The sequence below is a fragment of the Coenobita brevimanus genome, chromosome 25 (assembly GCF_032717465.1).
Source record: "Coenobita brevimanus isolate Jiangsu-jjx chromosome 25, ASM3271746v2, whole genome shotgun sequence".
Taxonomy (NCBI): Eukaryota; Metazoa; Arthropoda; class Malacostraca; order Decapoda; family Coenobitidae; genus Coenobita; species Coenobita brevimanus.
Window position 1 is genome coordinate 9,369,792 of NC_136978.1, and position 72,089 is coordinate 9,441,880.

The window sequence follows — 72,089 nt, forward strand, 5'->3', positions numbered from 1 at the left end:
AGACGACGATCTTATCCACCTTACGACTGACTTTTCGGACTGGAGGGCTTAGGTGTACATACTTAAGTTAGTGGCGCGCAATGCTATGTTCTGGAACGGGGACCGACGTCCCCATGACACACGTTCCAGAATGGGGGCCAATCATTAGGGTTAACTGACCCCTTCACAACTAGGGACTCCAATGACTTGAGGAATTTCGCTTGGTGGCAGCAAGAGCAAACTACCAAAAGACGTCATCGGATACAAGTGATTAGGAGGAGGAGGAGGAGGAGAGAGAAAAAAAAAGAAAGAATAAACCAAACAAGAAAAGAAAATGGAAAGAAAGAAAAAGAAAAAACAAAACAGAACAAGAAAAGGAAAAGAAGATAAAGGAAAGAAAAAAGAAAACAAAAAGAAGCACAGGATAGAACGAAGAAAGGAGAAGAAAGAATAAAAGAAAGGAGGAGGAGAAGGGGGATCGATGTAGGCAATTTACATCGAAGGCGTAGCTATTGTGTAATTTTTTTTACAACTGTTAACCGAGTTTTAGCAAAACACTGGCAAAATTGGCATAATTCTCGACAATTATCTTGAGATATATCTCTTCAGCGTCCCTCTGGCATCTGAGAGCAAGTGCAGCAAATTTTTAGTACTTCTGAAAGCAAGTTAAGCTACATTCGAGTAGCCTACCTGAGCGCGATTTTTTTTTTTTTTTTCTGAGACAGTAAATGGAGGAAGGAAAAACAAAGGATATTTAAAAAAAAACAAGTCCATGTGCCCAAAGGTATCCTCCATTCATAAAATATTTATAACAATTGGATTTAAATAAAAGTGCATTAAATGTTTGTGGGAAGCAACTCCCAGGAAGTTAATTCCAGACAGTAGTAGTTCTGAGGATAAAGGAATTTTGATAAGCTGAATTTCAGCACTGCGGCGGAGACAGTGTGAGTTCACGGGCGCTCCCAGCTTTCCAAGTAGGCTATTTCGGGAGAAAATGTGAAGGGGAGGCACAATTGAAGCAAGTTCGTCTGAGCACTTACGGTAAAAATATCGATCAAATAATGCTAAAGATGCAACATCCGTATGTACTGATAATGGAGGAAGGTTCTGCGTAATGGCAGGATTATTGATTAATCTAATAGCTTTATTTTGAATTTTGTCCAAATGCTCATTGCAACCGCTCCACATCCACTCCACAGTGGCGAACAGTATTCGATCTGAGAACGCACATGACTTAGGATATTGTGGCCAACTGCTCGTCAGTGAAGAATTCACGAGCTTTGTACAGAAGTCCCAATTCTTTAGAAGCATTTTTAGCAAGGGATTTAACATAAGCTGTCCAGCTTAGGTTGGCGGTTAGTGTGACACCTAGGATATCAATTGTAGTGGATATGGGAATACTGACATCATTTAAAATTATGTGGGAGTCTCGGGGATTCTTTCTATTGGAAAATTTTCGTGTTGCAAAAAGCACGTGTGGTAAAGTTCTATAACGCACCTGACAGGAATACTGGTTGCATTTTCAGTATCGCCTGAGAGCAAGTATAGTGACTATATAACACATGAGTGGGAGTTTAGCAATATCTTACACCTTGCGAGGGCTAATACAGCAAGATTTTACACATTCTGTGAGGGAATTTACCAAGATTTTACAAATACCGAGAGTAGCAAGACCACCTTCCGAGAGCAAATTTTACATTCTAACACCAGAGAGCTAATTTATCACGTTTGTGGATTTGATTTGGAAAATGAACTTAAAAACGTATACGACAACCTTACACTCACAGTGCTGGAACAAGACTGAGGAAAGTAAACGATTGGAGCTGATAGGGGAGACTTAATTTGCCGGAATACCAGCGGTCTCAGCTGATAAAACAAGTGAGTTGAGTGATTATAACATTACACAATCTTATCAGCTGTGTACGAGCATGGGAATAGATGGGTGAAAAGTGTCACACGGAGTGGTTCAAAAAAAAAAAAAAAAAAAAAAAAAAAAAAAAGGAACAGAGGTGGAAATAATGGATACTGGAGGATTACTGAAGGAGGACGGGAGGTGCTAAGAATATAAGACAAAAAATAAATAAAAATAAAATAAAGCAAAATCAATCTGTAAGAAGGAGTGGTACAGAAGGAGCAGGAACAGAGGTGGAAATAGATGAGGGTAAATTTTGCAACGAGTAACGGAGAGGCAAAGTATGTAAAGCCCCCCCCCCACACAAAAAAAAAAAAAAAAAGAAAAAGAACCGTAAGAAGTAGTAAAAAAAGGAGGAGGAACAGAGGGGGATATGATTGATACTGATAAATTATTGATGCAGGAAGGGAGAGGTGAAGAATATAAAGTAGAAGAAAAAGTAGAAAATGTGGACACAGAAAGAAAGAAGAAAGAAGACGGAGAAAGAAGAGGAGGAAAGAGGAAAGAGGATGAAAGAATGAACTGAGAGGGAGTGGCTTAAAAAGAGAAGGAAGAACTGAAGTAGAAATAACATCTATCTATCTATTGCCAGACGCCTCAATCCCGTTTGGGGTGGCCACAAACAAATCGCCCCCCAGTCGTCCTGTCCCCCGCCATTTCACTGCCCTGCTCCCAACTCACACCCCCCTCTCTCATATACCTTTCCACCCCATCCCTCCATCTCATCCTCGGCCTCCCCCTTCCTCTTCCCCCCTCCACCTCACTCACATACACTCTCTTCGTCAGTCTTTCACCCTCCATCCTCTCCACATGGCCAAACCACCTCAGTGTGTTCCTCATAACGCTTCCTATCACTTCCACATCAACACCACAACGCTCCTTTATATTCTCATTCGTCAGCCTGTCTCTCCATGTGACTCCACAGGCTCCTCTTAAATAACTCATTTCCACTGCTCTCACTCTTGACTTGTGTCCTTCCAGCAACGTCCAAGCTTCACTTCCATACGTTAGAGTTGGTATCACAATACTGTCATGTAGTAACTTTTTCACTTCCATGCTCACTTCCCTGTTTCTTATCACTGCTTTCAAAGAACCAGCAACCTTTCTTCCTTGCTGTATCCTTTCAAGCACTTCACCCTCCAAACCTCCATCCTTACTCATCACACTACCCAAGTACTTAAACGTACTCACATTTTCCAGTTCCTCACCATCCAACCTCGCTGTACATTCACTGACTTCACCTCTCTCAAAGACCATCGCTTTACTCTTCCCTACATTTACCTTTAGATTCCGTTTCCTACACACTCTCCCAGACTCATCCACCAAGCCTTGCAGCTCCCCTTCGTCTTCACTCAACAACACAGTATCATCTGCAAACAACAGTACTGGGAGTTTCCAAACACTATCCTCTCTCACCAGGGACACTCCAACAATAACAGAAATTGGTAAATCATTAACCCCTTCAGTCTCTCTCTCTCTCTCTCTCTCACACACACACACACACACACACACTAGCTTTTATCAAAAGACTAATCCTGGAGAGGGACGCCTTCTCGCACTGGCATCGATATAACTGGGAGGTGGAGCTGCCTGGTTATACAACCATCCCTCTACTCCATCCCTATCCCCGAAAAGGATACCAGCGGACTGCAGGAGAGCAATTGCAGTCTACCGTGATCACATCCAGATGAGCCCCCTACTGTACACATCAAAATATTTTATTTCACTGAGATTTAAGAACATCCTGGACTGAAGGGGATGATCAATGTTCAATATACTTTGTAGTGTTTTGATGTATGCAAGATATTGCTACTTTACTATTATCCAAACTCACAACAGGGTGGGAGGGGAAAATAAACTCAGCCTGGGAGAATGATCAGTGTATTCACAAACAATCAGAATGGCACACAGTATTCACTATTAGTTAACTGGGCAAAATTACAGAATATTTGTGCTGGAACAAGGCGACTTTACGATTAATGAGAGAAGAGGGGGGAGGAGGGGAAAGTTATTTCGGTCATCTGTGAGTGTTGGTGGTTACAGGTGTGTTGGTGTGGCCTGTGGTGTGTGTGTGAGTGTTCCTGGCCCAGCAGGGTAAAGGCAGGAGGCAGAGCCATTTTTCAGTTGGAGTCAGGAGTGGGAAGAAGGACGAGCGGCCGCCTTGGGCTCCTTTTGTGCACCTGCCACCCAAACCAGGTCTAAAGGTGATTGGCCGCTGGCCTAATGGGCAGGCGTGTCCTTGACTTCCCAGGCAAGCAAGGTCACCGTTGATTGGGTCTGGCCCCCTTAGTGTCGCTTTGGGCGGGAAGCTGGGTGCGAGGGTGGTTTTGGAAGGATTCAAAGGTGTGGTCTTTGTGGCGTGCTAATGGCGCGTTACAACTTTACTAAGATAACGTCCTGCCTAGGTTATGTTCATCCTGACTGCACCCATTCTCCCAACTAAATGTGGTGTTGGTACAAAGCAGGAATAAATTTTACACACACACACACACACACACACACACACACACACACACACACACACACACACACACACATACACATGTATGTATTTATGTATTATGTATTTACAGGGCCATAAAGAATCTAGTAGAGTACATTATATTTACTGTAGCTGTAACCATATCATAAAAATTGCAAGAATCAAAGTTGTCTAAATGAAGGGTCCTGCAGAGATGGCCTGCATCTTGCAATTTTGTTTATTAATGTGTTCACTGCACAACAGGTACTGACATGGCTTGAAATTTCCCTTCAAATGTAGCCATTATGTAGGCATTAGTATATATCTCAAAAACACAATGTACAGGATGTAGTGTCTGTTGGAAACGTACGCAGCTTCTCACTAGGAATGTCAATTCACATAATGTTTATCCACAATCTTGTTGTCCCAGACCATCAAGAATCCTTAACCATATGATGTATTTCAAACATCCTCGTAGTCCAGACGACCAAGAATTTCATGACGTACTCAAACACGTGGAGTAACCACCCCTTGTCAGTTAGTCCACGTGAAAGGAGATCTACCAGACACACACATCCTCTCCAAGCTGTATATAATGTCGGAGAGCTTCCCTTCACATCAGAAGGGGTTCGAGAGTAGGCCCGTTAACACGAGGGTCAGACTGAGAGAGAAGGGGTTGGAGCGTAGGACAGGAAATAACAACAGCTAGACAAGGAGAGGGAGACAGGGAGTAGGAGAGTGAGAGTAAAGTAGAAGGACAACAGCTAGCACAAACTGCTACTAATCATAGGCTATACGGGTCACGCCAAGCTCTTAACTTTTATTCAAGTGTCTAACAATAAACTCCACCGACCAAATCTGCCTGTTTCATCATCCCACTTAAAATACAAAGAGAATAACGGAACAGAGAAGGCTTACACTGACTTCTACACGCCTCACCATTACTCACTCCTAGCGACTCTCCCATCGACGATTCAACCAAATAACCTTCTCTATAGAAATACTTAGATTGGTGACGGCGGTGAACAACGATGAAATACGTTAGTGAGATTGGTGGCAAGCGGTAATAACGAATCAAGTACGATAAACTACGCCATCGAGATTGGCGGCAGCGGTAAACTACGACAAACTACGCCTTACGAGTAAACTACGACAAACTACGCCTTACGAGTTTATACAACCACTTTAACAGTAAACTACGACATTTACCTCACTACGGTCACTGAGAGTGGTGACGAGCTGTAAGCGAAACCGATTAATGTCTCAGTCAAAGCAATATGCGACTCCTCTACAAGCAATAATCACCAATTAAAGACTCGCTTCTAACCACCTCAACCGCAACTCCACCATCTACGAGAATCAGTAGCAGTGATAAACTACATCTATCAACAACTCTACAAGCCTGCAAGTTAATCTCAACAAGTAAGGAAAAACAAACACTACAAGTTAAGAAGACGAAGAAGTGAACAAGAAAAAGTGAGAAAGGAGGAAGTGCATCTGTAATGTGCTGATAGTGTTCAATGTTGACCTGGCATGGTCATGTATCAGCACAACTGACCTCCATTCCTCCCTCCTCCTCGAACCTCCACCACCACCTCCACCTTCGCCAACACTACCACCACCACCATCTTCTCCACCACAACTACCGGAGTGAGGCAGCTACTCAGCAGTGTGTCATCATCAGCTGAATGGAGACAATGACACCGAGTGCTGACGCAGACATACCAGGACCCTGACCTACTTCAGTCAAACCCTACCAACACCCTTCATTCAACATCACTATCATCAGCAGCAGCAACCTACCCAGTATTCCCACCACAATTATTATCAGCGAGTTGAACATTTACTCTATTAGCTTAATAGTCTATCTATCTATCTATCTATTGCCAGACGCCTCAATCCCGTTTGGGGTGGCCACAAACAAATAGCCTCCAAGTCGCCCTGTCCCCCGCCATTTCACTCCCCTGCTCCCAACTCACACCCCCCTCTCTCATATACCTCTCCACCCCATCTCTCCATCTCATCCTCGGCCTCCCCCTCCCTCTTTCCCCCTCCACCTCACTCACATACACTCTCTTCGTCAGTCTTTCACCCTCCATCCTCTCCACATGGCCAAACCACCTCAGTGTGTTCCTCATAACGCTTCCTATCACATCCACATCAACACCACAACGCTCCTTTATATCCTCATTCGTCAGCCTGTCTCTCCATGTGACTCCACAGGCTCCTCTTAAATAACTCATTTCCACGGCTCTCACTCTTGACTTGTGTCCTTCCAACAACGTCCAAGCTTCACTTCCGTACGTTAGAGTTGGTATCACAATACTGTCATGTAGTAACTTTTTCACTTCCATGCTCACTTCCCTGTTTCTTATCACTGCTTTCAAAGAACCAGCAACCTTTCTTCCCTGCTGTACCCTTTCAAGCACTTCACCCTCCAAACCTCCATCCTTACTCATCACACTACCCAAGTACTTAAACGTACTCACATTTTCCAATTCCTCACCATCCAACCTCGCTGTACATTCACTGACTTCACCTCTCTCAAAGACCATCACTTTACTCTTCCCTACATTCACCTTTAGATTCCGTTTCTTACACACTCTCTCAAACTCATCCACCAAGCCTTGCAGCTCCCCTTCGTCTTCACTCAACAACACAGTATCATCTGCAAACAACAGTACAGGAGTTTCCAGACACTATCCTCTCTCACCAGGGCCACTCCAACATCCACTACCCTACCTTGTACCTCTTTTATTACCCCATCCATGTACAGATTGAACAACCATGGAGACATGACACATCCCTGTTTCAACCCAACTTTCAAAGAGAAAAATTCACTTAGTTCCCCATCCACACGCACTGCAGCCTTCGCACCATCGTACATACTCTTCACAGCATTCAACAACTTCCCATCTATTCCATATATTCTTAACACTTTCCACAATCCTAGTCTATCCACCCTGTCATATGCTTTCTCCAAATCCATGAAAGCCGCATACAACTTCTTTCCCTTCTCTAGAAACTTTTCCACTAAAGATCTGAGAATGAATATCTGATCTACACAACCTCTTCCCTTCCTAAAGCCTCCCTGTTCTTCTCCAACTAATTTCTCTGTTCTTTCTCTAACTCTGTCAATAAGTATCCTACCATATACTTTTCCTATTATACTAAGAAGACAAATGCCCCTATGATTACCACACACTTCTTTTTCCCTTTTCCTTTGTACAAGGGAATAATTATACCTGACTTCCAATCCTCCGGGACTCTACCTTCCTCCCAGGCCAATCTGCACATCTTCCACATCCATTCTACTACTATCTGTCCCCCATGCTTCAGCATTTCACCACACACTCCATCAATTCCAGGGGCTTTCCCTGATTTAACTTTCTTCATTGCTTCCACAACTTCTATCCTACTGATTTCTTCCTGTCTTCTCACCTCCCTCCTTCTTCCAGCCATTCCCCAGCCACTTATACTCGCATTACTTCCATCCTCCACGTTCAGCAATTCCTTAAAGTGTTCTCTCCATCTGCTCACTTTTTCTCCCTTCTCCACTAGTAATCTACCATTTTTATCTTTCACTCCCCTGCTAACTCCACTTCCACCCTGTCTTACTCTTTTCACCTCTTTCCAGAACATTTTCTTACAGTCCCTCCACTTTACACTCAAATTCCTTCCAAATTCCTCATCCACTCTCTTCTTACTCTCTCTTACTAATCTTTTCACCTCTCTCTTTCTTTCTACATATAACTCTCTCTTCCACCTCTCAACTTCTTCCACGCCCCTATTTCTCATCCATTCATTGTATGCCTTCTTCTTTTGTGCCACAGCCCGTTTCACCTCTTCAGTCCACCACGCTGTTCCTTGCACCCCCCTCCGTCTTCTCTTCCTTCCACACACCACATCACATGCTGCACATATTTCTTCTGTAAATATTCTACACACACCTTCCACGTCCCCATCTGCTCCAACTCATATTTGCCCAATCGTTCCTCCACTTCTCTCTTATACTCTGCCTTTTTCTCATCCTCTTGTAACCTTTCCACTCTCCTTGCAACTACTTCCTCTCGTCTTTCCCTTCTTCTATTCCTCCATCTTACTTGAACTTTAACTCTGGCCACCACCAAGTAGTGGTCAGAAAGTCCACTCCCCCAACCTCTATAAACTCTTGCATCCAATATACATCTTCGCATCCTTTCATCCACACACACATAATCAATCATTGCCTTCCTTTCACTCAATTCACCACTCACCCTTCTCATCACTCGCCATGTATACCTGTGGATCATTTTATGCCTGAAGAAGGTATTGGCTATCACCAACCCCCTCCCAGCACAAATGTCCACTAACGCACTCCCATTCTCATCTATCTCAGCAGGCACACCCCACTCACCAACTATTCCATCCACTTTCACATTCCCAACTTTACCATTCATATCACCAATCAAAAACACTCTATCATTCCTTCCAAACTTTTCCATGCACACTTCTACATTTGTCCAGAACTCTTCTCTCACTCTTCTAGCACGATCTTGCGTTGGCGCATACACACACACAATCGCCCACATTTGTATTCCAACTTTCAACTTTACCCACACAATCCTTGATCCAACTGATCCATACTGTCTTATGCTCCTCTTCCATCTTTTACTCACAACTATACATACATACTCCTTCCTTTGTACTACTTCATTTAAATACAGCTTTACGTATATACACAGTGATAGACAATACATATCCTTACACGAACATATAATACATACATATGAAAATCTAGTAAGACCAGAAAATTAAAATATAAGTACACATGTATCATTCATATTACAGTGACAAGGAAAATCAAGTGAAATTCCTACCGGTAACACAAATGGAGCTAGCAACAGTATGCTATACTCAACCACACACTTAAACACAACCAATATCTAAAGATTAATTTAAAAATGAGCAAACATATCAAGTTAACTTCACAACCTTTGGAGGACTATAGTATCAAGTGATGGGTGGTACAAAAGAAACTAAGTGAATAATGTACATATTGTAAATATTATTTATATAATTTTATATAAAATAACAAAATATGGGTTACATATAATATCATCTTAATTTAAAATGTGCAACATAACAAATTCAATACACCCATGGTGTCTCAAATAAACTGTGCAATATAACTACGATAATACACCTGTGGTGTCTCACATAACTAAGCTAATACACTTATGGTGTCTCACATAACTAAGCCAATACACCTATGGTGTCTCAAATGAACAACTACATCAAATATGGATGATTCATAATATGACTGTATTGCTATTATTGTATAAATTATATACATATGTATCAGTTTTATAGCTACAATGACCACACTTGTGATTACTGCAATTAGGTTACAACTGCCACATTTGTGTAACTATAATTTTATGGCCAACACAATTATGTAACGGTTGCATTAATAAGATGTAACTATAATTTTATGGCAAACACAATTACGTAACAGTTGCATTAATAAGATGTAACTATAATTTTATGGGAAATAACTATAATTTTATGGCAAACACAATTATGTAACAGGTGCAGTAACACAATGTTATGTTACAGTCACACTTGCGTAACAGTTGCATTAAACTGATGTAACTACACTAGCATTAACACGATGTAACTGCAATTATAAAATATTCATACAATTATGTTACTTTTACAGTATTATGTATTTCACTTAGTTAAGTTACAAGTTAATTGTATGTGTATATAGAATGCATTAATATGTTAGGACAAGATTTACTGTCGATGGTACGCCAGTTTCGCGTGACCGAGCGATATGTAGGCATTATATAGGCATGAGTATATATCTCATAAACACGATGTACAGGATGTAGTGTCTGTTGGAAACGTACACAGCTTCTCATTTGGAATGTCAATTCACATAATGTCTATCCACAATCTTGTTGTCCCAGACCATCAAGAATCCTTAACTATATGACGTATTTCAAACATCCTCGTAGTCCAGACGACCAAGAATTTCAAGACGTGACCAAGAATTTCAAGACGTATTCAAACACTTGGAGTAACCAGCCCTTGTCAGTTAGTCCACGTGAAAGGAAATCTACCAGACACACACATCCTCTCCAAGCTGAATATAATGTCGGAGAGCTTCCCTTCACTTCAGAAAGGGTTGGAGAGTAGGCCCGTTAACACGAGGGTCAGATAGAGAGAGAAGGGGTTAGAGAGGGAGAGGGAAAGGGGAGAGAGGGGCTAGAGAGAAGGTCCGACACTAGGGTCACGCTCCGCTACACTGTAACTCACTATTAATATAACTGTGTGCAAAAAACTTCGTAACCCAAGAGTGCTGTAACTCACCTCGTTGACACTACGTCAACTTTATTCTGGCTGAGCTTAATGATCCATAATCGATTTCCCCATCTCCCTACAAGTACCTAAGACCACGCTACTGAGACAAAAACTTCAACGTGGCTAATGAAGAAATGCTAACATCAATTACATGAGTTGTTACAAAGATGATATTTTGTTATTTTTGAGGAACTACGAGTAAACAACGGCTCATGTATGGTATCCATTTTACTGCAGAACTGGTTTTGTGGTTTGGACGTCCCTGTTGGAGTGATGCTCTTCCATAGGTTTGATTCAAAGGCGACATGACTGGAGGTATTCTGATCATGTAGTGACACCAAGGGAGGAAGGTTATTCATTTACCCTTAATATCATGGACTATGGTAGCCTCGTCCCGGGTTCTTTTACTTCAGGAGTAATATGAGCTTGATTCTCTCTCTCTCTCTCTCTCTCCCTCTCTGATTCAACTGCATCGTTGTCCAGTTACAAGCGCATCCAGGAGACTACCGGTATATTGTCAGGCGCGGACGGGCAAATGAGTTTCCTTTTCATCCACTGATGAAAATCATGCATTTAAAATTCATAACAACAAGAAATACATGTACAGTATATGCATTCTAATGGTATGCTTTATGTCCATAACTACAAAGCTTCATCAGCAATAATCATGGTAAGTGATTTTCTGACTGGTATTGACATTTTTCATTCAGTAACTCTTTAAACATACTGGAGAAAAAAGTAAATGTAAAGATGGGGTATTCAGACTCCCTGGACCCCCACCCACCCATCTGGATCAGCCACTACAAAGCCTATGAATTGTACAAAACGTAGGCATCAGGCGGGCACTCTTCGCATACGTCATCACAACTGTCATTAGTTCCAGCCTGGCATTCGGTGGCTTTGTCACAATTCAAGGACTCTTCATACGTCTGGTACACCTGGATGGAAAGGAAAAAGTCTTAACATGATGAGCCATATTTCAGGTAACATAGAAGCATTTGTAGCACCTCTTCCTTGGTGATTTATTGTGCTTATTACACCTGAACCATCAGTTTTTATGTTAATTTATCGTTTTAATACCGACACAATTCGCATCAATAACATGGAACCAGGTTTTATGGTGTAATGTGCAGAATAAGTTGCTAAGGAAGAGATGCTATGAAATATCCAAGACCACTAACAATACAACCCTAACGCCTTTACTTCCACGAAATTTGTTCTTCTTTACTTCTTCTCTCCCCCTCCATTTTTTTTTTTTTTTTTTTTTGGGGGGGGAGCTGCCTCCAGACAATTTTATTCACTTTAGGAAAGAACTCGCGTTGACGGGGTTAATCAAAGGTGGAGTTCACAAATATAGATACACTCTAGCCCTTGTAACTTACTTGTTTTGCAAAAAGAATTACGATATACTCTTTTAATTTGGTGTAGAATTCCTCCCCCTCCCCCTCTCTCTTCCTCTCCAATGCTGCATTACTGCAAGAGATTAACACTAGACTATGATGCTAGTCACAACGAAGTGCTGCAGTAAGGACGTGAAGCCATAGCACTGCCAATTTTTTTGCCAATGAGCTACGTCAAACAAGCTACAAAAGGACAAAAATCTGGACCAAGTTAAGAATAAAAGAACTACAGTGGCATGGGGATATTCTGCACTCTCATCCTGTCTGTCCTGCTAAAACTCGTATATATCCATATGATAATTACTGTGTTCTCATAACCACTATTTGTTTTTGTAGGAGGAACAAGAGACATGGGAAGACTTTGCACTCTCCTTTTTTGCTCTTCCCGGGAAACCAAATGACAGTTGCAATGAACTAGTCCTAAATCCATTTGTGAATCTGGCCCCAGAACTGTATCTTAACCCTTCTAAGTCAAAGACTGTCTCCAAAGCTATATGCTGTACAGGGTATGCCAAAAGTAGTGTAAGGCTTTTAGCTTCAGGACACAAAGTACAAATTATTAGGAATTTTGGTTTAATGTGAGGGTCATAACATATCAGTGTAACGATTTCAGTTCAGTGTGAGGGACATAAAACACATTAAGTAAGGCTTAGATATGTTTTGCTTTCCTAACACTAAACCGAAATTCCTTTAGTACTTTTGTCAGCCCCTGTGAAATCTTCTGCAAGTAATGAGAGGAAGAAGATAATATTAAAAATATGTCACAGGATTCAATTGGTCATAGACCTGTTATGTTATTCTTGAAACAACCAATGATTTTGTTAATTATGGTAGAAACAATTTTTAGTGAATGATTAGAAAGTCTCCACTCAGCACTTTACAGCCTAATGCCTCTCCCTAAGCTTAATAAAATCATCTGAGTGTTGCAAGAATAATATTTTAAAAATACATTAAAAGACTGAAGGGGCTTGAGCTATGTTACTAGGTATCTTACATGTCGGTGTATGTGTTTTTAATCTCTGGTAACTTCAAATTAAAGAAGTCACTCTCTCTCTCTCTCTCTCTCTCTCTCTCTCTCTCTCTCTCTCTTACTGATTTGCCTTGCTCACTCACCAGTATCACTCCCAATTAAACCTCACCCCTCACTTCACCTCACCTACAAGCCTCATCTATACCTCTCCCATATCCATTCCATCCCATCTCTCATCTCCACCACTATCAACACACCCTGACACCCAACGCCACTTGGCATACACCCTCCTGGTCGATCTTCACTCCCGCCTCACCCACAGATACATTTATACTTGTACTATATCCATCCAAACCCATATTTCCTTCACTATCAACACTGCCACCTGAAACCACTTACCAAAGGGCCACTTCTGACACCGTCCTCGTCGACACACCACGCCATCGTTTCACCAAGGACCTGAATGTCTTGATATTCACCAGAATTAAAGGAGCACAAGACGGATTTGGCTATGTTGTTCTCTGCAAAGAACTGCTTGTCCCGTACACACTCTGGAACGTTTTTTATATTTTTTTTTTATTTCCACCTGAGAATCAAAGGCTGGAAGACCGCCCCCCCCAAAAAAAAAAAAAAAAAAAAAGAAGTCAAATTCAAGATCCGTTCATTTTTTGATGTCTTCATACATTGCATTTCAAAGAACAAGCGTCACAGGCAAAGCGAAATACAGTTGACCTGTTGAATAGAACTTATGGACTGACAGATTAGAGACCTACACAGAAAAGTGGCTTTAAGGCTTCGTACAATCTTACGAGTACTCTGCAAGTCTCCCTAACATTCTCTTGTATGGTATTTACGTTGCTTTGATATCGACACAGTTTGCATAAGAATACAATAGGAGACAGAGGTGAAATGTACAGAATAAAATATTATGAAACCTTCAAAGCCTACAGCCCAAAGACATAATTTTCCTTATAAAAGCTAATGACAGACTATGCTATTCACCTAAGGAGGGATTAAACCCTCTATCTACTACTACTGCTACTACTACTACTACTACTACTACTACCACCACCACCACCACCACCACTATACTACTACTACTACAAGTCCCGTATTCTTGTGAACTTACAAGGCTTTCTAATAGGGATGTGCCGATAGTATTGGTATCGGTATCGGCCTGTTTTTTGTAGTACCGGTATCGGCAAGGTAAAATATGGCCGATACTCCGATAATTTTCTGGTTTATTATGTGATTCAAGACACGCATGTTTCATGACACTGATAAACAGATGATTATGATATTATATTACATTACATTATAAACAGATCATGGATACTGACCTCAGCTCTGCATGTCATGAGAAGTTGCACTCTTAGGGTCGCTACTCCCCATGTGCTCAACAAACAGGTGGATGCTGGGTAAAAGTTCACAAACTACATATAACTATTTCAATTTCAACTCTATGATTCTATGACTTTCTTTTTTTTTTCTTTTTTTTTCTTTTTTACTGTCAATACCATGCAATTATAGGCCTATAGTTACTTCCAGCTTCCCTTAATTCCAATATTTAAATACAAGTAATGCTATACTTTTATAATATAAGCTTACAGAAGTTACAGATTACACGCAGGGTAATCAAAATAAAAAAGTATCGGTATCGGTATCAGTATTGGAAAAGTATCGGCCATTTGCTAGTATCAGAGTATCAGTATCGGTATCAGCTGAAAAATGGGTATCGGTATCGGTATCAACCAACATCTTGGTATCAACACATCTCTACTTTCTAACAACTCTTCCATAACTAATACTGATGAATATTACACATTAATATTACCACATATATTAATACATTCCAACATTTCAACCTCTGCATAAATATCACGGATGAAAAAAGTAATCCCTCCAAGATCCGACATAATAGAGTCAAAGGCATGTCCGAGACTTGGTTTTGTCCAGGATTTGGGAAAAATGCCCCTGGACAAGTATTTACAGACCCCAACCCAACCTAAATTTGAAAGCCACCTAAATAACTCCCTACCGGACATACACAGCACCTACTCAAATAAGGGACAGAAACCAAGAAATGAATGAAAAGGAACCAGAGAATGAAAAATTAGAAGTCTGTCTATCAATCTGTCTATTGCCAGACGCCTTAATCCTGTAAGGGGTGTCACCAAACAAATCGCTTCCATGTCGCTCTGTCCCCCGCCATTTCACTGCCCTGCTCCCAGCTCACACCCCCCTCTCTCATATACCTCTCCACTCCATCCCTCCATCTCATCCTTCTCCTCCCCTTCCCTCTCCCCCCCTCCACCTCACTCACATATATTCTGCTCGTCAGTTTCTCGCTCTCCATCATCTCTACATGGCCAATCCACCTTAATGTGTTTCTCCTAACGCTTCCTATCACATCCAGATCCACACCACAATGTTCCTTCACTTTCTCATTTCTCAGTCTCTCTCTCCACGTGACTCCACATGCCCCTCTCATTTCCACTGCTCTCACTCTTGACTTCTGTCCCTCCAGCAAGGTTCAAGCTTCACTTCCATATGTTAGAGTTGGTATTACAATACTGTCATATAGTAGCTTTTTCAATTCCATGCTCATTTCCCTGTTTCTTATCACTGCTTTCAAGGAACCAGCAACTCTTCTTCCGTGCTGCACCCTTTCAAGCACCACACCCTCTAAACTTCCATCCTTACTCATCACATTACCCAAGTACTTAAATGCACTCACATTCTCCATTTCCTCCCCATCCAATCTCACTGTATTTTCACAGACTTCACCTCTCTCGAAGACCATCACTTTACTTTTCCCTACATTCACCTTTAGATTCCGTTTCTTACACACTCACTCAAAACCATCCATCAAGTCCTAGGGAAAAAAAAAAAAAAGCCCTGCAGCTCCCAGTCATCTTCACTTAACAACACAGTATCATCTGCGAACAACAGTACAGGGAGTCTCCAAACACTGCCCTCTCTCACTAGGGCCACTCCAACATCCACTGCCCTACCTTGTATCTCCTTTATAACCCCATCCATGTACAGATTGAACAACCATGGAGACATGACACAACCTTGTTTCATTCCAACCTTCAAATAGAAAAATTCATTCAGTTCACTATCCAAACACACTGCAGCCTTAGCACCCTCATATATACTCTTCATGGCCTTCAACAACTTCCCATCTAGTCGATATATTCTTAATACTTTCCACAATCCTTGTCTATCCACCCTGTCATATGCTTTCTCCAAATCCATGAAAGCCGCATACAACTTCTTTCCCTTCTCTAGAAACTTTTCCACTAGCTAAAGATTTAAGAATGAACATCTGATCTACACAACTTCTTCCCTTTCTAATACCTCCCTGTTCTTCTCCAACTAATTCCTCTGTTCTTTCCCTAACTCTTGTCAACAAATATCCTACCATATACTTTTCCTACTACACTAAAAAGATAAATGCCCCTATGATTACCACACACTTCTTTTTCCCCATTTCCTTTGTACAAGGGAATAATTATACCTGACTTCCAATCCACCGTGACTCTACATTCCTCCCAGGCCAATCTGCACATTTTCCACATCCATTCTATTACTATCTCTCCCCCATTCTTCAGCATTTCACCACACACTCCATCAATTCCTTGGGCTTTCCTCATTTTAACTTTCTTCATTGCTTCCACAACTTCCATCCAACCGATTTCTTCCTATATTCCCGCATCCCTCCTTCTCCCAGCCATTCCCCAGCCACTACTTGCATTACTTTCATTCTCTATGTTCAGCAATTCATTAATGTGCTCTCTCCATCTGCTCACTTTTTCTCCCTTCTCCACAAGCAATCTACCACTTTTATCTTTCACTTTCCAACTAACTTCTTTGACATCCTCTTTAACTCTCTTTACCTCTTTCCAGATAATTTTCTTACATTCCCTCCACTTCACACTCAAACTCCTTCCAAATTCCTCATCCATTCTCTTCTTATTAATCTTTTCACCTCTCTCTTCCTCTCTACATATAACTCTCTCTTCCGTCTCTCAATTTCTTTGATGCCCCTGTTTCTCATCCTGTCACTATATGCTTTCTTCTTTTGTGCCACAATCTCTCTCACTTCTTCAGTCCACCATCCTGTTCCTAGCATCGCTGCATTAGATTTATCAGAAATATTTAGCAGTGTACAGGGTACTTACAAAACATCCGTGGCTGTCACGAAGATTAACCCACCTCCTCTATGGCTCTGACAGTGGTGAAGGTGCACTTGAAGCACGTACAGTAATCCAGTGTTGTGCTGCACTTAATCCTTTGCACTGTGAATTAAAATTGTTTAACACTACACATTCTGTTCTTACTTGTGCCAGGCCAGTTCCAACACGCCAGTGTTGCACTCTGCACTTAATCCCTTGCACTCTGAATTCTAATTTCTTAACACTGCACAACACTGTAAATTGCTATGTGGTCTAGTGGCGAGGTATTGCAGCTTATTCACTGTTTATTCAACAAACACGAGCTCTTGGGCAGCCATGGCGACGAGTGTGCAGTCACGACGGTAGATAGGCGGGAACTGGGGAGGATGCTGGGGTGCTCTAGTAGATGTCGGATGTACTGTGCACCAAAAACTAGCTGTTCGTCACCGCGTGGCAAATTTAAATTTGGGATGAACACATATCAGCTTTTTTTTTCTTTTTGCATTTTTACGTTTTTATTGGCCATTTTTGGTGTCCAAGGACTGGAGCCCAAAATGTCCTGGACTTGGGGTGTCCAGGTCTTAAAGGTAATATGCAGAAATAAGGAAGATGTGCTATAGTTCTTTCACAATAAACTGGCTCTGGGGAACACATCGCAGTGGTCTGGCCATGTGGAGAGGATGGAGAGTGAAAGACTGATGAGAGTATATGTGAGTGAGGTAGAGGAAGGGAGAAGGAGGGGGAGGCCAAGGATGAGATGGAAGGGATGGAGTGGAGAGGTATATGAAAGAGGGTGTGTGTGAGCTGGGAGCAAGGCAGTGAAACAGTGGACAACAGGGCTACATGGAGGCGATTTGTTTGTGGCTACCCCTTACGGGATTAACCCGCGGCGTCCCGTCGACGTGAATTAACGTCCATACGTTTTGTCACTGCCAATCCCAACGACGTACATAAACGCGAATCAATTGCAAGGGCCCTAATTTGCACAATTTTCAAATTTCGCGAGTGATTTTTGGTACGTATACACGGAACACCTTCCTCTACAAGATGCCAGGCAGGGACAATGCCTTACCCAGCATGACCTCCCCCCCCCTGCACGCCATTGTCTCAGCAATTCACCTGTTATCAGTGACCTGGCCAGTAAAGCCATGTCATGCCACGGTACAAAATTCAGGGCCAGAGTGATTCTCCAATCGATGACAATGTGGAGGACAAACTTTACATAGCATTAGAGGAAGAAACAGTCAGAAATGATGATCAGGTAAAGTGGCAAAAAAAGGTCAGGTATGGTGATGAGTTAGTGAGTGAAACAATGCTTATAATGCCTATATTACTGTTTGAAAACCAATATACTCTTGTACTACATATAAATTCGTACCAAGTAAATAAATAAATACCGTTTATGAGTGGTGTGAAATAATTACCCTTCCATAAAACTCGTTTTCTTTGGTGCCAGCCTGTTAGAAAACCCAGTAAGGTAAGGAGGTACTGCTACCTGGATCGAGTATTTTAAACCTCAGGTGAGCGATTTCTCTATTAATTTTCGATGTTTCTCACCAAAAGCGGAGGTTTGAGCCAAAAAAAAAAAAAAAAAATCCAAAAATGGTCGAGATTGGGGGGAGTCAGTGGTGGAAAAGTGGTCGGGATGGGGCGGGTTAAGGCATCTGGCATTAGACAGATAGATAGCAATAGTTCTTTCACACTAAACTGGCTCAGATTTTTGTCCATTTGCAACTTATTTCACACAGCTCAGTGGTAGAAAAAAAAAAAAAACTATGCTGTGGTTCTACATCCTTCCCACAGAATTTCATACTGACTGGCACCATATTCTAGTGTTAATATGATACAGGTGAGCAATGAAGATGGAGATGACAATTTTGGGTAAGTTAAATGAAAAGGATAAGGTAAGCATTGTAAAGAGAGAGAGAGAGAGAGACTACTTACGACAGCCAGTGCCGTCTATACTGGTCGACAGCTGGTCCTTCATGTACTTGTCGTAGCAGTACGCGCTGAAAAAGAAGGAGGCGACTTACTTAGTGCCAATCAACTGCTCGAGAATTATTTTAACGCATTCAGCCCGGGAACTTCATTTTGGCTTTATTATTGTTACTACTTGATGGCTTTATATAGTTTAGCAGCGACTTTCAGGACCCGAGGAGTTGCATACGATCTTCATTTTCCCCTTTACTAGTAAAGATCAAAGCTGAAATAAAATCGACTGGAGAAAGCAGGAAAAATAAGCAAAATACGTCATCAGATTGGAGGTAATATGGTGGATAATTCTACTGAGGTCCAATGTTCCCCTAGAATAAGACGTGCAACAATCGAATTCAGTTCCAAGGCCCCACGCGTACGGCTGGGTGAACAGGGACAAGAAAAACAGCGTGAATCTGCCAGTCTCATCGGTAAAGGGGTCGTCACACTAGTGCCTGAAATCAAGGTTGTCGGTGATTCCACAGTAATTTCGTATTCGATTCCCCGTTGTACTAAGGAAACCCGGGGAAAATTCGGGCCGGGACTGTATGGACTTTTCAGAGCAGAGTAACAAAGTAATAATAATAATAATAATAATAATAATAATAATAAATATAAAAATAATAATAAAATAATAATAAAAATAGCTAATAAACACAGTGACAAGCCTTTAGCAAAGACGTACCGTATCCCACCATGTGGTAATGAATATTCAAATATGCACAAATTCATAGGGGAATAAACTATATCTCGTAAAAAACTTACACAGCTGTTAACAGATTAGTTTACTTTTATGGAAATAGCTCGTAAAATACACCGCTATTTACAGATTAGTTTCCATATATGGAAATAGCTCGTAAAATACTTACAATGTGGCAATTTTATATTTAAGGATATAAACTAGAACTCATACTCTATCTTTCTGTAAGACAGGATGATAATCAAGCAGTTTCCAAATTACAGTATACCACAAGACATAATTTTCCTTATATGGTCAGAGCTCGAAATAAAGACAATATGACAATTTTACATATACGGGCATCAACTACGGCACATACGCTATCTTTCTGTGTGATATGAAGCCAGTCCACCCGGCAGTTTTCGAGATACAGGCCCGGACGGAAAGACAGACAGACGGACGGACAGAGGCGATTAATATTTCCCAAACATATGGAATAATGGTGAGGATAACTAACAAAGGATCTATCAAGGGAGCAGTTAAAGGGACGAGTGAAGACATTATCGTCATTCGGAGGCTCGTTCACACCACTGCACACTCATTCTTAACCCCTTCAGTCCGATTACGTATTATTTTCTTATTATCTCCAGACGATGCTGTTAAACTATGGACAGACATTGGGAAAGTCTCCTCTGAACTCGGTAACCTAATGAGATAGCAAAAATAAATACACAAAAATAAAATAAGAATACTTCCTTGGTTTCAAAGGGTTTATAATATGGTCCTTACTGCAATAAGGACTGCCAAGGGTGGGATTTTCAGAGGTATTTACAAGAGATTCTCTGTCGTATCACAAATTAGTTTTGCAGAATGGCCAACGACAATAGAATTTTCCCATGTCTTAAGAGAGGAAAACTGTCATTAATGTTAACTGTTTTGGGTGGAAAGACAAAGAAAACAGAAACTTTCCATATCTCCTTTTCATCCTGTAAAAACAAATCATGGTTACGACAAGGAATCGATGGTAAATATGTCTAAGAATCCCACCCCTGGTCTTCTACTTACCTGACCTGGTCCCGCTGATACCCTGCAAAGGATCCATCGAGGTCACAGTTAACTAAGGGATCGGGGTTGCCCTTGACGCCCCTGTTCTCCATCACCTCGTACAGCTCTGTGTGGGCGGCCAGCTGACTGCCACATCGCCTCAGGTACTGCTCCCCCATTAGCGTCTCGTTGTCTGAACCACACACAGCAGTTAACTAATACTGCTACTACGACTAATAATAATAATAACAATCCATCCATCCATCATCCAATCCTACGTTGCCCCATGAGAAGCGTAGAAGCCCGGGGCTAGGCAAGTTGGTCCTGACATTTAAGATGAGTCACCAGCCTCACTCATCCCTGAGTAGCATTACGTGAGCAATAAACCCCAGCCAAACCTTGGGTATAAACCTTCACCGGCTCAGTCCGATTGGAGTGCCGTATTACCCAAAAAGCCACCAGGCGCCAAAATTAGGTTACATGGTTGCCACCCACTGCTGTAAAAGGTTTCCTGGTGTACAGGAAACCATTTGGCTTGTCACTCAGTGTAGTCACCCACAGGCAGAATTAAGAGGAAAGAATGAAGGAAAGAAAGACAAAAGAGGGAGTGTAAACTCACCCGCAGGCAGAAGAACGAGGAAAGAATGAAGGAAAGAAAGACAGAAGAGGATGGAAGGAAAGAAGGATGGAGGAGAGGAAAGGGCAGACACCCGAAAGCAGCACTACATCGAGTGAGTGGATGGTGAGCGACCCCACCTACCACTACTACTACTAATAACAATAATAACAACAATAACAATAATAATCCATCCATCCATCCATCTTCTATTCCTGTATTATCCCAAGGGAAGCGTAGGAGCCCGGGGCTTGGCACATTGGTCCTAACATTTAAGATGAGAGTGACCTGCCTCACTCATCCTTGAGTGGCATTACCTGAGCAATAAATCCCAATCACCCCTTAGATGGAAACCTGCACTGGCTCTGCCACGAAACCACCTGGTGCCATAATTTGGTTATATGGTTACCATCCAGGGTAGTAAATGGTTTCCTGGTGTACAGGAAACCATTTGGCTTATCACCCAGTGTAGAGTCATCCATAGGCAGAAGAAGAAAGAATGAAGGAAGGAAAGACAGAAGAAGAAGTGCAAAGCACCCACAGGCAGAAGGAAGAGGAAAGAATCAGGAAAACAAAGAGAAGAGGAAGGATGAAAGGAAGAGGGGAAAGGGCAGTCACCCGAGAGCAGTACTACAATTATAATAATAATAATTAACAGTAGTAGTAGTTGTAGTAGTAGCAGTAGTAGCATTGTAGTAGTAGTAGTAGTAGTAGTAGTAGTGGTGGTGGTGGTAAATAATAATAATAATAATAATAATAAATGGCAAGGATGACGTACAGGGTTATGCATACAACGGTAAAAATTATGTTAATTTCCTAAATGATATGCATACTGCCATAAATGACTCAGACAGGCAAGAAAGAGGTACAAATTGGTAAAAAAAAAAAAAAATACAGATTCGTGAAAGTGTTGCATAAATGGGACAAAATGACGCAGAAATGTGTAGGCTTGGCACAGAAATTGGTGAGAATGTTGCAGAAATTAGTTGCAAATGAAAGAATGAAGCACACATTTTTAGAATGACAAAAATTGGTAACGACACACACATCAGTATGGTAGATAGGAATTGCTTGACTATAATTTTCGCGGCGTTATGGCTTGAGGCAAATATCGTGTCACAGAAGAAAACTTGAACAGAATGAAAGATTAACTGGATAGAGTGATGCTGAATCGGGTAAGAATGATTCACAAGTTGGTAAGAATGATGTGCACATATTTGTACAAATGATATATTTAGACGTCACCATAGCCCCATTTCCCCCACCCCCCTCCCTTGCATGACGAAGATCCCTAACTCCTTTCAGCTCAGTTATTATACTAGTGGGTCGACTTGCATAGCAATCATGGAGATTCAGACATATTTCAGCATTATATGCGTCAGAAATTATCACAAAAATTTGAGACTCATCCACACCTTCACGTCCTCAATTTTAAATTAACTGTACGTCTTTGACTTATGTGCCGCACTCACACAGTGTGAGTCTCGCAGCATTCTCGGGCATCTTAACACTTGTTCACACTTTCATGCTCTCAGTTTTAAAATTACCTTTACGGTCCTAACTATAATTCGTGCACGCTAAACTGTCCCCCTTTTTCTTTTTCTTTTTTTTTTCAGCTATTTCACGTTGCTCATTGACAAAATAAGACACTGCCACGACTCTACATCGTAACTAGAATTGGAGTCTGGTGTTAATCTGTTGTTACATCTCATCATTCAAGATGGAGAGATGGCAATGTTTGTCCAAGTTAGACTATAAATGGTACATCATCGTATGCTAGTGCTAATCTATAATTACACTGCAACATTCACGATGGGGAGAAGACAGTTTTAGACGAAGTGGAAATAAAGTGAGTGCAATACACCATACTCACAACATAGAAGGTGTTTGACGGAATTCTCCGGTAGCCTAACATCGTACGGAATGGTTGTGTTGGGGTCCATGCAGTAGCACCAGCCGTCCTCGCACTGCAGGGCCTCGTAGTTGCCGTTCGCAGCGCAGTGCAGGGTCACAGTGAGGTCTCCGGCTGCCTTCCTCTCCCACACGCGCCTTGAGCACGCTGGACAAGGCGATAGGGCAATATATTGCAGGGAGACCAGTTAATATTTACGATAATGCATTTCTGTATATCAATTTCCGAGCACTCTGGACAGGGTGAGAGGGTTAATGTTGTACAGCGGCGAGACCAGCTAATCTTTTCTCTACAATGGCGCAATACTGTATATCAATTTTGCTTCCCCCATACTATCTATCTATCTATTGCCAGACACCATAATCCCACAAAGGGTGGCCATTTGACACCGAGTTAGTTGTTTTACAGGGAGGGGCACCAACCCTTCACCAACCCACTTGTTGACACGTAGGAAGCACGTATGGTTTGGTTATATGGTTACCACCCAGCGTTGTAAATGGTTTCTTGGCTTACAGGAAACCATTTGGCTTGTCACTCAAAGTAAAACCACCTGTAAAGGAAAGAAAAGGAATAAGAAGTGACAGGAAATATAGGAGAAATAGGAAGAGAGGAGGGCAGGCACAGAAAAAGAATGATAAAAGCTAAGAAAGTAGGCAGCACTACATCAAGTGAGTGGATGATGGTCGCCACCACCTACCACAAAACGAAATGAGCGTTCAAGGAATCAGGGTGGAACTCGAGACACCTTTGTTAGAATCTCAGGCCGCTTCACCTTACTTCACCTTGGCTTTTAAAGAAACCTCTCACCTCGGCCTGATTCGAACCAGGGCCTAACTAACCAGACCCAGACATGTATCTGTGTTGGCTGTAATGCGACAGACAAATCTCTTCCCTAAGATGGAGCATTTCTGTATATCAATTTTGCTTCCCCCAGACTATTTTATTCAACTTAGGACAGGCCTGCGGAAGTGAAGGATTAATTAAAGCTATGCCTGACCACTTAAGTAGGAAAGGTCTTGCCTAAGCTGACAAAATCTTCTGAAGGTAGCAAAAATCGAATGAAAAATAAGCCAAAGGACTGAAGAGGCTAATCCATTCCCTACGATTATTTTAAAGCATTCACAATTATAATGCATTTATATAGGACGTGCCACCTCACAGACGTTAGCAACAAAATAAGACGAACCAATTAGCTATCTCCTGTACCCTTTAAAAAATATAATCCAGGCGCTCTCCTATTTCATGAGACGAATACTCTTCACCCCCCCCCCAAAAAAAAAAAAAAAAGTCATCCAAGCGATCCTCTAAGTAATGAGACGAAAATATTAGCTATCTGGTATACTCTTTTAAAAAAATCATCCAAGGGCTCTTCTAAGTAATGAGACAAAAATATTAGCTATCTGGTATAATCTTAAAAAAATCATCCAAGGGCTCTACTAAGAAATGAGACAAAAATATTAGCTATCTGGTATAATCTTTAAAAAAATCATCCAAGGGCTCTTCTAAGTAATGAGACAAAAATATTAGCTATCTGGCACTTAAAAAGAAAAAATAATCCAAGTGCCCTCCTAAGATGACGTTCAGTTCCGCAGTGTTTGTTGGATAAGGTTACCACACATTTCGGTATGTAATGTAGAAAGGCATTACATATCTGCAGTCGATGGTGTTCTGTTAGTCGAGGTATTTTTACCATTAGTGTAGATCTAGCTATTTGTCTCTGTAGGATTTAGTATAGGTTAACGATTTGTCTGTTAGGTGATTAGTTTTAGGGTCTATAGAGTAGGTTTTTCTTTATAAGGTAAAAATATATATATAAAACCAAGAAAAAATAAAAAAAAGACAAAAAAATAAATAAAATAAAAATTATTATATATATATGTACGTGTGCATGAAAATGTGTCTGTATGTATGCATGGAAGTGTGTGTGTGTGTATATATATATATATATATATATATATATATATATATATATATATATATATATATATATATGGCCTTAATGACCAGGGGCTTCGGCCTCAATGGTTGATAGGCCAGAAAAAAATAAAAATAAATAAATAAATTAAAAAAAAAAAAAAAGGACCGACTAACCATAAGGCTGTGACACGTTTATAATTCAAGCCAAACAAATCGAACGACAGGGAATGCAGATGAACTTCTAATTCCTCACTCAGCAGCAACAAACCCCATCTTTAGGAGGTAGTATGGGTCGTGATTATGATGATGACTGTGTAAGAAAATGAACTCTAGGATTAAACACAGATACAAACACTACCGAGATGTTTAGCCATTTGAGGAGGAATGAACCAGAATGTTGAAAGCTTGAAAGATGAGTGAATTAATGGAAGGATGGATTGCCCATTTCTTTTGGTATTGTTTTTAATAACTCTTACTTTCTTGTATTCCTTTCACTAATCCTTCAGTCCGATTACGCATGTTCACATCAGTCTAGTTACCTCTAGACGATCTTTCCCCAACCTTGGAGAGACTTCAACTTTTTTTTTTTTTCTATATTAGCCTTCATTGACCCTTTTACTACGAGAGGCCTTTCCTTAAAAAAAAAAAAACAGTCTGGTAGCACTGAGAAAAAACTAAAGTCAACCGGATTCAAAGGGCTAATCCTTGGATGATACACGGACGAACTTACGATCACTTCCCTGACGTAACCTTCAATTGTCTTTGTAGTAAAAACAGAAAATGAGTTAGCAGAGTTGTGCCACAGTTCTTTTCCTCCGATAAAAACAAATGAGAGAGCAGAGTTGTGCTACGTTTCTTTTCCTCCGATAAAAACAAATGAGAGAGCAGAGTTGTGCCATTTATTTCCCCCTCCGACTAAAACAAATGAGCAAGCAGAGTTGTCTCACGCGTCTTTTCCTCCTACTAAAACAAATGAGAATGCAGAATTGTCTCATGCTTTTCTTTCCTCCTACTAAAATAAATGAGAATGCAGAGTTGTCTCATGCTTTTTTTTTTCCTCCTACTAAAACAAATGAGAAAGCAGAGGTGTCTCACATTTCTTTTCCTCCTGCTAAAACAAATAAGAAAGCAGAATTGTCTCATGCTTTTTTTTCCTCCTACTAAAACACATGAGAAAGCAGATTTGTCCCACGTTTCTTTTCCTCCTACAAAAACACATGAGAAGGCTCTCGCGTTTCTTTTCCTCATACAAAAACAAATCTTGGGTATTCGAGGGAAAATTACCGTAAAAATTTGAGTGTTTTAGCATGGAGGACGAGGCAAGGAACGAGACGAGTCTTGTCATGTTTGTAGTTCTTCCTGCAGAAACAAATTGGTGTTATGACAGGGTATATATGCTTGAGAATCCCAGCCCTAATCATAACCCCCCTGTAATATGGAAGACTAAGATAGAATGATGATGGTGATGATAGAGAGAATTACCCCCTCCCCACACGCTCTCTCATAATATTTATTTTCTATACTGACCGCAATTCATGGTACTGTAGAGCTCAGTTTGTATCTTGAAGGCGTCTCCGAAGAGTCGGTTGCCATCAGGGTCAACACAGATGCACCTGCAAAAGTTGATCACAAAATACATTTGATAAAATTAAAACAACAGTGAACATGGAGAGAGAGGAATGAAACCTTCGCTCGAAATATGAGGAAGCTTGCATGATGAAAATGAATCTCTCTCTCTCTCTCTCTCTCTCTCTCTCTCTCTCTCTCTCTAAGGACTACTACTACTACTTACTACTACTATACAACTACTACAGTGGAAAACTACGATTTAACCCTCTGTACAAAAATATAGGTGATGAAAGTGAGTGCAAAAAAGACTGTGGTGTAAGATTATCGACTGCTGTTGCAAAAGTGTATGAAAGATTTATTAAAGAGAGCAGGGAATTTATCAGAACGTCTGGTGAGAGACAAAGAGGGTGGCTGTAGGAGCAGTAGGGCTGTTATCTGAATATCGTGACTGAGGATAGCGAAGGCCGCCAAACCTTGCTTCCTTAAACCTTAATGGTGGCTGTCTGACTCAATGACCTTTGTGCACTCGATGGTCAAAAATCTATTCAAAATCTTCGAACATCCTGTTTTGATTATACAGGTGGTGAACGTGACTGCACACACACACACACACACACACACATTTTTTTCATCCCTCGTTTCATTTTCTACATCTCCCGCCTTTTCTCGCTCTTCTTTTACGCTTCACATACGTTCTCTTAATTTTCACCCACTTTTTCTCACTCTTATCGTCCACCTAACAACCATCCCTTTGTTATTTTTGTTTTGTCCATTTATTCACACATCATTTCTCACCTCCTTTACCCACCTATTCACCCAGTTTTTTACACCTTCTAATTTCTTTTTTCTCAATTTAATTTCTTCCTCTTCGTCAATATTTTCTGTGTATCAGACTATCCACTCACCATTTCTCTCATTTTCTCCACCATTCACCCACCTTTTCTCACTTTATCCAACTATCCACACACCTTTCTCTCACTTTTTTCCCATCCTTTCTCACTGTCTTTATCCACTTCATCAACCACCTTGTTACCCACCTTTCTCATTTTTTTTTTTCTGCCTCTCCACCCACACTTTCCCACTTCTTATTGCAACTATCATCACTTCCCACGGCCCGTATTTCTTTCTCAATTTACCAAATTATTCACCTATTTTTCCCTCACTTACCGATCTCTTCTTCCACCATTTTTCATTTCCTATACTCCATGTCACGCTCTCTTTCCCCACCGTTTCCCGCTGTCATTATTCACCCTCTTTACCACTCGCGCTACCTGTCGTCTCCTCCCAGTCCCTTGCACTGCTGTTGCTTTCTTTTTAAACTTTCTTCATCCACTTTTTTCTCATTCTACTTATTCACTATTTCTCACCTTCATTCGTACCCACCTTTCTTCTTCCCCTACGTCCTCGCCCAGTGAACTTTCCGTCTTTGGTGCAGCCTTTTCTCACTTTCTTCATTCAACTTTTCTCATTCTCATTATTCACCTCTTTGCCCATCTTCTTTATCTATTATTTTTTTCACTTTTTACATTCTCTTCTAAACCCACCTTTCCTCCTCCCCTACGCCCTTGCACTGCTTCGCTGCGTACTTTCCATCAAGGGTACAGTCAGGCCTCCAGCGGTAGTCGTCACGGTAAGACGTGTAGTTACCATCAGATTTCGCCAAATCGTACTGCCTCTGAACGTACACACATCCCTCGTCCTTAGTGTCTGGAAACAAATATTACTACCACTCTCAGCACCGTACAACTCACTCTGTGTTGACTCTACTCTCACCCAAACTTGGCCCACGTTTTCGTTCTTTTACAGCTTATTTCGCGTTGGTCAGTGGCGGAATAAGACAATACACACGTTCTACTGTAAATCCTTTATATATCACTTCTTCGTGATAAGCATAATTTTCCAGTGCTAATCTACTGTTTAAACTCAAGATTCAAGGCGGGGATGTTAATTTTAGACCAAATTAGAGTAAAATGAGCATAACAACATTGACAAGGGCTGAAATAGAGTATTAGATTTGTTTTAAATATTAGCTTAGTGGCGAAGTACTGACTCAGCCTCCTATGACTCACCATCAGCTAAATAAAACCGTGGTGTTAACTTGAATATCTGAGTTGTTCCGCTCCTCCTCCTACTCCTTTCATCATCATCATCTGGGATCCGATGGTGAAACGGTAGCACGTTTGTATAATTCTTTAATTAATCAGCACGTTTGTATTATTCTTTAATTAATCGGCTAATGAAAAACAATGTCAGGAGGCAGTTTCGTCACGGGTATCTTCTGTTAGAGTGTTTGCGGGGAAGAAGAAAAGTATTGGAGTTACTGATACTGGTGGCTGATTTCCGTTGTGAATACCAGTTTTGTACTATGCACTACGTTTGATTTTGCCAGCATGATCATTTTTCCATTCTCTCTCTCTCTCTCTCCCCAATCCTGACATAATGTAACAAATCAACACCTAATAAAGTAATCTAACAAACTAACCTAACCTGATGCTAAGAAAACAAACCCAGCCTAACTTCAACTTTTTTTTTCAGCGTGGAACAGACTTTTTGAAGCACAGTAATTTGGTAAAGCTTTTCCTGAGCCCTGGATTACAAAACGCCTCCCGTAAGATGAATGTAATCCTCTGTAATTAGCCAAAATGAAGTGGAAAAATACTCGGACTGAAGAAGATTAAATGTTCTTCTGCTCCTGGGGTGGGATTCTGAAACATATAAATTTGACTGGGTTTTGCAGGAAAGACAAGGGACGGAGCATTATTACACTCCCTTACCCTTATCTTTCCTGCAATAAATAAATTAATAAGGCACTCACAATCGTTCTCCTTTCTTAACTAACGTATTATTATTATTAGTTTTACTGAAAGCAAAAGCCATGGGAAATTTCTACACCCTTCTAGTCCCTCCTGAGAGATGTAAATGAAGTTAGGACAGGGAATCGATAGTAAAAAATATTCGGAAATCTCACCACTAGATTCACATAAAAAGTTACGTTAAATTCCTACTCGTAACTCGGTTTTTATTTGGAAAGAGAGAGAGAGAGAGAGAAATGTCTTGAATTACAGTACAGGAAATATCAAGGAAGAAGGTGATACCGAGAATTAAGGTTGTGAAAGAAGGGATAGGATTCTAAGAGCCTTTGGGAAATTTCGTAACACATCTTCCTTTGTGAATTATTCTGTATATTAAACTTCAGTACCCTCTTGTATGCTACTAATGCCAACTGTGTCTACATTAAAAAAGACATACCACAAAAGCAAATGTAAAGGTATAATATGGAGAATATGTTGCCGAGGAAGACGCGCTACTGTACGTTATGCCTACAGCACAATGTGGCAGGGTAAGAGAGATGATGATATGTTGTGGGATGAGGGGCCGTTACTGAGTAGGGGTAAATATGAATGGAGGTTCTGCTGTCAGATAGCTAGATAGGGAGACAAACAAAGAGATACATAGGTAGACAGACACATACACAGATAGATAGATACATACATACATACTGTACATACATACATACAGACTGATATAACTGAGCAGCTTTTATACATAGGCAGGACACAGAAGCGGTGCCAAGGCACAGCAAACCCGTTCCCAGCAGTCATTTTATTGCTGCCGTATAAACACAACAGGATATCTATAGTCAAAGATGTCACACATCAAATTTGGCGTAAATCGGGTGAAAATTGATTATTTTATGCCCATTTCAAATTTTAGGCCCGACCCACCCGACACTGACCCCCCTACAGCTAACTGGGGGGTGACCCCGCCCTGATGTAATGAGGCATGTTATATGATGCCGATTTGAAAGATGCACATTTCGGTTTTGGTTTCATCTCGATATGATGAATTTTTACCTGCATTTTCTTTTTTTTACATTTTTTGGGCCAACAGCCTGCGCCTTGACCCAATTTGGCCCCAAAGTTAATCAGGTGATCAGAAGGTCATAGCCCATCATCCCTGTAATATTTGTCAAAATCGCACCAGTAGTTTTTGCGTAAAGTTGTTAACAGACAGAGAGACAGACAAACAGGCAAACCGAGTGAAAACAACACTCGTCCCCGAGCCCCTCCAGGGCAGGGACGGGTAACAAATACACAATCGCTCACCTACAGTTGAAAAATATAATACAGATAGATAAAGGCATCAGATAACACATAAAACATTGCAGAGCAGGCTGTAAGCAACAGTAGATAAAGGAAGCAGACAACCCAGCCACCCACCTATCTGACAAGTATTACTTTCATTGCAGAGTAGGCTCTAAAGTCTAAACAAGAGTATTATGAAGACAGACAAAAGTATCAGATAACAAAGCCACACATCTATCTGACAAGTATTAGTAGGTTCTCAACAGAAGTATTATAAAGACAAAGATATCAGGTAACAGAGCCACCCACCTATCTGACAAGTATTTGTAGGCTCTCAACAGAAGTATTATAAAGACAAAGACATTAGGTAACAATGCCACCCACCTATCTGACAAGTATTAGTAGGCTCTCAACAGAAGTATTATAAAGACAAAGACATTAGGTAACAATGCCACCCACCTATCTGACAAGTATTTGTAGGCTCTCAACAGAAGTATTATAAAGACAAAGACATTAGGTAACAATGCCACCCACCTATCTGACAAGTATTTGTAGGCTCTCAACAGAAGTATTATAAAGACAAAGACATTAGGTAACAATGCCACCCACCTATCTGACAAGTATTAGTAGGCTCTTAACAGAAGTATTATAAAGACAAAGACATCAGGTAACAGAGCCACCCACCTATCTGACAAGTATTAGTAGGCTCTCAACAGAAGTATTATAAAGACAAACACATCAGGTAACAAAGCCACCCACCTATCTGACAAGTATTATTTTCGTTGCAGTATAGGCTATAATCACACCACATCGACTGCAGTACATTCCCCGTCTGAGGTTGTGCTGCGATTGAGGCCACTAATTCGACTGTCTGTTCCTCACTGAGTTCGGGTATGAAGGTACCGTAGCCCCCACCGTATCTTGGATCCACTGACCCTGTGCACGGCTCACCCTCCGCTGCAGAAAAAAAAAAAAAAAAGGAGAGAGAGAGAATTTGTTAATTATTCGTGTCTCTGGCTGAATGCACTTACTCCTTTTTACACTAACTTGGTCTAAAATTACCACCTCTCCACCCCGAAGGCAGTTATAACAGATAAATACTAGAATATGGTGATAGACACGAAAATGTGCTATGGGAAAGATGTAGAGCCGTACTAGTCTTTTTCTGCCACAAAAAAAAAAAAAAATGAAATGGGGAAGGGAAAACAAATTAAACATAAAAGAAAGTTCAAAGCACCATTTTACAGGTGTCCTCCATTCATTAAAAAAAAAAAAAAAAATATGTAACAGCTGGACTGGAGCTGTTGTATGTTGAAGTTTGGGGGGCAGTTAATCTGGGAAAGCGAGTTCCAAGGAGTAGCAGTTCTGGAAATAGTGGAATTCTGATAAGCATAAGTTCTGCATTATGGCCGTGTGACAGTCAAGTCATGGGCACCTTCAGATACCCGTGTAGCACGGGGGAAGGTGTGGAGAGGCGACACAATGAATGCAACTTCGTCTGAGCATCTGCCATGAAAGTGTCTGTAAAATAATTCAAAGTAAATAACGTCTTACTTGTAGGGGAGGTAGTTAATTTGTAACTGCTGGGCTCTTAATTATTCTTATAACTGTTGTGAATCTTGTACAGTTGTTTTAGTGCAACCTCTCCACATCCACTCCACAAGGATGAATAATATTAGAGCCGAGTGCGCATATTAACGAGTTACTGGTAGGATTTGCTTGGTTTGTTCACGTTTCAGATGAACCTGGAATTACTACTACAACTACGAAAAAAGCTGACATCGTAAATCACATCTGTGTCTTATAAGAAAAACAGCTTCTACCACTAGAGTCATCCTATGTACTACTGTACAGTATATGTAAGATACCTACGCTGGAACTGGACACAGGCCCCACAGCATCCGAACTGAGCCACGCCCTCCCTGTAGTAGCTGCCGTCGGGACACTCCGTCTTGAGAATCGGCTCCTGACATCGAATATACGCACAAAGCTGTTGGGGATGGGGAACAAGTAGTGTTACATCAGATAACCATAGCTAGTGAAGAATGATAAAGATATTTTAGGTAACTGTGTGATCCGCACGCCACTTGAATGGTAGGGCCTGTTCATTCATGGGGGTTCGTAAGAGGTGTTTGCTACTCAGAGAGATATCTCCACAGGCCACACAAAATGTGGGGCAGAATATTCTTCCGCAACTGTACACATCTAGCAGAATTCTTATTCATTTTTATACCCACGTGGACGATAGGCCAGCAGGTGTAATATTTTGCCTGATTGATTGATTGATTGTGTGTGTGTGTGTATGTGTAATTCACCGGGTCGGTCAGGATCACTTGATGGTCGTGATCGTCAACATTTTACCCTCCCGGAAGGGAGCTCAGAGCTCATATAGTCCGATCTAAGGGCAAGGCTGTGACCTTCACACACGCACACACCCGTCCCCTTGCTCAATGGGGACAGTAACCACCCACTTCGTCAGTGAAACTTTTTCGCAACCTGAGCGAGGCGCGAACTCCCGTCCACCAGTTGGCAGGCGGGAACGTTACCACTGCACCAGCGAGCGGTGTCCCTGTGTGTGTGTGTGTGTGTGTGTGTGTGTGTGTGTGTGTGTGTGTGTGTGTGTGTGTGTGTGTGTAAACAAAACAGCTCTTTTTACCCGATTTTAACTGAAATTGGTTGAAGACTTTAGGGTCAGCTATTGACCTACAGTACTGAGAATCATGGGACAAAAATCAAGGTCACATGTCACCGTCAAAGTAAACAGTTCTAACCAAATCTGGTGAATGGGTTGAGAGTATGGCAAGAACGAAGCGAGTCAGTTTTGAGCAGAATCAGTGAAAGGTCAAGTTTACAGGATAGGATCAAAGTTCGATCCGTTTGTATTTGTGTGTAAAGAAAATCATTAAAAGGTCTGATCTGGTTTTGATTAAACTCGGTGGAAGGTCTGACGGTCATGAAGCCGAAGAGATGATCTACGGTCAAAACACAAAGGTCACATAGCAAGGCCACCGTAAACAATTTTTATCTGATTCATACCAAACCTGGTAGAAAGGTTTTGAGTAAAACAAGGATATTGGGATGAGATATTGAAAACAATCAGTCCAAGGTCAAGGTCACAGACCAAAGTAAAAAAAATAAATAGATAAATAAAAACTGACCAAATAATTCACAGTCCTAATTTGATTTCGATAAAACTAGGTGGAAGGGTTGAGGGTCAGGCAAGAATGAAGTGATTCGATTTATAGAACAATCAATCGAAGGTGAAGATCACAAGGCAAAGTCTAATATTCGACCCTTTCGTAAGGCGCAAGTGTTGCACTCTCAGAGTGCTCCTTGCTTATTTTTAAGTGGCAAGTGAAGGAAAGAAGGAATAATGATGAATTTGCATCAAGCCATAATACGGCTATTTGGCACTGTAGGAGTAGAGGGAAATAACGACCAGAAATATCAAGAAGAGAGGTAGGACAGAAGAGCAGAGGAGGGCAGTACGGAGAGAAACTGCGCAAAAAGGACCCTTTTAGTCGCCTCCTACGACAAGCAGGGATACTGGGGAAGTATTCTTCTTCACCCCCTTCCCCAGGGGCAATAGTGGTAGGTGAGTCCCTCCCTCGCCCAACATTCACTTACTCAATGCAGTGATAGTCAGGTAACTCCACTGAATTACAACCCGAATGGTTTCTTGTAGCCCAGGAAAGCATTTACTGCTTGGAAGATAACCATATAATCAAACGAACACCTGGTGAATTGGTGAGCTGGGGCATTCTGACCATATGAATGCACTACAGATGACTGGGGCTCACTGATTACATAATGCGAATTATGGACGTGCCAAAAGTAACTCTCCCTTAAATGTCAGGACTGAGTAGCCTAGCCCCAGGTCCTTAGGCTCTCGAGAAAAAAAAAATGAAAGATATAACAGACAAATATGGTATAATATATATTCTCTCTCTTTTTCTCTGCACCCAACTTCACCTCTCACTGGTAGGAATAATGCATGGGTTGATGATGATGATGATGATGATGATTCACTCATTTATATATTTATTTATCACGTATCAGGCTCAGGACATAGGACAGGAATCCGTTCCTCATTGTATATCGCGGTTTAACCGCATGCTAGTAAAGGGTGCCATATCCCTGTACTGTCTTAACTCCTTCAAATCCACGACGTATTCTGTATTTTTCCTTCTACCACCACACGATTGGTATGTATGCTAGGTACGATTTCTATTACTAAAAGGCTATATTTAACCTCTCTATTGTCTTTCGATATGCACCTTCGATGCTGAGAGAGAGAGAGAGAGAGAGAATGTACGGAAACTGACAAAGCTAAGAAACTGACAGGGTTGTACTAGAAATGACGAGGTGTATTTGTACGGAGACCACACGATTGTTTGGCACCCACTCTCCACACCAGCAGTCCACCAGGTTCACGTTGCTTGTTAACCTGGGGCTGCAACAACAACAACTACTACGGGAGCAAAATATCGTCAGGTGAATGGAAGTGGACATTTTATACGAGAATAATATAACGTTGCATGTGAATAAGGAAACAGTATACATTTTTTGGTGGAAGCGGGGTAGACAACACAATAAGTACCTACCGAGGCTGGGTCGTTCTGTATGAGGTTGTCGAGTTCTCCAATGTTGTGGTCGTTGGCTGTTGCGTAGGTGGTTGGCAACACTGCACCTCCCACCACCACCACCACCACATATAGCCACACCCTCATCCTTACACCCATCTGAGGACCTAAACGCTTTATCACAAATTATGCTTCATAACAGTCATTGAGAAACTGGGAAAGAAAAAGTACGAAAGGGGAACTACCAAACACCATGCCAAGTGAATAGCCAACAGGCAATCATAAGTTAGTCGAGCTGACTGATTGACTGCTTGAATATTTATTCTCGAGCATTCAAAACCTTGGCTCCATCTCACAAGCATAATTATTTTAATATATTATTTTTCTTTATTTATACACTTCAAATACACCTGCGAGACAGTAAATCCGTCAATTACCAGTTAAGAAATTAATATTAAATCCTGTCCTGTGCTTCTCTGTATATACTTAATCCGTCCTGTATTTTAATGCTCTGTCAATTTATTAACTTCCAGAATTTCCATGCATTTTTCTCTGACATCCTGCTAACTAAATCTATTCTCGTTTTTGATCTACTATTATGTCTTCTCCCACTTTCAAAACACATGTACAGCCTTGAGCAAAAAGTTCACTGATACACCTCTGGCAGTTGCAACAACATAAGTTGTTGCACGGACTTTTTATGCGAGAACAATATGAAGCATAAAAAAGAGTATGAGAAGGAAGGGTATTCTTGTCACTGGAAAGGCAAAACACAAAGCTGGCTGAGTGTCGCCTACCTTTTGCTTTTCTGACCAGTATCATATGATTTTATTCAATTTAAGAATGAAGAAAAACAATAATATATTCGCTTTTAGTTTCGGCAGTCAGGCTGAGTCAAGATTCTGAAAACCTATACAATATGTGAATATCTGTGTGATTTACCGGTATATCAATGAGCACGATGATGAATAGTTCGACACCTGTGATTTTTTAAAATCCTACCTTAGGTAGGAATTAGAGTGGATATGATGGAAAAAGGCCTTTGTACTGGAAGACGGGCCTCCTCTTCCTACCCAACCGCTTGTGACAAGAAAAAAATTGGATAGGGAGGATGATGATAATGATAATATGGTCAGTACTCATCATTAGTCCGGGATGTCGTCTAACATAATTTTTTCCATACAGCCAGTAATGTGAACTGAAGGAAACCAGGAATCAGTTGTACAGGTTGCAGTGGAACTATAATATTTCTTTTACCATTAGTTACTGTGGATTTAACGTCTTAAATCCCCAGACATTTTAAAATTAATGGCGTGCAATGCTATACGTTCTGGAACGGGGACCGACGTCCCCATGACACACGTTCCAGAACGGGGACCGACCTTTAGGGGTTAAATATTGACCCCTTCACAACTAGGGACTCTTACTAAGTTGAGGAATTTCGCTTGGTGACAGCAAGAGCAAACTACTAAAAGACGTCATCGGATACAAGTGATTAGGAGGAGGAGAGAGAAAAGAAAAAGGAAAAAAAGAAAGCACAAAACCAAACAAGAAAAAGGAAAGAAAGAAAAGAACAAAACAGAACAACAAAAGGAAAAGAAAAGAAGAAAAAAAAGAAAAAAGAAAACAAAAAGAAGCAGAACAAAAGGGAAGAAAGAAGAAGAGAAGGGAGGAGGAGGAGGAGGAGGAGGAGGAGGACGACGACGACGACGACGACGACGACGACGACGCAGGCAATTTACACTTGAGGATTAGTGTGTAATTATTTTTGTACAACTGTTTACCTCATCTTAAATGTCGGGATCAACTGCCTAGCCCTGGGCTCCTACGCTCCTCATGGGGCAATGTAGGATTGGATGATGGATGGATGGATGGACAATTGTTTACCGAGTTTTGCCAATACACTGGAAAAATTGGCATAATTCTCGACATTTATCTTGAGATATATATTTTCAGCGTCCTTTTAGCATCTGAGAGCAAGTGCGGCAAATTTTTAGTACTTCTGAAAGCAAGTTAAGCTACATTGGAGTACCTGAGCGAATTTTTTTTTTTTTTTTTTAAGAGAATGAATGGAGCAAGAAAAAAAAGGAAATAAAAAAAAGTCCATGCGCCTAAAGGCATCCTCCATTCATAAAATATTTATAACAAATGGATTTAAATAAAAATACATTAAATGTTTGTGGGAAGTAACTCCCAGGAAGTGAATTCCAGAGTGTCGTAGTTCTGGGGATAAAAGAATTTTGATAAGCAGAGGTTCTGCTTTGCGGGGGAGAGAGTGTGCAAGAGTTCATGGACGCTCCCAGCTGTTCGAGTATTTCGGGAGAAAATGTGAAGGGGAGGCACACTTGAAGCAAGTTCGTCATAGCACGTACGGTAAAAATATCGGTAAAATAATGCTAAAGATGCAACATCCGTACGTACTGATAATGGAGGAATGTCCCGCGTAATGGTAATGGCAGGATTATTGATTAAACTAATGGCTTTATTTTGAATTTTGTCCAACTGCCTCATTGCAACCGCTCCACATCCACTCCACAGTGGCGAACAGTATTCGATCTGAGAACGCACATGACTTTCGTATATCATGGCCAACTGCTCGTCAGTGAAGAATTCACGAACTTTGTACAGAAGTCCCAATTCTTTAGAAGCATTTTTAGCAAGGGATTTAACATAAGCTGTTCAGCTTAGGTTGGCGGTTAGTGTGACACCTAGGATATCAATTGTAGTGGATATGGGAATACTGACATCATTTAAAATTATGTGGGAGTCTCGGGGATTCTTTCTATTGGAAAATTTTCGTGTTGCAAAAAGCACGTGTGGTAAAGTTCTATAACGCACCTGACAGGAATACTGGTTGCATTTTCAGTATCGCCTGAGAGCAAGTATAGTGACTATATAACACATGAGTGGGAGTTTAGCAATATCTTACACCTTGCGAGGGCTAATACAGCAAGATTTTACACATTCTGTGAGGGAATTTACCAAGATTTTACAAATACCGAGAGTGGCAAGATTTACCACCTCCCAAAAGCAAATTTTACATTCTAACACCAGAGAGTAATTTATCACATTTGTGGATTTGATTTGGGAAATGAACTTAAAAACGTATGCGACAACCTTACACTCACAGTGCTGGAACAAAACTGAGGAAAGTAAAAGATAGGAGCTGATAAGGGAGACCTAATTTGCCGGAATATCAGTGGCCTCAGCTGATAAAACAAGTGAGTTGAGTGATTATAACATAACCTTATCAGCTGTGTACGAGCAAAGGAATTGATGGGTGAAAAGTGTCACAAGGAGTGGTACAAAAAAGAGGAACAGAGGTGGAAATAATGGATACTGGAGGATTACTGAAGGAGGGCGGGAGATGTTAAGAAGACACTGAATAAGTAAAAATAAAGCAAAATCAATCTGTAAGAAGGAGTGGTACACAAGGAGCAGGAACAGAGGTGGAAATAGATGCGGGTAAATTATGCAACGAGTAAGGGAGAAGCAAAGAATGTAAAGCCACTCCAAAAAAAAAAAAAAAAAAAAAAAAAAAAAAATAGTGGAAAAGGAGGAGGAACGGAGGGGGAAATGATAGATACTGATAAATTACTGAAGGAGGAAGGAAAATACGAAGAATATAAAACAGAAGAAAAAGTAGAAAATGTTGACACAGAAGAGAAGAAGACGGAGAAAACAGAGGAAGAAAGAGGATGAAAGAAAGAACTGAGAAGGAGCGGCATAAAATGAGAAGCAAGAACGGAAGTAGAAATAACAGATATTGGTAAATCATTCTCCCCTTCAGTCCGATGACGTGTTTTCATATTTCATTCTTGCAACTCCAGGATCATGCGAAAGTGATGTCAGTGGACTACATGCCAAAGTAGCCCTTCTCCAGCTCATCCTCCTGTCGGGGAATAGGGAGGGGACTAAGGGACGTTTATACAACTGGACAGCTCCACCATCCGGTCATATCGGTGCCATCACGTGAAGACATCCCTCTCTAGCACCCTTACAACCACAAAATGATTTATTCAACCTGGGATAAAACTCTTGTAGTGACGGAGTTAATGAGAGCTATATCTAACTCCTACAGTTCGAAGTCTCTCCAAAGCTGAATTAAATGTTTGGAGATCGTACGAAAATGTATGGCCGGGTTGAAGGGACCATAGAAGGAGGTGGGGCTCTCAACTATCCAGTCATTCGAAGTGCACTGCAGGAAGAGGGAACCGTAAGTCTGCACTTCACTTGGTTCGAGTTTCAGATGAGCCTGGCCAAGAAAACAGAATATAGGTAAATGGCAAAAGTCCCTGTTTCTGCTAAGTCGTATGTGCCCAAGGCTATACTGGCCTCCAAACAATGGTGAAGCATGTTTTATCAGAGCATGTGTGTGTGTGTGTGTGTGTGTGTTCTTACCTAATTGCATCTTTACAGGAATGAGTCAAGCTCGTACTGTCCCGTATCTTAAACCATATTTATCGTACATATCCTTAAATTTGTGAATTGTTTTGGCACACACTATTTCATTCGGTAGTGCATTCCATTGATCATTTGCTCTGTTTGGGAAACTGAATTTCCTTACGTCTTTATCACCTCTCTTCTTATGCAGTTTTTTGCAGTGTCCTCTTGCTGATGCTTCCCCATATGTTAAGTAATCATTTATGTCTATTTTCTCCTTCCCTGATATGCATTTATATAGCATTATCATGTCGCCTCTTTTCCTTCTCTCCTGTAGTGTTGGTAGATTCAGTTTATTTAGTCTTTCTTCGTAGCTTAGATCCCTTAAGCTTGGTATCCATCTTGTAGCGGCCCTTTGAACTTTTTCAATCTTCTCTATGTGTTTTTTGAGATGAGGACTCCAGACTACTGATGCATTCTCCAGGGTTGGTCTGATGAATGATGTTATTATCCTTCTTAGCATGCCTTCATTTATGTATGTGAATGCTATTCTCATATTTGCAAGCAGTGTGTGTGTGTGTGTGTGTGTGTGTGTGTGTGTGTGTGTGTGTGTGTGTGTGTGTGTGTGTGTGTGTGTGTGTGTGTGACCTCAAAACAATCGTGGAGCATGTTTTATCAGAGCATGTGTTTGTCTTGTGTGTGTGTGTGTGTGTGTGTGTGTGTGTGTGTGTGTGTGTGTGTGTGTGTGTGTGTGTGTGTGTGTGTGTGTGTGCAGTGGGGACACACCCACACACAACAAATATCACAGCACGATACACACTCACTGACGAAAATCAACCGTACAGAACATACAAATGCACACATATGCTTGCATTCGTATATCAGACTGCATACAAATGCACACATATGCTTGCATTCCTATATCAGACTACATTCAAATGCACACATATGCTTGCATTCCTATATCAGACTGCATTCTCCCTGGTTACCACCCACACACACACACACACACACACACACACACACACACACACACAAAGAGGCATACACAGCTACACGCATACATAACCCTTATTCATTAGGGCGCCTCCACACGTGTGCTCAAACATACGTTGGCAACACAGCTGGCAACGTCCGGAAACGTGTTTGCATACGTGTGTCCAAATAGAAGTATTTGGACACACGTATGCAAACACGTTTCAGTACAGTTTCGAACACTGGCAGCAGAGGTGATGGGATAAGTGTGTCCATACGAGGCTGCTGAGACTTCAAGATGATGTTGCCAACATGATCTGGATGCTGCTGTTCCCAACATGTTTGCAGCGTGTTCGTACTGTGTTGCTTACATGTTGCCAGCACTTGTTTGACCACACGTGTGGACGCGCTCTTAATCAAAACAAAGCAAAAACATAAAACACGGACGTGTGTGTGTGTGTGTGTGTGTGTGTGTGTGTGTGCGCGCGCAGTGGGGACACACACACACACACACACACACACACACACAAATATATTACAGCACGATACACTCACTGACGAAAATCAACACGTACAGAACATAAACATGCACACATTCCTATATCAGACTGCATTCTCATTGGTTACCACAAACAAACAATCACACACACACACACACACACACACACACACACACACACACACACACACACACACACACACACTACGTACTTAAAATACACATTCTAAAACGCAAACACACACACACACACACACACACACAATCATTTAATCACACACACACACACACACACACACAACTATGATGCATACACAGTTACACGCATACTTAACCCTAATTCATTAATCAAAACAAAGCAGAAACATAAAGCACGGACTGTGTGCGTGTGTATGTACGAATAACAGTGCCTGTGTGTGTGTGTGTGTGTGTGTGTGTTTCGAGAGCATAATGTTCACATCAGACAACAAAGTGTGGATTAACAACTTCGTTTATGTATGAATGAATGTACAGTACATATTTCTGTGTCGTCTACGTGTGGTTTCTAAGGACTTATGTGAACAAATGTGCCATTTATGAAGAATGTGTGTGTGTGTGTGTGTGTGTGTGTGTGTGTGTGTGTGTGTGTGTGTGTGTGTGTGTGTGTGTGTGTGTGTGTGTGTGTGAGAGAGAGAGAGAGAGAGAGAGAGAGAGAGAGAGAGAGAGAGAGAGAGAGATGCCTGGGTACATTGTTTTTAAGATACCTGAGACCAAAGGCAGATGGAAATACAGTAGAACATGAGAAAGGCAGTTCCAGGGTTGACTTATTGTATACATTAATGAAAGAGCATCACTTAACTCTTGCATTAAAAAGTAAGACAGAAAAGAGGTGAAAGTGCCCTGCCAGACAGGTGCTACATGCAATTCATCCCTTTAAAAAAATAATGCAGGTATATTTTAATTTATTATAAGCAAGGATGATTGACATCAAAGAGGCCGCACAAAAGGGAAATCATTAATCAATCAGTAATAACACTATACTTGTGCTAGACAAGGACATCTTTATGCTGAGGCACTAATATAATTTATAAGCTCTCTGCCGTGCTGTTCAAACATCCCTCAGTTCCCTCCCTATCCCTAGAAAGGAGGACAATGGATTGCATGAAATGGTATCTTTAGTCTGCATTCAACTAGGTTCATGTCCAGACTAGCCTGGAACCATAACTGCAATACTGTACTGGTAATGATATGGCTTGTCCATTGCAGTACAAGTATGTATAATTAAAAATATTAATACAATAATGGGGCATAGGAAACTCAATCACCATGAAACAATACCCAAACACTGCAATATTATTCAGGAAAAGCCAGTCATCCTTCAACCACTGAATACCTACACACTTCAGCTGAGGTATTTAATAACTGGTACAAAAAAGAACAATAAGAACACAGTGCCAAAATCTGGCGCTGAGCTGTATCATCGGCTACAAGTTGAGTATGCTGGGCGGACTGCGAACACTAATGCGGCAAGTTTGAAGAAATGTATTAACAAAAGAAGTTTATTACAAATGGGACTACTGAAACAGGAAATGGAATTAATGTCTGAAAGAAGACCAACAGAGGTAGGGAAGGACATGATAATACGTATGGAAAAATATGGTGATTTTCGAAGTCCTCAAGAAAGGGGGAGGGAGGGTGGAAGGTGAGTCAAGAAAGGAAAAGCAAAACGTCGCTGTAAAGTGTAAAAAAGACAGTCAAGGAAAATAGGGCGTATGGAGAGGAGAGTATTTCAATGAGTACAGAGGGGAGGACTGTTACTGGACATCAAATTAGAGTGAGTAAACCTAGTATAACCAATTCTGAGGTGTGCTAAAACAGTTGCCTGAAGCATTTATTTATTATTTTTTTTAGCTGAAATATACAGTACTTAATTTATACACATATTTAACAAAGACAGCTCTTGTTCAACTGAAGCCATTCACTTATTCAACCATTTAATTATCAGCAACGCTGGGTCTGGTTAGTACTTGGATGGGTGACCGCCTGGGAACACCAGATGCTGTTGGCATCCCTACGTGTCAAGTGGGGTTGGTGGAGGATTAGTGCCCCTCCCTGTAAAACAATTAACTCTAAGCCCTTGGCCACCCCGTTTGGGATACATGGCGTCTGGCAATGGATGGATGGGAATTATCATACTTATCAGCTGAGGTATTTAATAATTTACCAAGTTTAGTTCAACAATTTATTTCATACATCTTCACTATTTTTAAATTCATACATATCTGATATTGACAGCTCTTGTTGCAGGGTATGGGAAGAAAACCTCATACATTTAAACCTTGCTAATGAGGAAACCCTTATTCTGCAACTGGCTTCTGACACAAAACTCAGACTACCCATGCTGAATTAACCTAGTCAAATTACCCTTAAAGAATTAACCTAGTCAGATTACCCATACTGAATAAACCTACAGTCAGGTTACCCATTCTGAACAAACCTACAGTCAGATTACCATTACAGAATTAATCTACCATACTGAATTTACCTAGTCAGAATACCCATACTGAATTTACCTACAGTCAGATTACCCATACTGAATTTACCTACAGTCAGATTACTCATACTGAATTTACCTAGTCAGAATACCCATACTGAATTTACCTACAGTCAGGTTACCCATACAGAATTAACCAACCATACTGAACTGAATTTACCTGGTCAGAATACCCATATGGAACTTAGCTACAGTCAGACTACCCATATTGAATTTACTTAGTCAAATTAACCATACTGAATTAACCGAATCATATTACCCATACAGAATTAACTTAGTCTGATTACCAATACAGAATTAACCTAGTCAGATTACCCAAACTGAATTAACCTACAAGGCTGTTTCTCATGCTAATGATCTACTCTACCCAGAAAACATGACTCCCTTAATCCAATGATGCAGTTTTTATTTAATTCTTATTATCGCTAAACACTTATATTCTGCTAAAGGGCCACTTTTTAATTGAAGGGGTTAGACATCATTTTGTTTTGTTTTTAAAGGCTCCAACATGCTTGCATGCATCGGCCTTGGTCATCTCTCTTGGACAGCTCTCCATGCTGCTCGATCTCTGGCAGCTTCCCTATTGTCCCTCATCCCTGAGGTCACACTCAATGACCTCATCCCAGGTTTTTCTTGGTCTGCTCTAACATTAACACTTCACACTTTCTAAACCCAATTATCATCCTCCATCCTCTCCACACGCCCAAACCATCTCAATCTACCTCTCCTCATCACAGCACCATTACACTCCAGTCCCATCCTAACTCTCACCTTATCCATCAAAAACCTAGTCCCCCCCAGGCCTTGACCTCAAGGACGCACTGCACATCCACCATATCACTGCCATTTCTGTACATCTGAGCCTGCGAATATCATTCTTCCTTTACTGTGCAGGTGTCACTACCATATAGCATTACACTACTAACACATGCCACATATAAAGATTCATTAGCACGGAGAGAGAGCCCTCCCAATGTCGGGAGAGGCAACAGCTTCCTGAACTTCTTCCAACCACTCCTCATTCTAGCCACAGAGCTAACTCCAGCACATAACATGTCTCCCAAATAACAAAACTCTTCCACACACTTCAGAGACTAACCAGCAAGACCAATCCTTTCATGTAAGAGAGTCTCCACATGCTCTCCCCGACACACCTCACACAAGAGCTCAGCATTATCTCACAGTCTACCACTAATACCACTACATCTCTTATGCACCCACTTATCATAAACACTGCACAAGATGGAATTACTAAACGCCCTTGTGGCAAAATGCACATGGCCACTCTCCCTCTTCTTTGACAGTGTTGCCACCAGACCTAGATACCATCCTCTTCTTTGACAGTGTTGCCACCGGCCCTAGATACCATCACTTTTGTTTTATCTGCATTTACTCTTATGCCCTTGCATCCCATATCGTCTCTCCACTTCCTAAGTCTTTCCTCCGCCTCTCTTTCATTCTCTGCAGTCAGTGCCAAATCATCAGCACATAACATCTCCCACAGGAGTCCATTTCTGAAATCACATGAGAGGGCTTCAAGTTCCATGATAAACAACTATAGGCTCAAGACTGACCCCTGATGCACATCAACATTCACGGAAAATTCATCACTCAAATCTCCATTCACCCTCACCTGGGTGCAAGCACCCACATACATGGCCATAACCACCCTAACTAGCCACTCCTTGATCGCAAGCTTCCTCATTGCCTTCACCATCTCCCTAGGGACTCTATCAAAGGCCTTCTCCAAATCAACAAAAACAAAGTACAGATCTCTTTCCTTTCCTATATATTTTTTCCTGAAGTTGTTAAGAATGAATATGGCATCAGTGGTCTCTTTGCCTGGCATTAACCTTTACAATACTATGTACTTCCCAAATGGATTTATATTGTCTGGCGGTATCAAGAAAAAAAATGGAAGAGATGTCACTGTACTGGAAGGGTTGGGGAAGAGAAAACATAAATGAATAAAAAAATAAAAGTTTCCCAAAAATGCAATAATATTCCTCACAGCTTCATAATTTAAGTTTAGAATCTATAATATCAAGGCCCCAAACAAAGAGTCCATCTATCTGTCTACAACCAGACACCACAATCCCATAAGGGGTGGCTATTTGTCTTCAAGTTATTTGTTTAACAGGGAGGGACACAAACCCTCTGCCAACCCACTTGCCGAAAAGTAGGGAGCATGTAAGGGTTGGTTATATGGTTTCAACCCAGCATTGTAAAGGGCTTCCCGGCTTACAGGAAACCATTAGGCTTGTCACTTAATGTAAAGCCACCAGAAAAGGAAAAAAGAGTAATTAAGAGTGACAGGAAATATGGAAGAATTAGGAAGAAAGGAGGGTAGACACAGAAAAAGAATGGTAAAGGAGAAGGCAGAAGTAGGCAGCACTACATCAAGTGAGTGGATGACAGTCCACCATCTACCACTTTTCTACAGTTACATTTACTGTATTTGCAATAGTTTCACATATGTTTGCACTATACTTACACAAGTGACTCCTTTCTTGGACAAAATTTATAAGTATTTGCATTTACTTTTCCCTATTTTCACTTAATCACACTGACAAATATGGAACACACTGCTTCACTGTAGCTCCTTTCTTACATTAATTGTATTTAGTCATAATTGTTTTCCATTTTTACAATTTTACACTAGCATTTAAACATTAATTTCTGCATATGGGAGCACCAAATACTGTACTATATACTGTATAGTGCACTGCACTACCTGTGGCTTTCTTACACAATCTATACTGATTTACATTTAATTTCCTCTATTTATCTTAAAATTTGTATTTTCCTACAGTCTCATGGTTCATTCACAAACACCTGGAGATTTTCATAATTCTGCAGCTTATTTCTGCACATAGTTCACTCACTGCATAAGACAATACTATGTTGCTGATATTTCCAATAGCAGTTCCTTCTAACCAATATATTCTAGCATTAATCTCTTGCTATAGCTCAGCATTTGAAATAGAGAACTGACAAAACTTTAAGACCTGATAATGTGAACAGAATACAATTGCTCTATTTTTCATTCTTCCACACCTGCATTTATTGTGGTACGGTACCTACACCACCTTGGTATGTTGGCTATTCTTTTTAAAACTTAAAGTCTGTATCTTAAAACTAACCATCCAAAATGCAATTTTTGCCAAAAATTAAAAATCTGCACAGTAAACACCCTTCAAAACTCAAGAGATGTATTCACTGGAGGAAGGGTGTCCATCATAAAAGGTTCTCCATCATAAAGCATCATATGGTCACAGAATTTAGCTATTTACCTGCATTTCAATTCACTTCATGCTATTCAAAAAGCTTAACAGTATTTCATTAAATCAATAGCAAATGAAAGAGTAACTAAACCAACTTTGCTAAGGTTCGGGGACCACATTTGGAGCCTTGCTTAGGGCTAAATTTACTTACTTCGGAACTGTTTGCCTCACTTCACTTGTCAATCACTTCACTTGTCAACCTAAACAATGGTTTGATTTCAGCAAGTTTTAATCCATCAACAATATGGGCATCAGGCTGGGAGGGGACATATATATATATATATATATATATATATATATGTGTGTGTGTGTGTGTGTGTGTGTGTGTGTGTGTGTGTGTGTGTGTGTGTTGTCAGTACCTGACCAATTCTTTCTCATTCAGTTCACAACCAATTTTTCCAGTGGTCTTTACCAATGCCTACATTCTTTGTCCTCTCCATAATCCTTGCGTAGTCAGACCAGTCACCCACTGAACACAGTCTCAGTTCTTTCTGGCACTTTCTCTCCCTATTAATCAATCTTTACTCATTCCAGTATATCAACTACACCCTGTCCAGTCCACTTTCAACTATACCCATTTCTTACTCTTAACTAATCCTTCTGCACTTCACCCTCGCCCAATTCTTTCCCTCTTCACTCTCTATTAATTCTTCCTCAGTCCTCTCACACTTCAGATTCTCCTAATTTTACACATCCCTACCTTACATTTCTTCCCAAGTCCTCTAGAACAATCCTTCCCCTACTTCTCTGCCTTCTTGTCTATTCCTCACCACTTTTCTCTCTTTTGAACGTACAGCTATGTCTTTCCTAACCATTCCTCTCTTTTCCCTAAACTAATCCATTCTATCATCCATACCTTCTCTCTCTCTCTCTCTCCCTGATGAGTACTTTGTCTATCCTTCCTATACTAATCTGCTCAGTCATCCAGACTTTCCCCTCTCTCCATACTATTTACTCCTAGTTCTCTTTATTTGCCTATCCTTCAATAGGCAACCTACTGAGGGAACTCTTACTTCAGGGTAAAGCTGAATTACAGGGACCTACTCTGGGGTACACCCAGAGTAGGGGGGAAGGAGAATCTACCCTACTTTGGGGTAAACCAAAAGTAGGTGGGGAGAACAACTGCAAGATCAGTTCCAGGTGGATCACAGCAGAAAAGGAGAGTGAGCAACCCAGAGGGTTTCCACCTCGCAGGTTCCACGGGGTTGGAGTTGAACTTTTCTCATCAGTTACTCAGATCAACTCTTTCCACACAAGTGGACAATCGAGAACCCACTCACAACTTACTGATCCCCAACACATGAACTCTCATCCAACAGCAGCACCACCCGAGCCATACCTGCCCCTTTCCACCTTGGTTTTGCACCCTGCTGACGGGCACTTCAAGTATTTTACCCCTCCCTACTTCTCTTAAGATATCTTTCAGTTTGCCAAATTTCCTTCTAAGCCTCATTCATCTCTTATTTCTCTTCAGGCATCTTTCAGTTCTGCCTATTTCTCTTCAAGTATCTTTCAGCTCTCCCTGTTTCTTTTCAGGCATCTTTTAGCTCTACCTATTTCTTTTCAGCCATCTTTAAGCTCTACCTATTTTTCTTCAGGTATCTTTCAGCTCTGACTACTTTACAATATCAAATTAATTGCCAGGTTTAAGTTTACAAAGTGTCCCGACATTTCTTTCATCTTCAGTTGTGAAAGCCTCCCAAGGTTTAAATCTTACAATTATGGACTATATTTTGTATTGCTTCCTAAGCTTCTTAACGCCTCGTTCCTGGTGAATTATTTTCCCTATTGATCTATCAGTAATTTACTTTTCCCTATTTATCTGTTTAAAAAGTGTCCAAACATTTCTTTCATTTACAGTTGTGAAAGCCTCCTGAGCTTTAAATCATACAATTATGGACTATATTTTGCATTGCTTCAGAAGCTTCTTAACCCCAGATTCCTGGTGATTTATTTTCCCTATTGATCTATCAGTAATTTATTTTCCCTATTTATCTATCAATAAATTATTCTCCCAATTCATCCACCCATCATCCAGCCCTTTCAAAGTCCCAGCAGGAGTGTGAGTGCCTAGGGCTGGGTTACTCAGTCCAGCTATTAGAGAATGACCACTTGCTCTCCTCGAAATGGCATTTATGTGAGCAATAAATCTCAACCAACCCTTGGAAATAGACCCTTTTAGACCCCCATAAGTCACATCCAGCTGGAAGGTCTAATTCACTAGAGCACTATGAGTCTATTTGTTGGCTGCATGGTTATCACCTATCAGATGGCTTACAGGACAGGAAACAATTTGGCTTGTCCCTCAGTGAAGAGCCACCTGAGGATAGCACCACATCAGGTGAGTGGATGGTGCATGCCTCCACCTGTGACAATACCTGTTTGCTAAAGTTCTAAAGAGCAAGGTAGACTAACCCTCACACTTTCCTGCCTGACGATACTGTGCATGAATTTATCTAAGCTCATGTGCTGCCAAACACTGACACTCTTCACAGTGTTGTATACAGTAAACTGAGCTACTGTAGTATCATCTGCTCAATAAATTTACCATATCTGCCACCTTATCAGTTTAATACCTGATACCTAAAATTCAATGCCTGCCAGTGCTCTGAAAGTGTGAGGTGAACTCATCCTCACACTCCCAGGCATGACAAACTGACATACTTAACAGTGCTGGATACACTGGGCTATGGTAGTATCATTTATCAGCCTAACACCTGATATCTGTGTAATATCTGTTCCCTGTTTAATACCTGATATCTGTGCAGTATCTGTTCCTTGCTTAGCACCTGATATCTGTGTAGTATCTGTTCCCTGTTTAAGACCTGATATCTGTGCAGCATCTGTTCCTTGCATAGCACCTGATATCTGTGTAGTATCTGTTCCCTGCCTAACACCTGATATGTGTAGTATCTGTTCCCTAACACATGATATCTGTGTAGTACCTGTTCCCCACCTAACACCAGATATCTCTATAGTATCTATTCCCTGCCTAACACCTGATAATATGAGTAGTATCTGCTCCCCGCTCAATAACTGATATTATGTGATTAAAGCACTCATCAACCACTCTCCCGATGCTGTGATGCCTGCAGGTGACTCTGCACTAAGTGACAGGCAACCCAGGAAACCATTAACTATACAATATTAGGTGGTAACCAGATAACCAAACAAACACCTGGTGGTCTTGTGGGTTGAGGTACTCCAGCTCAATATGGTCTTCAGGAGTTTACATATAAGAGAATAAAACCAAGAGATGACTGGGGTTATTGCTCACATAATGTCACTCATTGGACATCAAATGTTCACACTCACCTAACATGTTGGGACTATGCAGCCTAGCCCTGGGCCCCTACACTCTTGATGGGGCACAAAAAGAGAGGATGATGGATGGATGAATATGCATAAGAAATGATGAAAGAATGAAGACATACAGAAAATGATGGAGGGATGAAGACACTTATGATATGATAGATGAATTAATACAGTATACATATGTAATGATGGATGGATGAATATGCATAAGAAATGGATGGATGGGTGAATACACATAAGAAATCACTACAAAAAAAATGGTATGAAATTTCCTCAGCAACATAAGTCCTTATTTTTTTTAAGGATGCAGAAAAACTTGCAGGGGTGTGGAGTTGGATTTAAAAAATTCTGACTCCGACTCTGACTCCAGGAAATTTTTAAGATTGCAACTCCGACTCCACCCCCCCCTCCCCTTCCCCTCTTTTGCAGTATAGTAGTAGGCATACTGCATTACTTCACATATTTTCAAGTTTATTTCATCCATATTATTAGTGTATATATTATCGTAAATGAATAAAACTGTGGTGACCCTTGGCAATGTCAAAGGCACATCTGGGTGTCGGGTGCCGATGGGGTCGCCCAACCCAAATACTCTACATGAAAATTGGTCACGTAAAGGAGTCAAAGTCAGAGATATTTTTATCGACTCCAACTCCAACTCCAGCCAAAAGTAGCTGACTCCTCGGCTCCTGACTCCGACTCCTACTCCACACCCTTGAAAACTTGTTACAGATTTTTATGGATATACCCATAAGTCAGTCTTAGTGTAATAGGAAAAGTATATGTTAGCATACTTATTGACAGATTTAGGGAAGTAAGAGAGGAATTAGTTGGAGAAGAACGGGGAGGTTTTAGGAAGGGAAGAGGTCATGTAAATCAGATATTCTTAGGTCTTTAATGGAAAAGTTTCTACGGATGGGATAGGAGTGCATGCAGCCTTCATGGATTTGGAGAAAGCATATGACAGGGCGGACAGACAAGGATTTTGAAAAGTACTGTATTAAGAATATAATTATGGACTAAATGGAAATTTGTTGAATGCCATGAAGAGTATGTATGAGGGTGCTAAAGCTGCAGTGCATGTGGATACTGAACTGAGAGAATTTTTCTATTTGAAGGTTGGATTGAAAAATGGATGTGTCATGTCTCCATGGTTGTTCAATCTGTACATGGATGGGGTTATAGAGGAGATACAAGGTAGGGCAGTGGATGTTAAAGCAACCCTAATGAGAGAGGGCAGTATGTGGAAACTCCCTTACTGTTGTTTGCTGATGATATTGTGTTGTTAAATGAAGACGAAGGGGAGCTGTAAAGCTTGGTGAACGAGTTTGGGAGTGTGTGTAGGAAACAGAATCTGAAAGTGAATGTAAGTAAAGTTATGGTCTTCGAGAGAAATGAAGTCAGTGAATAAGCAGTGAGGCTGTATGAGGAGGAAATGGAAAATGTGAGTGCGTTTAAATACTTGGGTAGTGTGATGAGTAAGGATGGAAGTTTAGAGGGTGAAGTGCTTGAAAGAGTACAACAAGGAAGAAATGTTGCTGGTTCTTTGAAAGCAGTGATAAGAAATAGGGAAGTGAGCATGGAAGTGAGAAAGTTACTACATGACAGTCTTGTGATACCAACTCTTGACGTATTGAAGTGAAGCTTGGATCTTGTTGGAGGGACACAAGTCAAGAGTAAGAGAAGTGGAAATGAGTTATTTGAGAGAAGCATATGGAGTCACATGGAGAGACAGACTGACAAATGAGGAAGTGATGGATCTTGTTGGAGGGACACAAGTCAAAAGTAAGGGCAGTAGAAATAAGTTATTTGAAATGAGCATATGGAGTCACATTGAGAGACAGACTGACAAATGAGGAAGTGAAGGAGCGTTGTAGTGTGAATGTGGATGTAATAGGATGCGTTAGGAGAAACACACTGAAGTGGTTTGGCCATGTGGAGAGGATGGAGAGCAATATAATGATGAGGAGTTGGTATGCAAGTGAGGTATAGAAAGGGAGAGGGAGGGGGAGGCCAAGGATGAGATGGAGGGATGGAGTGGAGAGGTATATGAGAGGGGGGGGGGTGAGCTGGGAGCAAGGCAGTGAAATGGGGGGGAACTGGATGACATGGAGGCGATTTGTTTGTGGCCACCCCTTACAGGATTAAAGCATTTGGCAACGGATAGATGCATAAAAATAACATATATTACTAAGTTTTGGATTTCCTCTCGTACAGAAATGGTTTATTAATGCCATGTCTAACCCCTCTAGTTCAAACACTAATGTAAGCAGAATTTAACTGTTGAGAGATAGCAACAAGGTAAAAAGCATTTAACCAGACTAAAGGATTTAGACGTATGTATAGATTTAAAATGTGCTTGTCAATGTGGAAGAAGTAACTGAGAACTAAGATGAGGAACTGAGAACTAGGATGTGTATTGAAAATCAAGAGGAGTAACTGAGAATCAAGAGTAACTGAGAATCAATAATAAAAGATGACTGAGGAGTAAATAATGATCAAGTAACAGAATCAGAGTAACTGACAATCAAGAGTAACCGACAGTCAAGTAACTGACAATCAAGAAAAATAACAGAGTCAAGGAGTATCAATCAAGAGGAGTAAGTGAGAATCAAGAAAATTTAAACCTTCAACACTGCCATTTCCCTTATTTCATTCTTCTTATTCCCAGACACTTTCCTTCAGCTTAAAGTTTCTATTCACAGAAGATGTTAGATTCATTCATTCATTCATTGCCAGACGCCATGTATCCCACACGGGGTGGCCAAGGGCTTAGAGTTAATTGTTTTACAGGGAGGGACACTAATCCTCCACCAACCCCACTTGACACGTAGGGATGCCAACAGCATCTGGTGTTCCCAGGCGGTCACCCATCCAAGTACTAACTAGACCCAACGTTGCTTAACTTCGCTGATCGGACGGGAAGCGGTGTACTCACATCATAGGAATCAGGGGCCAAAATCTATCAACCTATATCCATCTATAAACTGCATTATTGGAATAAAGGGTAAATATCTATCTATCTATATCTATCCATAAAGTGAATCACTGAAATAAAGGTTTAAAACTGTCTATCTCCCTACCTACCTATCTATCTGTCTATGGCCAGAAACCTTAGTCCCTTAAGGGGTGGCCACAAACATATAATCTCATCATCTTGTCCCCTGCCATTTGGCTGCCCTTCCTTCAACTCAGACACCACTCTCTCAAATACTTCTCCACTCCAGGCATAAAATACTACTATAATGCACAAGATCTCCTTCACAAATCATGGTATAAATTGTCCATTACAATACTGTCATGAAACACAAAAAAAAACTATTTCACAATCAAAGGAACAAAAAATCCATTCTGCCCTGTTACCAACCTGCCACTGAGTCAGTCTAAAACATTTCTATGAATCTCAATCCATAAAGCATGTGAAAGAAATTCATAGAGCAATTTTGTGGGCTGAACAGAGTATAAATAATGGATTTTTAGTGCCAGATATCAAAGACCAAATGGCAGTAATTTAAAAGATGGATTCATTGAAATGTGACATTAATTCAAAACAAGGATGCACTGCAGACAATGGAATGAGCACAAAAGTATCAAGAAATGACAAAAGGTGAAAACAACAAAAATTATGGTAAGACAGCATACAGCTAAAAAAATAAAAATAAATAAATAAAATAAAAGATATGACATTTTGTGGACCAAAACTCATTTGAATGTGGAACTACACAAATTAAAAACTACAAAATTTCATGGACTAAAACTCTGGGTATCTTGGATTCTCACTGTGGCTGGTTAATGTCAGGAACTTCTGCACATGACTACAGGCATGAGCTATGTCTGTCAATACTTATCTGCCGCTTGTGAACTGAAAGGCATTACATGATTTCGTTCATAAACTTCTCCGCCACTTATGCAATGTGAGGTAACATGAGCTATATTATTCTAACTTGACCAAGATTTAAGTCTTTTTGCAACTTATTTCACATAACTCAGTGACAGAAAGCAATAAAACTACTGCTTTCCATCCATATTCTGGTGTTAATGTATTCTTACAGGTAACCATTCATGATGGAGAAATTTCAATTTCAGACCCAGTTAGGGCAAAAAGTGTATATTATGTGTGATAACAAGAAGTGCAAAACAGAGTGCATGAGAAGTAAGGATACTCTTTGTCGACTGGAGAAGAATAAGAGACATGGATGGCAGGACACAAAGCTGGCAGAGGATCGTCAGCCAACTTTTGCTCATGGCTGTATATAGAAAAACACAGACTAAGCTGCAAAAATCCCAGAAATTAAAATACAAACTTACAGACTTTGTATGGGGTCAACTGATCTTGTGCATAAACTGATTAAAAAAAAAAAGGAAAAAACAAAAGGAAACACCAAATTTGCTACGACATTACAAAACTTAAAACTACAAAACTTAAAATACAAAGATTTTGTATAGTCAACTATTTTCATACATGAACTGCCAAATACATATTCATATATACAGTATATACTGTACATATCGAAACTGCTTCACTCTCAAATGTCAGGACCAACTTGCCTAGCCCTGGGCTCCTACGCTCCTCATGGGGCAACGTAGAATTGGATGATGGATGGATTTTTTTTTTTTTTTTTTTTTTTTTTTTTTTTGTAAATGAGGAAGAAGGAACCAAAGGCAATGAGCCCGCAAAACTGTTCCCTCCAAGAGAAAAACAAAATACAAGAGAGAGCCAAATTCAAGATCCACTCATTTTGAGATGCCTGGACACACTGCGTTTGAAAGACTGGATATCATAGGAAGTAGGAAATACAGACAAAGGGAGACAGTTCCAGAGTTGACCTGTTGCGTAAATGAAGGACTGGGAGTAACAGTTAACTCTTGCATTAGAGAGCTGGACAGAAAAGGGGTGAGAGTTTGCTGCTACACGAGTGACACACGCCTGTCGCAGAGGTGGAGGAATGCATGCAGACAGTTCAGAGGAACAGTGACCACTGAGGTAGCGATAGAAAAGAGATAAAGATGCAACAGTGACACGAAGAGACAGAGGTTGAAGGGAGTCAGTAAGAGGGGGAAGAAAATTTTATAGAACACCACATCAAGTTCTTAAGGCACACTGGATGCTACACCAATGCTAGCTAAAATACTAAACCTAACCATTATATACGTATGGGTTTTCTGAGCTTTATTGTGGGGTACCATTCACCACTGCATAACCTGGTATTCTAATATGAATACATTTTAAAAGTGGTGGCAGGTTTACAAGAGGAAAAAAAAAAAAAAAGTTACCATGTGCATATAGTATGGAAGCATATACAAAAACCTATAAAACAACTTGTAACTTTCAATCTGGTGGACTGCAGAAGAGTATCTTTAAAAAAAAATAGAAATAAAGAAATAGAAAAGTTCTATGAGCATAAACAAACATTATGGAACAATCGAGCATATACAAACATTATGGAACAATCTGCAACCTCTTATCCCCCAAAAGGAGGACAGTGAATTGCAGAAGAGCAACCTCAGACTACTATTCACAAGGTTCACATTTAGATCAGCCTGGAGGCAAAATAACTTAACCACATTATTTTTCTAGTCCAATTGTCCTATTATTATATGATTATATCTAAACATTCTCTTACATATGCCTATGTTCTCCACATTCTAACTTCTCCAAGCTATGCTACCAGTACCTATAAAAATAACTATTATTCTATGCTTAAACAAAATACAGTAATCTCCTGATTATCAGACTGCAACAAAGCAAACAGCTGGTTGAATTAAAGTAATACTCATTTTTGAATGACACTAACCAACAGCGAATCATTTACTCTAAAGGCATAATAAAAAAAAATATTTAACTAAAGTTGGGTGAGACCTGCACAGTAGCTGTACATATTACTGTACAATACTGTACACATCTTTCATTTGTTGCATTATTGCATGTCTATTTTCTCAGCATGGATTCCTGTACATACTGTATACTGCATTAACATTACAGTAATACTGTACTGCATAATATACTGTACCATGACTTTTTATCAGGAAAACTCTGTTTCAGTATTCAGATAGTTAAACAATATAACATGGGGTTTTTATAGAATGTATCATCTGACATGGCTTTGGCCACTCACTCGATGTAGTGCTGCCTACTTCTTCCTTAGCCTTTATCATTCTTTTTCTGTGCCTGCCCTCCTCTCTTCCCATTTCTCCCATCTTTCTTGTCACTTCTTATTGCTTTTCTTTCCTTTACAGGTGGCTTTACATTGAGGGACATGCCAAATAGTTTCCTGTAAGCCAAGAAACCATTTACAATGCTGGGTGGTAACCATATAACCAACCCATACGTGCTCCCTCCGTGTCAACAAGTGGGTTGGTGGAGGGTTAGTGCCCCTCCCCGTGATACAAATAACTCAGAGTCAAATGGCCACCCCTTATGGCATTATGGGGTCTGGCAATAGATAGATAGACAGATCATCTGACATGGCTTTGGTTGTATTATGATAGATAGTCAGAGGATTACTGTGCTCAATTTCTAAATAAGCATCCTCTTACATATACACAATTTATGCAGAAAAATCCTCCTACCGAAGCACACTTTCTTTACATCCAAAGTACTGATCTTAGCATATCAGTACAGAACAAACTCTCACATATGGGACCAAAGGATTTACAGGAAATGGAAAACTTTGGAATGTACAGCACAACCTTCCTTAACTAATGATAAAATCATTAAATATATATATAGCTTACTGAACCATTAACACAGTATCTTGTATTAATTTGTAATCTGTCTTAATGTCTTTAAAAAATATCTTCAAATGTGCACAAATTGTAAACAGGCCAACACATTTACTGTGCATATAAAAAAGAGAAGTCCTGAAATACAGTCCACGCTTAATTTGGCATGCTTATGCAGTATTATATAAGACTATAAGTAGCTTTCATTAATCCATCCACTTTTTTGGTATCCTCCTGAGCTGGAAATCATCTGGAGTTAGTAGGAATAAAATAAGACATACTAGTCGGCTATAAAAAAATAAAAAAATAAAAAGGTTGATTTCCTGAGAGTAGCTAGTAAATTGCCTTTTACTGTATGAATCCTTTACAGCAGCTGGAAGTCCATGTCATGCAATTATCCATCAGGGATCTAGGGTAGTCATATACTTTTAATATTTTCATCCATGATAGCCAAGTTTTGGCCATTTACACATAGCAAGGGCTAATATGGGTCTGGTTGGTACAGTTTATACACTTGAGGTCCACTGATGTCTTTAGTGAATTTATTTTTGTTAGTTCTAGAGTATTTCATTTGGTTTGGTGAGATGTCAAGTACAAATGGGGTGGCTACATTTAACTCTTCCAGTTTATTAAGTTTCTCTAAAGATGAACAGAACGGTCCAGAATCATCAGGTTGAAGGGGCTGAATGTGAGGAAAGTCAACTGTTTCTTAAATTTCTTCCTATCATTTCAAACTCTGGTAACTAAGCTACTCTCCTTGCCACTCGTTGTAAACTACAGCCTGTTTTCACCAGACAAAAATCGCTAATCTTGTTTCAGCTTAGCTGATGGAATGCTGTCACACTGGACAGTGAATATGACAAATAATCAGAGACTTGGTCCTTAATTTATGACAAAGGTTTATATAATTCTAAGCAACCATCCATTCATTCCCCCCCCCCCTCATCAGGAGCACAGGAATCTGAGGCTAGGGTACTCAGTTCTAATATCAGGGCAAAGGTGTCAAGCCTCACTCGCTCCGGAGTGGCATGTTCCGCACAATATACCCAACTTCCCCTCTGATATAAACTATTGTGGGCTCATCTGCTTGGAGCATCTTAATCCACTACACCACCGTGCAAATTTGGTTATATGGTTATGGCCCAACATTGTAAGTGGTTTCTTGATTTACAGATATATCATTTGGTTTGTCACTCAGTGTAGTAACTCAAAGGGAGCAGTTAATCAAATGAGTGGATGATAAGCCCCCCTCCCCCTCACCACCTATCACCCTTCCTGTCCATACATTTCAAACTTGTCCTGTGTCATACTCTATCATTTTGCCTTTCAACTTACTAGTTACCAATCTTCAAACAGTATTCTAATCTGTCCTGTCTACATACTAATGTATCGTATGTCCTGCCTCTTTAAAGTTTTTACCCTTTTCAACCTACCATATCCTTCTCTAAACTATCATCTGTTCTGTTTAACCAATAAATATTTAGCGACTTGTGGTCATGGGCTTATCTACTGATCCTTTGAAGTTTCTGACAATGGCTTCCTATTATGTTCTGCCATTTTCTAAATTAGCTCTTGTTCACAGTCTAGGGGTCCTTTTATAATCTCAAAACTAACTCATCTTTTTCACAGCATTTTGTCACTCATTCTAATTTCCTGCAACACTGCTTTGTTCACTTATCAAGTTTCACTGTATCCAAAATAGCATATTACATCAGTTTCTTCAACAGCTGTTTTCATGTGTCTCCTTGTTATTACCATTACTAAAATACAGTAGGCTTGCACAGTGCGCATCATCACAGTGGGCAATTCGCACTGTGCGCGAATTACCAAAATTCATAACCAAAAACCTTGAATGTGCGAGTTTACCTCACAGAACATGAGGTAGAGGCAAAGATGGCTCAAAAATGCCATTTTCTATTAGTACGCGACCACCCCTCACACAACGCGTCACGTGTCGTCATGTTGATGTGTAGAAATTCCTGGGCATTCTACTGCGCAGCTTGGGGTACAAGGCAGCGGGCGCACCATAACAGTCCTGGCTCGTGCACAGTGGGGATCTGCTCTCTACAGCTAACCTCTCATGTACAACGTGTGGCGTTTTTTTTGCTGTTCCATCTTGGCCTGTACTTCGCCGCACCATGGCTCCAACCCCAAGAGTTAAGAAACTTCTGATGCATGCCACCAAGTTGGAGATCATCAAGATGAAGGAGGAAGGTCAAGGAAACACCGCCATCGGGAAAGCCCTGGGACTGGCTGCATCAACAGTGAGAACAGTGTGGAAGAACCGTGATGCCATAAGGGCTGTAGTGAAGACATATGGTGCCTCTGACCTAGATGGCCGTTCGCGGGTTGGAATCGTGCGATGATACTAATGGAACGGTATTTTGCCACCTTCATAATGAGGAAGGAGAAGGAAGGTGTTCCACTGAATGGAAGATTTATTCGGAACCAAGCCCAGCTCTTTTACAAGGCAGCATCTCGCAAGTTAAATGTGGACAAACCTTTCAAGGCACTGGTTGGATGGCTGGACCGTTTTCTCATGCGCAAGGAACTTCGTCACGTCAAAGTGTCTGGTGAACATGCCTCTGCGGATGAGCTGGCTGCAAGTGACTATCCTGCAATATTTAAAGCGCTTCTTGAAGAGGGACAGTACACCAAGGACCAGATCTACAACGTCGATGAAACGTCGTTATACTACAAGGCCATGCCCAAATCAACTTACATCGCTAAAAGACAGAAACAAGCCCCCGGTCGCAAGCTCCAGAAGTGTAAGATGACGGTAATGTTCGCTGTAAACCTGTCTGGGAACCACAAGATGAGGCCAGTTGTTGTACACACAGCTTCACACCCAAGGTGCTACAAAAACCTCACAAACATGGACGCAAGTGGCGTGTACTGGTACACATCTGCAAATGGCTGGAAGACCGGGAACATTATGGCAGACTGGTTAACGAGGCGCTGCGTCCCCGATGCCAGGGCCAAATGTCGGGAACTGGGCATTCCATTTAAGATGCTCCTTGTGCTGGAAAATGCACCAAGTCACCTCCATACCTAGAAGATCTGCACAAGGATTGTTGTGTTGTGTTTCTGCCGAGCCTAGGTGATAACAAGGATTTATGGCAACAGATGGTGGCTACTGGACAGTAATCTGACATTCAATCAAGAAGCACCAATTTCACATTCCAGTCCCTGAGCACCTGCAGCCGTCTCCACCAGAACCCCACAGAGGGCAGCCATCCCTACGGACTTATCCCTTATAGAGAACCGCAGTCAACACAAACAACCAGACTCAAGGGTTAACTCCAGCCAAGTTGCCAGCTTAGCCACAACTGGGTTTATCAAGGGATACTACCCAAGTACCGGCATCAGGCATTCTACCTATCCAATCTTTACTATATTTACATGCCCTACTCACTATTATTTTACTAATATCTTCTAACTCAAGCATCATACCTAACTAAACATGGCTACTTCAAATATCCTACAAACTATTATTTTACTTAGGTTTTTCCTATCAACACATCAATGTCCATAGTGTTCAATTCCTATTTGCCCTTGGAAGTTTACCATTCCTGTTCTACCTATCAACGTAACACTTGCCACGCAGATTCTGCCTATCAACATCTGCCACTTGTATTCTACCTGTTAACTGACCAATGTCCTAAGCAGTCAATGTTTTTTTAACCTTGAAGCTTCTGAATTATATAGTCTGCCTATGAACTTACCAATGTCCATAGTTCAGTATCTATTTACCACTGAAATTTCAAACTTATCTTCCTACTTCTATTCACCCTTACTTAAATTTTATTCTTGCTCACAACGTAGTTCCTTAAATAATCTCACAGTGATCTTTTTCACAGCATCATGCCTTTCCTGTTCTACTGTGTAACTTTGTTCTGTGGTAGGTGGGAATGCTCACCATCCACAGATGAGGCAAAAGCTTAAAGTGATTTACACTGAGTGACATATCAAATGGTTTCTTGTAATCTAGAAAACCATTTATTATATTGGTTCATTACCAAATAATGTTTGGTCTACTGGACTGAGGCACTCCGACCACATACAGCTTGCAATAGTTTTCAGGTTTGGGGGTTTATTTCTCATATACAGGTTCATGCCATTCAGGGACATGTGAAGCTGGTCACCTTAGCTCTCAAATGCTGGGACTAAGTATCCTAGCCCTGGGCGCCTACATCCCTCATGAGGCAAAGAGGGACTGGATGACCGATGAACACTTTTTAAATTCAAAGTGGAAAGAACCAAAGGCTACAAAGCTTCCAAGATTATAATTCTTTCCACAAAACACAATGCCTTCGTATTTGAGCTGTGGATTTTGCCTAGTTCTATCAGATGAAAACAGACTGACAATTCAGTCACGTATTGAGTTATGGGAGTGACCCAGTTTCATCATACAAAAACAGACTATAATCACATCATCCAGGTATTTAATTCCTTCATGAATGAATAGTGGGAAAAGCTAGCACCAAGCCTAGGAAGGCTATGTGGCACTAATGTAGCAAAGAGGGTTGGGCAATTAAATCTGATGCAAAATACGCAGAGCAGAAACAAATGCAATAATATCAGAAACAGAAACCGTACGAGAGTTACCAAGGAAATCAGTAAGCAGCGGGGGGTGGGGTAATAATGAAAGGAAGGGAAAAGCAGAGAGACAGACATGAAGTATGAACAGGCAGTCGAGAAAAAGATGTCGGACAGTCAGGGGACAGTTACGTGAACAGAGTGACGAGGAGTCACCGCTCATTAAGCGACCATGAGTGAGACGGGTGTGACCCGGGCAAAGGAGAGCAAGGAGTGTCTCCCATCAGCGATTGGGATGAGTGAAAACAGACCATGGAAGAACAGAAGGTTTAACAAGATGAAGTTTACTGGTGACCTAGGAGTTTAATTCCTTCATGTGGTGGTACCAACATAACCGAGAGGCTTCCTTACCCTGTTATACAAAAAACTAACTCCCTCGTCCCAGGAGGAGGAGGGGGGACTACAGAGAACAGTAACTTCATGCTGCAGTCCACTGGGCTTGTGTTCGGATGAGCCTAGGGTCACAACACCATTACCTAGCATCCCCTACGTCAAATATCTTTCAAGCCTTCCCACCATCCCATTAGTACTATCACCTGGTAACTGAGAGGGGCACCTTTGTGACGGTACTAGCCTAACAGAGTGACTCCACTGCCTGATTATGCAAATATCCCTCAAATCCTATCCCTGAAACGAAGATAGTAAACTGCAGAGAAGGGTACCTTCAGGCTGTAGTCTATTGGGTTTGCATTCAGATGAGCCTAGGACCACAACAGCATTCCATAGTCTCATCTCCTATGACAAATTGCTTTCAAGTCCTCCCACCTCACCCACTACCCCTACATCATAAAATTCACTGCAACTAGCATGATACTCTTGCCTACACCCATTGCCAATTATTTATTTAAAAAAAAAAAAAAAAAAAAAAAAAAAAAAAATCCATCTAATTCACACCTACAACTAAGAATCTGCCAATGATTTATTAAAAAAAAAAAAAAAAGAAAAAAAAACAAAAAAAAAAACACCTAGTTACTCCCATCTATAATTAAGTACCTGCCACTGAGAAAAAAATCCCCACCTAATACTACTACCATCTGCATTTAAGTACCTGCCAGTGGGAAAGAAAAAAATCCCACCTAATACAATTGCTTCCACTTACAATTAAGTACAGTACCTGCCCATTGAAAAAAAAAAAAAAAAATCTTGTACAACTCCCGCCTACAGCAAACAAGCAGGCAATGGAAAAAAAAATTATACAACTCTACCCTACAACCATTAACTGCCCCAATCACCTACCAGCACACACTGCCATTGGCATTACATCTTTCACCACCAGCCACTGTTAACCTTAATCTCCACCTGAACTCCCACCTACACCCACTAACACCAATCACAACCACTCATACTGTATCTCTTATCTTTACACTTTCAACCTACATACTCTCTCATGCCAATCATAATGCATCAACCCCCACCATCTCACCAGCACCAACTGCCACCTCTCACTACTACTGCATCTCTCACCTTTACTTCATCTATTCTCACTTGCACCAACCACACTGCCTCAACTCCCATCTTCCTCTCAAAAACTTGTAACCACCTTCAACCAGCTCACACTATCTCCACCCACCAACTTTACACTTGCCCTACATACATACATTCCACCAACCACACTACATGAACTCCCACCTTTGTCCCAGATAAACTACCACCACAATCAGTTTACACTTTCTCCATCACTAACTCCCACCCTCACCCCACAAAAGCTTCAACCTACACTTAACTCCCACCCTTCCTATCTTTACTCACTTACTACCATCTCACGAACTCTTAAATTCCACTTACTGCCACTGTCTTTCACTTTCACCCACTGCCACTGTTTTCTGCTTTCAACCATGGCCACTGTCTTCCACTCTCACCCACTGCCACTGTCTTCCACTCTCACCCAATGCCACTCTTTTCCACTCACCCAATGCCAGTCTTCCACTCTCACCCACTGCCACTGCCTTCCATCTTCAGCCACTGCCACTATCTTCCACTTCCACCCACTGCCACTGTCTTCCACTTCCACCCACTGTCACTGTCTTCCACTTCCACCCACTGCCACTGTCTTCCACTTCCACCCACTGCCACTGTCTTCCACTTCCACCCACTGCCACTGTCTTCCACTTCCACCCACTGCCACTGTCTTCCACTTCCACCCACTGCCACTGTCTCCCACTTTATCTTTCACCTTCACCCACTATCACTGTCATCTGCTTCTATTCATTACCATCCACCACAATTGCACTTCCCCTCACCACCATTCCAAACTTCCACTTCCACCCACTATCACTGTCTCCCACCTTCACACACCACCTGCCTACAGACTTCCACCTACTCCATAACAAACTACTTTATGGCGCACAATCTCCCTTTCCCTATTTCATCATGACAACATCCCACCTCAATCCATTTCCAATGTACAAACTCCCACCATATCAACTATCTTCCATGTCCCTCTGCTCCCTATCCCCCAAAAGGTGGATGGCAGACTGCAGGATGCCAACTCCTGTCTGCAATCCACCAGGTTTGCATTAAGAAGAGCCTGGAGCCAAAACAACAACTATCATCTATCATCTCACAAACACTTATCTTTCCTGTCTCTCAAGTCCCTCTCTAATCCCCAAAAGGAGGATGGCAGACTGCAGAAGGGCAACTTCAACCTGTAATCGACTCAAGCTCCCATTCAGATGAGTCACAGGCCACAATAATTATCTTCCACACATTCTACTAGCATTTTCTCCTCCTCCTCCCACTTTCATCCATATAGAACCACAGCCACTTTCATCCACCTGTCCATATCCACTTCTTTTCACACAAACCCACATCAAAGCCTAATTCCACTCACTTATTTAACAACCCTCAACTTCCCTCTGCATTTCTTTACATTATTGAGGATGAGCATTTCAAAATTTCTATGGTAAATTCCACAATTTTTCAGCATTCGATCACTTTGCTGATGTGGATCCCCTTCAGTTCTTTACATAAACTAACTCATGCTTTTGTTCCAGAGACATCAGAGAAAATCGCAAAATATCAATGCTTCACACAATAAATACTTAGGTCTACAGAGTAAAGAATTCCAGTAGCTAAAACTAAGTCTACAGGGAACAGGTGTCAGTGGTTATGATAAACACTACACTCCTTTCACCTTAACTTGGCCTAGATTATTGTCTTTGTCGAGTCTCAATCATCTCATTGACTAGTTTTGTACTCTGCATACTGTTACATCTCTGCATTCAAGACGAAGATGTCGCAATTTTAGGCCAAATTAGAGTATAAAGAGTATTCTTGCAGCCCTTCATGCACAGGGATACCACAGGAGACATACAGTTAGTAAGAGATGTAAAGAATCTAATAAGTGTCCATTGTGTGAAGATTACTATTTAATACAATGGCCATTTTGATTTTACTTCAACTTATTCTGATTTCTTATGCTAAATTCATTACCAACACAGTTTTAAATTTCGATTTCTTTCCAGTTTATTCCAATTTCTTGTACTTCAATTCACTACAACTTTTGCTTATATCTAACACTTTATTCATTCAGATTTCCAATGCTTCAAATCAAACAGATTTCTCATGCTTCAATTCCATCAGACTTCTCATGTGTCAATTCAATATGATTTTTTTACGCTTCAACAATACGATTTCTTATGCTTCAGCTTAATGCGGTTTCTTACGCTTCAGTTCAATGCGATTTCTTACGCTTCAACAATAAGATCTTTTATACGTCAATGTAATATGATTTCTTACACTTCAGTTCAATACGATTTGTTACACTTCAATACATTACGATTTCTTACGCTTCATTTCAGTATGATTTCTTACACTCTGATTTATTACAATTTCATACTCTTCGTTATACTGTAATTTATTACGCTTCGTTACAATTCCTTACACTTCATAATTTCTTACACTTCCATTTTTAACTTATGCATCATTTCATTAGTACAGTATTTGTTCATTCAGATTCATTACAGCTTCTTATGCTTCGATTGTTTACAATTTCTTGTAATTTGATAACTGTGATTAAATTTTCCTTTCTATTTACCATGACTTCTTGCACTTCACTTCCACTTCATAAGCTTCATGGAGTTTCAGTATCATTACATTTCTACATGCTATCATATGCTTTATTTATTCTCCTCTCACTCTCTCTCTCTCCACCATACCATACCAATGCCCCTTCTCACGTAAACCACACTAACACCCCTCAGTCATCACAACACACCAATACTCCTTTCCTCACCTACCACACTGCACCAATACCCTTCTCCCAGTCTGTTCCCTATGCTATCACAACACATCATTACCCCTCTCCTTGCCAGCACACCATATGGATACTCCTCACCACCCATTATACCAATTCCCCTCAATCATAACCCACCCAATACCCATCTATTCACACCATACCAATCTCTCTCTCTCTCTCTCTCTCTCTCTCTCTCTTACACTAATACTTCTCTCTAGGCCACCCCACAATACCAATGCCCATCCCTCCTCCCCAGCTGTGTCATACCTACCTAACTCATCCCCATATATTAATAATACCACTCTTCATACCAGTATCCCTCCACCACCACCACCATCAAACTCTTTACACAATCTCTACACACTATCACCCTCTCCAATCATTCCTCATATCATTAAGCCTCTTCAGACAATCATTACTCACATTATTATCACCCTTCATACAATCATTCCTCCACATCATCATTCTCTTCAATTATTCATCATCAACCTCTTCACACAATCATTCCTCACCATCACCCTCTTCACACAATCATTCCTCACCATCACCCTCTTCACACAATCATTCCTGACATCGATACCTCCTAACACTGATACTCAATGTTCCTAAGCACCTACCTCAATCCCATTCCCAACTTATCCATTACACTCAACCTAATATGCTGATAATGAGAGATAATGTTCATGTATGCAGTGTGTCAGGAAGAGCAGGTAAAGACTATCAGGCATTAAAGGCTTGAACTTGCTAGTGAATCTCTTGAGTCTGTGGAAGAGCTTTGTTATTTGGGAGAAATGTTATCTGCTAGAGGCGGGGCTGAAGCTAACTCTGTGGCTAAAGTGAGGAGTGGTTGGAAGAAGTTCAGGGAGCTGTTGCCTCTCCTGACATTGAGAGGGCTCTCCCTCTGTACTAAGAGATATTTGTATGCAGCATATATTAAAGAGTGTAATGCTGTATAGTAGTGAAACTTGGGCAGTAGAGGAAGAGGATATTCACAGGCTTAAACGTACAGAAATGACAATGATTAGGTGGATGTGCAGTGCATCCCTGAGTGCGAGGCCTTGAGGGGGGGGGGGGGGCTAGGTTCACAATAGAAAAATTGAGGGGTAGGTTAGAACTGGAGTGTATTGGTGCTGTGATGAGGAGAGGTAGATTGAGATGGTTTGGGCATGTGGAGAGGATGGGGGATGACACCTGGGTGCGGAAGTGAGAAGTGTTAATGTTAGGGGTAGGATTGCGAGAGGTAGACCGAAAAAGAAATGAGACAAGGTCATAGTGTGGCCTTAGGGATGTGGGATTGAGTAGGGAATCTGCAAGAGATCGAGCAGCATGGAGAGCCACCATTAGGTGACCAACACCGACACATCCAAGCATGTTGGAGCCTTCAAAATAAATGAACGAACGAACTCATACGCCACTCCGTAAATGTCCCTCAATTCCCCTCCTATCCTACGAAGGGAACACAGTGAACAACAGAACATGGGGTAACTTCAGCCTGCAGTTCACCTTGCTCATGCTCAGATGAGCCTGTGGCTGCAACAACTGCAGCAACAATCTAACAATATCATTCTAAAAATTTCCCTACTTAAAATACTGTAATGTTACTCCCCATTCCTTCCAAGTAAACCTGTAACCTCCTCCTTTCCTAACAAACCTATACACTATTCCCTTCCTAATAAACCAGTATCCTATTCCCTTCCTATTAAACTTGTAACCTATTCCCTTCCTATAAAAAAAAAAAAAAAAAAAAAAAAAAATTGCAAGCTATTCTCTTCCTAATAACCTGCAACCTATTCACTTCCTAATAACCTGCAACCTATTCACATCATAAACCTGTAACCAGTTCACTTCCGAATAAACTTGCAACCTGGTAAAACCTGTACCCTATTTACTTCCAAACGTAAAAATAAACATACAGTAATCCCTCGATTACCAGACATAACAGAGCTAAAGACATGTCTGGGTACGGCTCCATCTGAATTATGGACTTCTCCCCTTGTCCCCATTCGTACAAAACCTAACCTTGAAAGCCAGTGTAAAAAGCCACTACAGTACATCATACTACATTTGTTCCTGCTGTCTAACACTTGGTCAAGCAGACCTATAAACCACAGCCATGCAATTACCATGGTCAAGCAGACCCATCAACCAAAGACAGGCAGTCACCACTGCAGGGTCATACCCTGACCCTGCAGTGACATGAAAACATGAAAAAATATGACTACACAATTAAAATCCAGTGGTCACACAAAACATAATGGAAGAATGGAAGAAAATCATTGTAAAATAAAACCATGGTACAGTACAGTAGGCTAGAATAAAATCAAAGTCAACACACGATTCAATCATCCCACATCAGTCTTACCCAGTATCTCCCATTTCTCCAGAGTCATCACTACCCTATTCCTTTTCCCTGGTGAAGGGGCCATATCACACACCCTAGGAAGAGGCATGCAAGAAATAGCAAGGCCTGAAGCAGGCAGGAAACAACCACAAAAGCCACAACGTGCACCACCATAACAACTGTCCCAGAGGAACTGTTTATAGTAGAGGAGCTGTGCGGGAAATGAAAGCAACTGAGGATCCGTCTGGCGGTCAATGGGTCACTATCCAGCCAGACAGGGCAGCACAACTGGGCTATTCCCATCCGGCCAAGTGCAAAAATGTTTGTGCAGCCATAATTTCTACCCGGGTGCAAGCATTTTGTCTGAATATTATGAAAAAATGTGCGAATAATGGTTTTCAACAGCCAGATCACGGTGTCCTGGTAATGGCTGCTCAGATAACGGAGGGATATAACCAAATTTTGGCGCCTGATGGTTTAGTGGGTAATTATTGTGCTCCAATCGGATTCAGCCGGTGAAGGTTTATATCCCAGGGATGGTTGGGGTTACTGCTCATGTAATGCCACTTAGGGATGAGTGAGGTTGGTCACTCTCATCTTAAATGTCAGGACCAACTGCCTAGCCCCGGGCTCCTACACTCCTCATGGGGCAACGTAGGATTGGATGATGGATGGATGTTTAGTGAATAAATAAATCTTCAGAGCATACAGGCTTGAAGGCTCGGCTACCAGTCCAGAATATATAAGGTTATATATAGAACAGTCAACATTCTAGCTGGTATTACATGAACAGAAACCTCCAACTGCCTCTTGCAAAACTTAAAGCCAATGTGTAAAGCATCTAATTTTCGCCCTAATTAGTGATGTAGACCAAGAGACCAAAGATTTGAAAAAAAAAAAAATGTAATAACAAGAACCGGCAAGGGCACAGCAAACCCATCCCTGGCAGTCATTTTTGTGCTGACGTATAAATACAACAGGATATCTGGACAAAGATATCACATATCAAATTTGGAGTAAAATAAGTGAAACGACGATTTTATGTCCATTTCAAATTTTTGGCCCAACCCACCAGACACTAACCCCCCTACCGCTAACTTGGGGGTGACCCCCTGATGTAATGAGGCATGTTGTAGGATGCAAAATTGTAAGATGCACATTTAGGTTTTGGTTTCACATTGATATGAAGAATTTGAAAGGAGTTATAGCGAAAAAACTATTTTTACATTTTTGGGGGCCTACTGGGCCTTGACCCAATTTGCCCAAAATTTAACCAAGTGATCAGAAAGTCATAGCCCATCATCCCCACAATTTTAGTAAAAATCACACCAGAAGTCTTTGCATAAAGTTGTTAAAAGACAGACAGACCAAGTGAAAACAATACCCATCCCCGAGTTCCTCCGGGGCGGGGACAGGTAAAAACATTAAAAAAGTAAACATATTAAACAGACCACTGACTTTTATGTATGTATACAACAGCAGACCACAGATAAAAGAAATATATACCTATAATAGCAGACCATGTATTTTTTTAAAGTCAGCATACCAAAAATTTGCTATGCTATCAAAAGTCTTCACCCACAAAGTAAAAAAAAAAAAAATAAAAAAAAAAAATAAAAAAGAGGTCAGTAGCTCCTTTAAAATAGTACCTACACTGAAAATTTCTCTTGCACTTCCAATTCTAGGCACCAATTACTCCCTTCAACCACAGGATATATTTCTAATATTAAACCTACTACAGTATATCCAGATGATTTTGTATAACTTAGGAGTGACTTTGTAGGATGGAGAAGTTGGATAGCCATGGTTATCATTAATCCCTACACTATACTCTTTTTACTTTAACGTAGCCTCTAACTAAAATCTTTCAGTTTTAAACACTAAGCAGAAACAATACATTAACACTATGAGATGATGCTGGTCACAAAGAATGCTATGGAAATTATGTACAGCTATAAAACTTTTCTGCCACTATGACATGTGAGATAAGATGCAAAAGGACAAAAATCTGGGCCCAGTTAGAGTTAAAACAGTACACTGGGGTATTCATCAATATTTTTACTGTTGCTCTGATCTGCATTACTGGGCATAAAACCAATTATCTTTATGCATATGCCTGAAAATCTAACTTTCTGAAACATAAGTACAGTACAATTCCTACTATTTGGACTACAGTACACTTAATGAGTATTTCTAGTGTACACTAAATAGCCAATCACAGATTCATGTGCATATACAAAAATCTAAAGGTCCTTTGAAATTTAAGTAAGGTAGTTCCTCCCATCTGAATTACAGCATACACTTACTGAGTAAATACCTCACTACCATACCTGCAATTATGGTAACATATTTATATACTCTGCCTCCAAATGCTATACTAAAAATCTCAAAGTTCTGCAGAAGAAATGCACACTGTTCCTCCTGCACTGATTATCCATAAATAAACAAACACTATACTACAGTACTTACAAGAAACTAAACTTTACCTAACCTGCTTCTCAGTTCTATATTGTGAAACCTATCCCTTAAATGTTTAAACTATTTTCACTCCAGCTGTGAAGTCACATTTTCAGTGTACAGTACTAATATCCCTGTGCATGTGCCTGAAAAAAAAAAAATATATATATATATATATATATATACACACACACACACACACACACACACACACAGTGGGCTCAACTACTGCGTGAGTTCAGACTGCGCGAATCGCATTGTGCACGAGTGACCAAAAATAATAAACAAAAAGCTTGATTGCGTGAGTTTACCTCACAAAACTTGAGGTAGAGGCAAGGAGTGGCTCAAAAACACCACTTTCCATGAGTACGCAACCCCCATCCCCGCACAACATGCCAATAGTGACCTAGAGGCTTGTGAGGAAGCTGCTCAAGAGGAGTCTACAGTAGAATCTCGCCAATGACAACTTCAACAATAACGTTTTCGGCAATAACAGTAAGTTGGAATAGATACCCAGTTTCTATAATAATGACGGTTATTTCGCGAATACCAAGTTGTTATACTGCCAATACATCCACAACAAGATGAGGAATGAAACAGACAAGCAAGAAGAGATGTAGGAAACTGACGAAAATGTAAGCAGTAACGAGGAGGAGAGGGAGGATCCTCCCCTCACCACCTGCCCTGACTCACCCGCTGCCATCCCCTCCTCCTCCACTGCCCCACCTGACTCACCAGGCATCTCCCTCTCCACCTCCACAGCCCCACCTGACTCACCTGTTTCACCGGGCATACCTGCAACCCCCACCATAATGACACTTGCTGCATTCTGGAAGAAATGTAACATTCGACAAGCCGTAAATTTCTTCGTCACAGCCTGGAATAATACATGTTAAACAAGCGTGGTACGGCCTGGGTGGTGGCAGGGGCACTCTAAGTGTGTTGCCACGCCTCAGAACCCCTGTTATTTAAGACCATCAGGCCTGTTATCTACTGCAGTTAAGGTGACTGCACGTATTTTTGTTACTGCAGCTATATCAGTAGTACAGTGTCTAAAAAATTTGACCTTTATCACGTCTCTAAGGGCCAAAAAATGTCCAGGTATGAGGGGGT

At 40.8% G+C, this 72,089-nt stretch overlaps 1 protein-coding gene across 1 annotated transcript; it reads right to left on the reverse strand.

Annotated features, from left to right (window-relative positions):
* Window positions 1-11,509: 11,509 nt before the first annotated feature.
* Window positions 11,510-35,777, reverse strand: LOC145393713 (uncharacterized). The gene is made up of 11 exons (XM_080267758.1): window positions 35,652-35,777; window positions 32,920-33,082; window positions 31,951-32,004; window positions 31,807-31,914; window positions 28,507-28,669; window positions 26,921-27,006; window positions 23,438-23,623; window positions 20,970-21,141; window positions 19,196-19,260; window positions 13,470-13,621; window positions 11,510-11,638 (listed from the first exon to the last, which is right to left on the reverse strand). Exons 1-11 carry the CDS (start codon window positions 35,775-35,777, stop codon window positions 11,510-11,512), a joined length of 1,404 nt encoding a protein of 467 aa, XP_080123884.1.
* Window positions 35,778-72,089: the final 36,312 nt, after the last annotated feature.

Coding starts and splice junctions, on each gene's coding strand:
- LOC145393713 (XM_080267758.1), bottom strand. CDS start 35,777: ATGAGGGTGTGGCTATATGTGGTGGTGGTGGTGGTGGGAGGTGCAGTG. Junction 32,005..32,919: donor GGCCTGTGTCCAGTTCCAGC/GTAGGTATCTTA, acceptor TTTTTTCTGCAG/CGGAGGGTGAGCCGTGCACA. Junction 23,624..26,920: donor CTACAGTACCATGAATTGCG/GTCAGTATAGAA, acceptor CGCCTTGTCCAG/CGTGCTCAAGGCGCGTGTGG.